The sequence below is a fragment of the Melozone crissalis genome, unplaced genomic scaffold (genome assembly GCF_028551555.1).
Source record: "Melozone crissalis strain CALT ecotype California unplaced genomic scaffold, PUWL_Pcris_2 ptg000081l_1, whole genome shotgun sequence".
NCBI lineage: Eukaryota > Metazoa > Chordata > Aves > Passeriformes > Passerellidae > Melozone > Melozone crissalis.
Genome location: NW_026535858.1, coordinates 14,949,650 through 15,003,846, shown reverse-complemented (window position 1 = coordinate 15,003,846; position 54,197 = coordinate 14,949,650). Strand labels below are relative to the sequence as shown.

General features: G+C 48.6%; 4 protein-coding genes across 5 annotated transcripts in view; 2 read left to right on the top strand and 2 right to left on the bottom strand.

Annotated features, from left to right (window-relative positions):
• The first annotated feature begins 6,406 nt into the window (after nucleotides 1-6,406).
• GINS1 (GINS complex subunit 1) lies at nucleotides 6,407-8,391 on the top strand. Of its 2 annotated transcripts, XM_054290503.1 has the most exons (7): nucleotides 6,407-6,484; nucleotides 6,618-6,682; nucleotides 6,791-6,886; nucleotides 7,156-7,246; nucleotides 7,430-7,546; nucleotides 7,918-7,992; nucleotides 8,238-8,391. In XM_054290503.1, the coding sequence occupies exons 1-7, from the start codon at nucleotides 6,410-6,412 to the stop codon at nucleotides 8,304-8,306; spliced, it is 588 nt and encodes a 195-aa protein (XP_054146478.1). In that variant the 5' UTR covers nucleotides 6,407-6,409; the 3' UTR covers nucleotides 8,307-8,391. The 2 variants fall into 2 exon arrangements, with proteins under 2 accessions (XP_054146478.1, XP_054146477.1); XM_054290502.1 differs by having other exon boundaries at nucleotides 7,918-8,330.
• Nucleotides 8,392-9,429: 1,038 nt separating this feature from the next.
• LOC128946600 (ninein-like protein) lies at nucleotides 9,430-24,663 on the bottom strand. Its single transcript, XM_054290501.1, has 14 exons — nucleotides 24,554-24,663; nucleotides 23,496-23,666; nucleotides 22,883-23,066; nucleotides 22,517-22,650; nucleotides 22,302-22,439; nucleotides 21,960-22,098; nucleotides 20,779-20,889; nucleotides 20,123-20,212; nucleotides 18,092-18,188; nucleotides 17,476-17,543; nucleotides 12,092-12,343; nucleotides 10,864-11,076; nucleotides 10,122-10,238; nucleotides 9,430-10,032 (listed from the first exon to the last, which is right to left on the bottom strand). Exons 4-14 carry the CDS (start codon nucleotides 22,582-22,584, stop codon nucleotides 9,844-9,846), a joined length of 1,482 nt encoding a protein of 493 aa, XP_054146476.1. The 5' UTR covers nucleotides 22,585-22,650; nucleotides 22,883-23,066; nucleotides 23,496-23,666; nucleotides 24,554-24,663; the 3' UTR covers nucleotides 9,430-9,843.
• Nucleotides 24,664-25,355: 692 nt separating this feature from the next.
• On the top strand, nucleotides 25,356-32,062 carry EIF4A3 (eukaryotic translation initiation factor 4A3). The gene is made up of 12 exons (XM_054290246.1): nucleotides 25,356-25,529; nucleotides 25,704-25,776; nucleotides 26,543-26,609; nucleotides 27,460-27,522; nucleotides 27,956-28,088; nucleotides 28,774-28,854; nucleotides 29,147-29,288; nucleotides 30,088-30,226; nucleotides 30,683-30,798; nucleotides 31,440-31,547; nucleotides 31,633-31,760; nucleotides 31,867-32,062. Exons 1-12 carry the CDS (start codon nucleotides 25,364-25,366, stop codon nucleotides 31,881-31,883), a joined length of 1,233 nt encoding a protein of 410 aa, XP_054146221.1. The 5' UTR covers nucleotides 25,356-25,363; the 3' UTR covers nucleotides 31,884-32,062.
• A 3,748-nt stretch (nucleotides 32,063-35,810) lies between these two features.
• Nucleotides 35,811-54,197, bottom strand: part of ATL2 (atlastin GTPase 2) — an 18,492-nt gene continuing 105 nt past the window's right edge. Inside the window, exons 1-14 of the mRNA XM_054290397.1 lie at nucleotides 54,186-54,197; nucleotides 49,564-49,698; nucleotides 47,856-47,960; nucleotides 47,079-47,129; nucleotides 44,934-44,990; nucleotides 44,260-44,352; nucleotides 43,862-44,000; nucleotides 42,901-43,028; nucleotides 40,731-40,787; nucleotides 39,876-39,947; nucleotides 37,774-38,205; nucleotides 36,527-36,541; nucleotides 36,308-36,418; nucleotides 35,811-35,898 (exon numbers count right to left, since the gene is read on the bottom strand). The exon at nucleotides 54,186-54,197 is cut by the window's right edge and continues 105 nt beyond it. Of these exons, the coding sequence (XP_054146372.1) occupies nucleotides 36,311-36,418; nucleotides 36,527-36,541; nucleotides 37,774-38,205; nucleotides 39,876-39,947; nucleotides 40,731-40,787; nucleotides 42,901-43,028; nucleotides 43,862-44,000; nucleotides 44,260-44,352; nucleotides 44,934-44,990; nucleotides 47,079-47,129; nucleotides 47,856-47,960; nucleotides 49,564-49,698; nucleotides 54,186-54,197 (1,404 nt within the window). The 3' untranslated portion in view covers nucleotides 35,811-35,898; nucleotides 36,308-36,310. The remainder of the gene's footprint in view (nucleotides 35,899-36,307; nucleotides 36,419-36,526; nucleotides 36,542-37,773; nucleotides 38,206-39,875; nucleotides 39,948-40,730; nucleotides 40,788-42,900; nucleotides 43,029-43,861; nucleotides 44,001-44,259; nucleotides 44,353-44,933; nucleotides 44,991-47,078; nucleotides 47,130-47,855; nucleotides 47,961-49,563; nucleotides 49,699-54,185) is intronic.

The window sequence follows — 54,197 nt, the reverse complement described above, 5'->3', positions numbered from 1 at the left end:
GCACGGAGGAAAATGTTATTTATTTTTTCCCTGACAATACTTGTCCTACTTCTGTTTTCCATAATGCATTAAGCATTAGGTGGCACAGCTCTGCACACAGTCCAGCTCTCAAGACTACCTGTTGAGGACATTGCTCAGCAATCCAGCAGTTTTATTTGTGGATGAAGGGCAGAAGGTGGTGAATTCTCCTAGCTCCTGCAGGAAGACACACAGCCATGCTGGCAAAACCCCCAAAACGCTGGGTTTTGTGAAATGCAGCCACTTGCATCCTGGGTCTCTGTGCCAAGAAGACCTGGCATGAGGCTGTAAAATCCAAATCATGAACTTCCTGAAGACCATTCAGCAGTGATGGGGGCACCTTTATCCCTCCTGCTGTGTCCAGGCTGCCCAGAGAGGTCTCTGGCACACCCGGTGCTCCTCGTGAGAAGATCACTGCTGATCGAGCAAGAAGAGGACACGGAGCAGACAGACCACATCCTACCTCCCACCCCAAATACAAACCCACAGGATATTCCCAGCAAAAAGCAGCCAGACTGCCAGGCAGTCCTTGGGAAACCTCTCCCATCTCAAAGGCATCAGGTTCCCCATGGCACTCGCTCCCCACATCGCTGCCCTGAGGGAGGGGCTGCTCCCTGCTCAGCATCCTGCAGGCACAGCCAAAGGAGACACCTGGGCTTCCTTCTGGGAGCATCAGCCAGAGAGGCCTGCAAGGAGTGGCCATAATATTCCAAAGGAGAGATAAATGAGATGGGAATTAGTTAAAAACCCCTACAGCAGGGGTAATTTAGATCCATCACTTATTTTCTGCTGTAATGAAGTGGCCCAATTATCTTGATGCTTGAATGACCACTCCAGTTCTCAAAAGTCATTTCTGCACACTTGAATGGCTGCTCCTCCTTCTAGAGAAACCATCTCAGGAGGGATCACATCTTTCTTGGCAGAGATGTAATCCATGTCAGCAGCTCCTCCCACTGTCCCTCTCGGGAGCAGAAGGACACTGGGGCAGGGAGCTGCCTGCACAGCCTGTCCCAGGGCTGCTGGACACTCCCCACAGCAAGGGTCCCCTGGAACAGCGGCATGCTGGAGGGCAGGAGCTCAAAGTGGGCCTGAGAAGTGCTGGGGGCAGCTGGTGGCTGGATGCAGCCCATGGGGGAGACAGGCAGCAGGCGTGTGGTGAGTCTCCTCAGGGGCACCCCATGCCAGGGTGGTGGCTGGGGACAGCACTGCCAGGGCAAGTTGCCCTCTGGAATCTTGGATGTGCTCCAGAAAGAATGGCTCTCCCTTTCCTGCTCTCCTCTGAAGCCACCAGCCTCTGACAGGCTCCAATGTGCCCCTGCTCAGCAATCCAAGGGCAGCTCCCCCGGAGCAGCACGGGCAGGCAGGCAGGAGGAGGCTGTGACCACCCTTCCTGACGCACCCAAAGCCCCCTGCCACCGCCATCCTGTCACCCATCACCCTGTGTGTGTCCCCTCACAACCACGAGGCACCCTAGGGCAGACAGACATCTTGTGCAAACCTTGACAGAGAGAGAGAGAAACAGAGAGATCTCTGACAGCCCAAGCAGCCCCCTGGTCCCCCCAGCAGGGACAGGGCAGGCAGACCCCAGCTGGACAGAGCCAAATTATTCCAAAGCTGAGCTGAGAGTTTGCAGGAGAGCTGGTTTGCCTGGAGACAGAAACCAGAGCATGGGTCATAAATTGAACTCCACCTTCCCTCTGCCACCTGCGCCGTGCTTGGTGCCACGGGCTGGCCCTGCCCCAGCTTGTGCCCCAAGCTGAGGGTCACCCCCAGGCTCAGCAGCTGGAGCCCCCCAGTCTCTCTGTCTCTGTCACAGTTCCTCACAAATTCAATGGCACAATGCAGCTACACTATTTGAAAAGCCATAATATTTGTTGGTACGACTCTTTTATTACTGTCAATTTATATATATATATTTGTTGATAAAAGAGGTCATCTTGGGAGACACTTCCAGTCTACTGGGAAATAATTGTCCGATGCTGTATATTCTGTACATGCTGTATAAACAAAGCAAAATATGTAAATCTCAACGTTTGGTGGACTCGGTGCTGCAGGGGCAGAGTGGCACCAGGCAAGGCCCCTTCTGGGGCACCAGGGCCGGGGCTGGGGGCTCCCAGCAGTGTCCCCGTCCTGCTGGGCCCTGGCACGGCCTGGGGCAGGGGCTGCCCTGCGGCTCCCTCGGTGCTTTCCCTGCACGAAGGTGGAAGGGGCGGCTTTGGGATTTGGGAGCGGGAGCAGCTGCACCTTCCCTCCCTCCTTCCTTCCCTCCCGGGGCACAGCCGGGCCCATCCGGAGCTCGGTGTCACCCAGCCCGCAGCCAGCACCCAGCAGGACATCCGTGAGCCTTGGGGGTCCCAGAGAGAGCTCGGTGTCACCCAGCTGCTCCCCAGCCCACAGCCAGCACCCAGCAGGACATCCGTGAGCCTTGGGGGTCCCAGGGAGACGATTCCCCGCGGGAAGGCAGAGACTGGCTCTGAGCATCCGGCTTCTCCAGCTCCTTCCCAGCCAAGCCAGCCGCCCTCCCCGGCGCGTTCTACAGCAGCCACGAGCTGTGACCTTCTAACCCGACACACGCTCCTAGGAAACCTGTTTCATATTTTCTGTGGTATCGGTCTACAACTTTTGAAATTATTGGACACAGTCGTGGTAGCCTAAAAGTTGTGCTGAGCTCATATATTTTTATATTTGTGGTGTTTTCCTATCAATAGAGAGTAGTGAACCCTATAGCTGAAAGTGAACTATTCAAAATAAATATATGACTGCAGAAAATATTTGTAAAAATAATTTATTTTAAATATTCTGCCAAAGATAGCTCTCTAATGATCTGTAAGATGTCGTTTCTCTCTTTTTGCTCTGAATGTCATTGTGAAAGAACCTTTCTCCCCATATCTTTTGAAGATTTTTTTTTTTTTGTATCTTTAAGGGCAAAGAAATATTCCAATGATTTTTTACTAGAGCAGTAAATAGAGTAGTAGGGAGGCACGAGACAACTCTGCAAAGGTGACAAACAGGATCCAGTAACAATCACTCTGAGAATCCGGTTTTTCCCATGGTTCCTCTGGCTGACAGATGGGGTTGGAAGCCTGGGACAGCTGTCCAGCAGGAAGACCTTGGCTGCTGCTGCTGCTGCTGCTGTGGCTGCTGTGTATCTTACCCAAAGGAGAGAAATCTCCTGAGAATCCCATCCCCAGGCTTGGGACATTTAGATCCCCTTGCATTCAGTCTTAGCCTCTCCATTATTTATGGGCATAATTTATTTATTATCCCTTAATAGGCCCTGTGGCACATAGGGAACCCTCCCCCAGAGCTTTGTGGGGCTTCAGCCCAAAGCCATTCCCTCCACACCCCTGCCAGCAGCCCTGAAGCCCTGGCACAGGGAATCCTGCTGGCATCCAGACCTGTCCCTTCCTCACGTGGGGACAGGGCAGGGGACACCCAGCCACCAGGGGACACTTTGGCAGGAGGATCCATCCCTGCAGGTATCCACTTAAACAGGGGGAAGTACAGCCTTTTACCATGGAGAAGCTGCCTAGATTAGCCTTTGAGAAATGACTATTTTTTTTATTATTATTGTAGAGAGAAATCTTTCCCTTTTCATTTCTCCCTTTTGAAATGACTTTTCAATACTAGGGAAAGCCTTCATTATCTTCTGTGATCCCCCAGGTCTGCTGCAGTGGAAATAAATCCTCAGCCATGTCTGTTAGGCTCCACCACTTCAAAGAGATTCTTGGCTCAGATTTTTCTCCCTTCTGAGCAGATTCACAATTTTTTAAATGTCTTGGTCATAAAGGTCTGGAGGAATTAATGGGCAAAAAAAAGAAATAAAAGCCCTGTTCCAGTGAATGTGTTTCCACAAGCGATTCAACTTTTGACTCCCCCAAGGTCAGGCACGTGTTTTATCGGGAAGGGAGGTGGGAAAAGCAGTTTCCAAGCCATAGGGTGTGGTGGGTGTGGAGGGAGGACTGCTGTCCATGGGTGGCACACTCTGCAGCGTGGGGAGCACTGCCAGGGAAGTGCCTGCGCCACAGGGAAGCAGAGCGAGCCAGGGAAGACAATGGTGAGAAGAATTGGGTTTCTGATCACTGTGCATTTTGTTAATTAGTGAATTCAAATAGTTTTATTTTTACCAAAAACAGATAATCTTTATTCCAGTAAAGACAACTGTTGACTTGAGATATATATAAATATATATATATATATTATTTGAATGGTTTATATCCTGTTGCTCTAACTACATAAAATGGAAACATGTTGCAAGTTGTGTCATTTCAATATACAAAATAAATGACTTTTCCCTGCATGCTGCCTGGGTATGTTGTGATTTGAATTAAGAGTTATATTTGAATTGCCTTATTCAAGAGGTTGTATGTTACCTAACTGGGGAATGACCTGGCACTGTTCATCACATTACACGTGTACTTGATGCTGTGTTATGTCAAATTCAGATGAGTTGTCTGTCATCTATGTATTTCGTGGGAGATCTTTTATCTTGTTAAACTGTGATATGTAAACCTTCATTGCCTGAAATAGTCACAGTTGTATAAATCAGTGTCTTCAGCTGTTTTCCTAATTTTAACACAATTCCTAACACAAAATATAGATGTTTGTAAATTCTTCATTCATTTGGTCTATTTTTATGTATGAGGCTTCTTTAATCTGGCAAAGCAATAAGATAAGGCAGCTTTCCCGGAATTTTTCAATCAAGGCTCAGCTACATTTCTATCCCTCGGCAAGAGGCAACAACCAATTTTCAGCAGGGACAATTGGCATTGGGGATGTCTGTTTATTGCTATTATCTCTCCTGGCTCGGACGGGCCATTATCAGAGCAGACCGCGATGATGAATGACGAGCCAGACGTGCGGCTCCTGCAGTGACAGCGCTCGGGGGACCCCGGGGGCTCCGCAGCTCCTTCCTCAGCCCCGCGGCCCCTCCCTCAGCCCCACACCGCCTCCCTGGGCCCACAGCCCCTTCCTCAGCCCCGCGGCGCCTCCCTCAGCCCACAGCGCCTCATTCAGCCCACAGCACCTTCCTCAGGCCCGCAGCGCCTCCCTCAGCCCCGCAGCGCCTCCCTGGGCCCACAACCCCTCCCTCAGCCCCGCGGCGCCTCCCTCAGCCCCGCAGCTCCTTCCTCAGCCGGGCAGCGCCTCCCTCAGCCCCACAGCGCCTCCCTGGGCCCACAGCCCCTTCCTCAGCCCCGCGGCGCCTTCCTCAGCCCCGCAGCTCCTTCCTCAGCCGGGCAGCGCCTCCCTCAGCCGGGCAGCGCCTCCCTCAGCCCACAGCACCTCCCTCAGCCCCACAGCACCTCCCTCAGCCCCGCAGCGCCTCCCTGGGCCCACAGCGCCTCCCTCAGTCCCGCGGCACCTCCCTCAGCCCCGCAGCGCCTCCCTCAGCCCCGCAGCGCCTCCCTCAGCCCCCAGCGCCTCCCTCAGCCCCGCAGCTCCGCGGGCCCCGGGCTGGGAGGGAGGATGGGGAGGGGAGGGGAGGGGTCCCTGCAGACAGGAAAGAGCTCGGCTCACAGAGCAGACCCCCAGGAGCCCACCTCCAACTGGCAGACCACTGGAGCGTTTCTGGACAATTCCATGCGTAAAACCCCCAGTAGAGCAGTGGTTGGGATGATTAAAACACTCTGGCCGGAGTCAGTCGCGGTCCCTGCTCAGCTGTGCGGGTGCCACACTCTCCTGAGCAGAAGCAGCAGAGGTGGCTCGGGCACACGAAACCAGGCGTCTCAGCCGTGGTGTGAGCCCCACCGTGCTCTCCCCACTCTTCCAGCCCGGACCGCAGTTGTATAGGAAACGCTGCTCGCTTTTTATGTCAGTAACCATAAGAAACACATGGCCAGAGAAAGAAATTCCTGGAGCAGAACAAGCTGTGGTGGTCCTGGGTTATTGAAAATCTATCCAGGGCTCCGAGTGCTAAAAAAAATTCCCATCCCAATCACAAGAGTATCTATCTCTTTTTTCTTTTTCTCCCATTACTTTTGGCATGCTCCGGGTGGGAAGGCTGTCAAAAGGGAAAAATGTGCTGGGAATGGCTGGGAGAGCATGCGGAGGAGGCTGCCAGAGGCAGCGCGATGCGGCAGCCAGCGAACTGCCCAGAGGAGCGGGAGAAACAGGCTTGCTAGAGGCGAGTGTGCGGTAGAAATTCCAGTTTTTGCTCCAGCCCCTGGGGGCTCTCAGCGTGACCCCAAGAGTGTCACGGCGGTCGCCGAGAGCCCCAGCGGCGCCACCGCGCCCGCCGAGAGCGGCGCACGCAAATCTCGGGGGCGGGGCCCGGGAGGCGTGGGCCCGCCTCTAAGCCCCGCCCTTCGCATCCCATTGGCCGCCGTCGGCCCCGCCCCTGCCGCCATTGGCTGGTGCGCGGGCGGGTTTCCCGCGCGCGCGGCCGGGCGCGATGGCGGCGGAGCGGGGCATGGAGCTGGTGCGGGAGCTGCACCGCGCCGCCGGCGGGCACCTGCCGCCCTTCCGGGTGAGCACCGGGAACACCGGGAACACCGGGCGGGCCCCGCCGGCGGGCACCTCCCGCCCCTCCGGGTGAGCCCCGGGAGCACCGGGCGGGCGCCGCCGGCGGCCCGCGCTCACTGGCTGTGCCGCTGTTGCAGACGGAGGAGCTGCGGCAGGCGCTGGAGGAGATGCGGGCGCTGTACGAGCGGAACCAGGCGGATGTGTGAGTTGGGCGCCGCTCCCGGCGCGTCCCGCACAGCACAGCACGGGCGGCGCTCCCCGGCCCGCAGCTCTGCTCCTACTCCTCTTTATCCTCCCCCTCATCCCCCAGGTCCGAAGCGAAGGCGGGACGGACGGACCTGATTTTCCTCATCCGGTTCCGGCACTGCTGCTTGCTCCGGAACCAGCGCTGTCTCCTGGCCTACCTGTGAGTCCCCTGGGCTCATCCCTGCCGGCACAGCGTCCCCAGGGACAGGGTGGCGGGACTCTCGGGCCGGGCAGGTGGCTTCTCCCCGAGCAGCAAGGCAGCTCTGGAGCTGGTTCTCCTTGTGTTCGTTGCTGGTATCAGCGCAAAGAGAAGGCTCTGCTTCCTCCTGCTCTTTGAAAGTTTAGATTACTGGATGCCACTGTGGCTTGGGGATGTTGCCAGCGCTCACCTCAGCAGAAGTGTTGGGTTTGCCCCATTTCTTTCCCCAGGTATGACCGGCTGCTACGGATCCGAGCACTGAGGTGGGAGTATGGCAGCGTTCTGCCCAACACCATCCAGTTCCACATGTCAGCTGAGGAAGTGAGTCAGCCTCATTTCAAACTTTTCCCCCCTTCCCACATATTCCTCCTGATGGATTATTTAGTACAATCAAAATAGGGTAGCCTTCCCCCCACTATAAACATGACATTTAACATGTCTTTCTGTAAATTCTTACTCGTGTGTATTCATTGTCTGTGGGTACAACCCTGTTCATGCCCACAGGTGGAGTGGTTCAATCGGTACAAAAAGTCTCTGGCTACCTACATGAGGTCAGTAGGAGGAGAGGAGGGGCTGGACCTCACACAGGACATCAAACCTCCTAAAAGCCTGTACATTGAAGTAAGTGCAAGATTTCTGGCTTCTATCCATGAATAAACATTTCCATGACTATCTCTTTCTAAGCGTTTCATCCCCATCCCAAATCAGTTCATCAAGCAAGACCTTTCAGAGTCCCAAAGCTTTCACAGGTTTCTGTGTTTTACTCTGCCTGCCAGCATTTTACTCCTTCTACTGAGAGCACAAAGCATGTTGAGAGATGGCACTTCTGGTTTGCAGGGAGATGTGGTGGGGCAAGTTATCCAGTAGGAGGTTTTTGCAGCAACTTTAACTAGACCAGCTAGAAAGCATGTTCCCATGCCAAGGACTGTCACTCGAGGGGATGGTTGGTGTTTTTCATTGGACTCTGTCAGAGCCGTGTTCCCACTTTGCAGGTGAGGTGTTTAAGAGACCATGGGGAGTTTGAGATCGATGACGGCACTACCATCCTGTTGAAGAAGAACAGCCAGGTACCTGTGGCAGGGGTGTGGTCTGTTCTCTTCCTTCCCTTTCACTCCCATGACATCCCCCTGGCCTTGCAGCATGTCCCAGTCCCTGCACACACAGCTCCTTGTGTTGTCTGCATGGTCCAGAGTGCAGCTCTGCCCAATCTGGTACCTTGAGGCACTGGATGTACAGCACAACAAACAGAGCTGGTTGTGTGCAGCAACAAATCCAACAAATCCATGGAGGCTTTTTCTGTGTTTCTGTGCAGCACTTTTTACCCCGCTGGAAATGTGAGCAGCTGATCAGACAAGGAATCCTGGAGCACGTTCTGTCCTAAGTGTGCAGGACAGGAGGGACAGCTCTTGGTGACCTGCCCACGATGGGGACTGAGCTCTGGTGTGTGCAGGACTTCAGAGACCTCAGTATTTCTGCAGTGGCACCCTGCCACTCCTCCTAACAGCCTTTGGTGCCTTAAAACCACAGCTCTTCACGAGCAAAGGGTGCATGCTGGTAACACAGCAATCCTGGGAATCCAGGGTAGTGGGGGGCAGAATCCAAGCCCCACAGCTACACCCAGGGTTTGTGAATGCATTTTTGTTTGGAGTAGTTCTTTGTTCACACTGTGCATGTAAGACACCAACTGGCTGGGCTCTTGAAGCCAGGAAAACTCCTTGGTTGCAAAATAAAGAACTCCTTCAGTCTCTTGGGTTTTTAAGAGTTAATGTGGTGTTCATTCAGCACTGATCTGGCTCTCCAGCCAAACCCATCCTGACCCTGCAGTATCTCAGTGGAACTGCTCCTCCAAGTGTCAGATAAGGCTGCACAAGGTTCCTTCCAAGATTAGACATGAAGCCTTGTCCCCATCAGAGACCCATAAATGTTGTTTCCTGAGGTGCTGTGTGAATGATCATTGCAGTCTGGACTGTGGGCCTGGGTTTTTCCCAGTGTGCTTGGCCTGTGCCTCTGTTCCTGTGAAGAATCTCTTATCCCAGAGCACTGGTCTGGCTGGGCCTATGGGCTAGTTGGAGTAGGAATGGGAAGGGGAGCAGAGGGTTTTAAGGATTCTGGGTAGCACAAAACCAGAACAAGGCTGAAGAGTTGCTTTCCCTTTTCCTAGTGGAGCTGCTCAGCTCTTGCACTGTGTCTGGGAGAACACTTGCAAAAACATCAGCCCTAGGTGAGACTGGAGGTTTGCTTAGCCCCCATCTCAGGCTGAAGCTGAAAAAGCAAACAGCTGGGGAAGAAGGCAGGAACCGGATAAATGCCTGGGGCATTACAGCATTGCTCTGTCCTGCTCACTGCAGAGACAACAATCTGGTTGGGTTTGGATCCTAGGCTCAGGCTGTAGGAGGAGCTGTTGGCAATAAATGTTCAGCAGCAGTTGGGGAAGGTGACTGAAATACAGAGCAGACTGGGAATAGCAGGAGGTGCTGTAACATTACACATTTTTTAATGCCACAACTCAGCTTTCCTGCTTGGAGTGACCAAGCACAGGGTCCTTGCAAGCCTTTCTGCCCTGGCTTTTGAGATGTAACTGTGGCTCCAACATCAGCCTTCTGCAGAGAGGGAGCACCTGCACCACCACTAAACTGCCAAAGAAAATCCTGTGAGCTGGCTGCCCTGAGACAGACGTGACATAACAGCACACTGCCACTGGGAAAGGCACCAAGGCTGCTGCTTTCAGCTGGAAAATTCAGCTATCCACAAGACCAGTTTCCTCAAAGGACTCTAGGCTCCCCATCTGCTATTTTCTACACAGGAAAATCCTGGCAAGACCAGAGAGGACATGGCTGATTTCCCAACCCAGCCATATCTCCCGTTCTGCACCTGACCAGCCCCAGCCAGGAGCAGGGGCTGCCACTGCAGATGTTCCATCACCCACTCAGAGATGCTGGTGTGATTTTTGCAATAAGCTGCTTCAGAGCTGAGGCTTGTTCCTCCAACAGCTGGTTCTTCTCCTCCATGCTCTTCTGCTTCAGCTCAGCAGCCTGCAGGGCCATTGCAAACCTCCTGTTCTCTCCACGGAGCTCTTCAATCAACAGTTTGTTCCTGGAGAGTTGGGCCTAAAGCAGGGACAGGAGGCTTCAGGTTCAGCATCCCATGCAGGGGCAGCAGATGGGCAGGGACACAGCACCAGCCCCTCTGCACTCACCTGGGCATCTCTGAGCTGAGCTGCCCTCTCTGCCAGCACAGCTTCAGCACTCCTCAGACTCTGCTCCAGCCCCTCTGCCTGCTCCACAGCTGCCTGCAGCAGCTGCTCGTGTTCCTGCTGCAGAGGGAAACAAAGTCTGTGTGTGGGTTGTCCCAGCACTGTCCTGGCCTCTGGCAGCCCTGGGCTGTACATTACCCCAAGGCCCTGTTCATGGAGCCTCATGCTCCTTAGGCAGAGCAGGGGGTTTATCAGAGGGGCAGGATACAAAAAGCAGTGGGGCAGAGGTCTGGAGCAGTACAACCTTCCCTGGGTCTGCACCCAACCAGTTTAAGACAAGGCACAGATTTTCCAGCAGATTTTCTATAAAAAACAAGCCATTGGCCTCCCCTCTCCCAGCCCTATCCAGGAAAGCTCAGGGAGAGACAAAGACTCCTTGTGCCTGCTCATTATCATTCCTTAGGTTATCATTTGCCCTATCTTTGCCCAGACACAAACTCACAAAACCCCAACACCTGGTTGCTCAGTGCCCTGGAGATAAATCCACCTGTCTGAGTGCAGGCTGGTGACTGGAGGATTCATGAAGAATTAAAGTTGCAGCTGAATTTGAAGCTAAGTGCATTTTCCTTGTGGGTTCTTTGTATCTACCATCTTCCACCCAAACCTCTGGTGCCTCCAATCACAGCTGCCCTCCAGTGTTCCCTTCACAGTACCCCTGACTGAGCCCCTGCAATTCCCTGCTTACCTGGATCCTGACCAGCTGCCTGCATGTCTGCTCAGCCTGCAGCTGGAGGCTTTCCTGGAGCTGCTGAGTCTTGCACTGTTCCTCTCTCAGGGTGTTTTGCAGCTGCTCAAACTGCTTCTTTGGCACCATGTTGTTCATCTGGGCCTTGGCCTGCTGCAACTGCAGAGTGTGCTGGGCCTGGGCCAGGCTCAGGTTGGCTTTGGCTTCCAAAAGCTGTAACACACAAAGGTTGACAGCTGGTTACAGCTTTGAGCCCACAACAGGACAGGCCCAGGCTGTGTTTTGGGGGAGAGGAGAGGTCAGACAGTGCCCTCAGCCCTCACCCCAGCACAGGCACAGCAGAGCTGCAGCACCATGGCAGTGGTGCTCAGTGGGCAGCCTGCAAAGCAAGGGAGTGAGAGCACTGAGAGCTGCAGGAGGAGACACAGAGAGCCCTTGCTGAGAGATGCTCCCCTTGCTGAGTAGTGAGGAGCAGGAGGATTCTCTGGGAGGGAGTCCCAGGACCAAGGGCCATAAGAGCAAGAGACAGAGAGGGCTGCTCACTTGGGTTCTTGGATACATCCCAGGCTAGCTGTGATGTACTAAATGTCCTGTTCTACATGTCCTCTGCTTCCTGTCACCAGCAAAGGGCAAAACTGGTAATGGGAAGCAGGTCTGGTCCAACTTTGGGATGGCTGGCATGGGTAAGCTGTTCTGTGGAAAGCCAGTCCCCAGGGCAGAATGCAGGAGAGGAATATTAACACATTGGAAGGTTTCTCACATTGGCTTTCCTCCCTCTGTCCTGGTGATCCACATTGCTCTGCTCTGACCACCTCATTTCCCATCCCTCACGAAGCCCTGCCTGGCTGCTGTCATCCCTTCCCAATCCTTATCCCATTCTGCCACTGCTCCAGCTCCTCTGTCAGCTGAGCCATGGGGAACCCCAGCTCCTGGCACCCCTATGGGAGCCACCTCCCCTCTGGCCAGCCAGCCTGCACAGGACAAGGACTGGGGGGTATCATAGGGACAAGCCAGCAGGGACCTCCCCCCAGCTGCACCTGAACTGGCTTCAGCCATAGCTGAGCAGGAGGGAGAATCCTTTGTCTCCCACAAAGAGGAAGAGGATGACTTTTTCCTGAAAAGTTGGACACTCTCCCTTCTGAGGAAGGTGTCCAGCACAGCTCCAGGCAGGACAAAACCAACATCACAGAGCCCATCACCAGCCAGCCACTGAATGAAGGACACTCACCTTTTCCTGTGAGGCCTGGAGCTGCTGTTGGAGTAGCTCCATCTCCATCCAGCACGCTGCATGCCTCTGGTGGTGCTCCAGCCTGGCAGCAATCTCTGCCCCTCGCAGCCACTCAGCCTCCAGAGGGCTCTGGCTGTGCAGCTGGGCAGTGCCAGGGCCAGCACTGTCACCAGCCTTGTGCTCAGGGGCCTCACAGCCCAGCTGAGGCCTCTTGACATCCTGGTGAGAGAGCCCCTCCTTGCCCTCATCACTCTGGAAAAGATGGAGAAAAGAAACAACAAATCATGCACAGGAGGCTTGGGGTGGGAACACAGGCAACAAAGAGTGACTGAGCCATGTGGGTGTGAGATTGGGAGGGAGAGAAAGCTCAGGGAGAAAGAGTGAAAGTAGTGAAAGTCATTAAAGACTTTCCCCTTCTGTAAGGCTTTCAATGTCACACAAGTTTTCACTGCTTTACAAGTTATAAGACAAAGCTGGTTCTTCAAAGGAAGACTGGGTTTGAATGTTTGAAACAAACATTTTTGCTCTCCTCTATGAACTTGTGCAGTTTTTGACCTTCTAAATCCTTCAGCCAAGAGCCTGCCAGTTGGGGTTAATGGTTCCTTACCAATGCTGTTAACTCTGCTATTTCAGCCAGCTCCTCCAACCTCTCTCTATCCAACTCAGTCCCATTTTTCCTGCTGGGAAGAGGGATAGGATCAGCCTCAGACCAGAGAGCAGCAAAGCACAGCCCTCAGAGGAGAGCCCTGCTTTGGGTAGTCCCACATTTGGTTTTGGCCTGCAAGAGGAAGCAAAGCCAAGCCAAAACAGATAAGGCCCTGAATTGATGCAGGAGTGAGTCAGGTGCCTCTGCCCCAGCAGGTGACACAGCTCAGCCCAAAGTCCTACAAAGCTGTCAGAGACCTAAAACCAAGGAATGAAGAACAATGGGAGGGACAGTTTAGCAGAGTGGGATCATCCACACCAGAAACCTGTCTCTCCCCAGATTTATGGCTCAGTGGGTCACCCCAGTACCTATCTAAAGCTTCCTAAGGAAGAAATCCATCCCATGTTAACTCTTCAGCAAGCTGTTCTCCAGCAGCCAACACAAGAGAGGCAGCAGAGTGAGAAAACCATGCACAAGCACCATTTGGGGCTGGCATTCTGTGCTGGCTCCCTGATCTTTTCCAATTTGGTTTGCAATGACAGCTAAGGACCAAGGAAAACTCAGAAAAAAACCTTCCCATAACTTAGGCAAAACATGTGGGGACAAGCAAGAGACAAGAGCAGGGAAGGAGCATGTCTCCAAGGGAAGGAAAATAAAGAGGAAAAAGGACAAAGAGCATCAGACTGAATTGATGTGGCTTCCAGCTGGCTAAAATGATTTGGCAGTCTTGTGGATACAAAGTGATTTGACTCATCCAGACGTACCAAGACTTCATTACAGGGTGACAGGTGGTCAGGCCAACCCCTCAACTGCAATAAAGCCAGGTCTGGAGAAATCAGCTTCTTTGTGAGGCCTCTGTGATTTCACAGGGCTGGACACAAAGCTGGGACCCCAAATCCAAGCTGGTCTCATTATCCTTGCACTTCTGTGGATACTCCCAGTCTCCCAGTTGGCCATGAATACTGGCACTTGTGGGAATGAAGCTTAGTCCTGTGTTGGACAGTCCTTCCAACAACTGCTGCTAAACACCAGAGCCATACAGGACCCAAATCCCTCAGGAGAAGGTGCAGGACAACAGACCATCCATCCTGGCAGGGAGGACAGCACTGCAGTTTGTGGCACGCAGAGGATCTGTGTGAGGAAGTCCTTCCTCTCTCCTTGAAGCACAAGGACCAGTCCACGGGCTATGTGGTGTTTGCTCACCTCAGTGCAGCTGCTTTTGGGAATTTGACATTGGATTCACATGCTGTGCTTCCTGTGGCATCTCCAGCATCCATGTCCAAGGCAGAAGAGGTGAGTGTGCAGTCAGCCATGGCCACAGGAGCACATCCCAGCTCCCTGACCACACTCCCACAGCCAGTAAAAGACATAATATAGCCATGTCTATGTGTGCTCAGTCATATTTATTAATTGGAAGTATCCTAGTTCATAGCCCACTTCATGAGAGCAGGAGAAGAAAGCTGCTGCTGGAACATCCAAGAGAACATAGCTGCTGTTACAGTGTTCAGCAGCCTTGTGTCTCACAAAGCATCTGCTTTTTCTTTGCAGCAGCATGTTAGATCTTCAAACTACCTTTGCACTCAAACCTGACACTCTCTTGAGCTCTGGGTTCATTTTCCAAGTAGTGCATGACATCTTTGAGCTGCATCAGCTCCAGTTTCAACCTGTTCCTCTTCAGCTCTGTATTGACAGCCTTAATGCCAGGTTTCCTCCTATGCTGTTACACCTCTGTCTTCCAGAGCTTTTTTCCTTCTCTTCTTGCCCTGCAGGTCAGGTCTATGTTCTGAGATGTCTGCTGTTTGAAGGCATTTAACCCTGCCTCCTTCCCAAGCACATCCCCTTGTCTATCAAGATTCCATTTCTCCCTGACAAATGCTTTCCACTTTGCCTCCAGCTGCTAGACTGAGCAGGCCATTTGTTACAACAAACACCTGCACTGTTTGCACTGGTGTGTCCATCATACAATTGCTCATTTCTTCTCTGTTCCTTCAGTGTTGAAATTGCAACAGAAGATTTTGGTCTGCCTGCTCACCTGAGTCTTAGAGGATCAGCTCATTTTTCCCCAGAGGACAGCTCTCCAGACACCTTGTCCCTTCCAACAGCAAAGCCCTCAGCTTCACTCTCTCTGCATTACTCCCATTTCATCCTGGTGCCTTTTTAATCTTTTCATACCCAACAGCCAGCATTTCAAACATCTTGGCATTAACCTTTTCTTACAACTTGAGCTGCCTCTGCTTCCACAGAGACTTGGTCATTTTTCTTTGGCTTCCACTGCTGCCTCTCATGGGTGCCCTGCTGTTGAAGGCCTCACCTTGGAGCCTTTGTTGTTGGGAAATCACCTCCTCTCACACCAGTGCTGCTGCAATGAAGCCTTACAGCTGTCCTCATGCTGGCATTCACTCCATGGCAGCTCTTGCTATGTTCAGCCTCTGCATCTTTCCTAAAGATAAAAACCATTTTGCTGATCTGGGTTTGATATCACAGCTTGAAATGCTCAGCCAGCCTCTGAATGTACATTTCCTGGAGATGCAATACAAAGGGTTTTCTATGTTGCAAAGTTAAGGCAATTTGTTAAACTTCACAGAAAGTTCCCATACTTTTTGCCTTTCTCAAAGACACACAGCCAATCCCATCTTTTCCAGCAACTCTGAAAGCTCCCCACTGCAGTCAGTCCATCTGCCATTCACCACAGATAAAACAGCTTAAATGCCTTGTACTCCTGTTATTTGGGGTTGTTTCCCTGGTCTACCACAGACTTCAGCCAAATCCCCTCCCTACTCCCTCACCTACCCCACATCTCATCCCTAAAACAGTGACAATGACCTAGCAAAATCCCCTGCTGGCATATTGCCAAGGGGAGCACTGATCCTAAAGGGAGACACAGCAGGGCAGAGGCAGGAGGAAGGGAAGATAAAACAATTATTCAGTGACAACCTCTTTCTTTCACAAACCAGTCTCTTTTACCTATATGGAGAAACTGAAGACATTTTTTACTGCTTTTAAGATAGCAAGTTGTGATCATCTAGCAAGTAGAGACAGGTTTGCTGAAAGACCAAGAAAGAGGTAATAAAAAACACTAATGAAAGCTCTTTTATATCTCTCACTATTTTAAGATACAGTCTATGCTGGGCACTGCCTCTAACACAGCCTTGTAGAACATGCAGGGAAACTTAGAGTCCTGAAATAAAAGCACTCAGGTAAGGGGAGTTAGTCCCACTTCAAACAATTGCAGCCCTGCAATTCTGCCCAGATTTTCTTCCAAATTAAAGCAGTTCCCCAGCCCTGTGAAAAATCAGCCCAACCTACCCTGGTATGAGCAGGAGATGCACCCCTAATCTCCTCCTTAGCCCCAGAAAGAGAACAGTGCCAGACCCCAGGCTCACCCTGTCCCTGTGTTTTTATTTCTTCTCTGTCCTGGTCCAGCTGCTGCCCTGGGTGGCAAATGTCATCAGTGTGCTGCTGTCACCTGGTCTGCTCCATCTCAAACCTCTCCTCCAGCTCCAGGCTCTATTCCCATTTCTGCTCTTTCAGCCCATTAATTATAGCCCAGTACTTTGCACCTGTTTCTTCAACATCTCTTTCCTGGAATTCCATCTGGCACATCTCAGCCTGGAAACTTTCCTCAGTGTCCTTCCTCTCCCTCTCAAAGTTTTTCCACATAAACTATTATGAGGAAGAAATAGAGCTTATCTGTTGGAAGGAGATGGGATTGGGATATTAGCACCATGCTCCTGAGAGCTTTCCTCTCCTCCAATAGCTCCAATTCACATTGATCTATCGGTCCCACCCAACAGAGGACTCTCTGCAGGCAGTTCTGGTCCCTGCTGAACAAGCAGTCTCATGCAGCAGTGTCTAACAAGCAGAAACCAGTGGGTCTCACTTCTTTTCCTCTCAGGCTGCTGCCAGCAAGCAGCACAGTTCTGCCCATTCTCCTTGTCTGCAAGGAGCCCCAGAGAGGAGAGGGGAGAGGCCAGGGCATCATCTGCCATTGCTCCTCATATCCCTCCTCCACTGCAGAGTGGTTCCTGGTCAGGATGTGCTGGTGAGAAGCTGCTGCTCCCCACAACTCCCCTGTGAACACCAGAAACTCCAGGATTTGATGTGCACAAAGGCAGGACTATCAAGCAGGCAGAAGATCTGTAGGCAGCTTTGTGCTCCTTGAACTGTTCTGTCACCTGCAGGGCAGTTTAGGATTTTCTCTTGCAGTGCTGCAACACAAAACCCAGCAAGCATCACTGACCTCTCAGTTCAGCAGCAAAAGGAGTAAATGTGGAACTGAGGCCTGTCCCATGAGCATTCACAGCTGTCTGGAGAGGAGGCTGGGCTCACACTGCCACCTCAGAGAGGCAGGTTAGAAGTGTGCTGCAAGCCAAGGGTGACAGGGTCTGATACAGCCCCTACCATCAGGAGACACTTGGCTGCTTCTCCTCATGGTCCTGTCCCTGCTTTTACTGTGACAACACTGAGTGAGCTCTGGTTCCTCACAAGACCCACACAAACATTTCACAAGGTGACAGGGATTTTTTGCCAGCCAATGAGGCAAAGGCTGCAAACCCTCCTGCCAGCCAAGACAAGGTGGAGAAGCACATGAAATAACCCCACAGAGTGATGAGGCACCACCCTGGTCCCCAGCCTGAACTCTGTCTCCAGCAACCCTACTGGAGCAGATGTCTCATCAGTCACTCTGTGGCAGCTGTGCTCACCAAGCAGTCAGGACATCTCCCCCCACCCCACTCACCTTGGTGTCCAGCTGCACCTTCAGGTCCTGCAGCTGCTCTTGGAGCTGCTCCACTGGGAGTGACATTTCTGGAAACACAGAAGTAGAATAACAAGGCTTGGAGAGGGGTGTGATGGCAGAGAGCAGCCCTGTGAGGGGAGGCCTACAAGACAGGACTGATCAGGATGGCTGCAGCTTCATCCAGTCCATAAGGGGTTTGGGGGGTTGCATACAGCCCCAAAAGATGAACATTACTCATCTATCTGACAACTGGACCCAGGGCTGCATCACCCCTCTTGGCCAGGAGCTTTCATCTAATGCTCAACTTGAATTTTCCAACCCACAGTTTGGGGCTACTTCCTCCTTACTGCATTGTTTCCTCAGCATATTCAACACTGAGAATCTGCCAGTTCACAGGCTCCATCAGCAGTTCTCAAGTTGGAAAACCCTCCTTTCCTCCACCTCTCTCCTCCCCACCACCCATCCTCTCCTCCTTCCCTCCCACAGCTACCCAGTACCAGCACTGGCAGCAGTAGTTCAGGCACAACAAGCCTCCCCCCACTCCCATGCAGACTTGGAGGCAGAGGGAACTTTGTCATTGCTGAGAGGACAGGCACTGAGCCCTCCTGCCCGTTACCTGCTGCTGGCAGCCCTGCCTGAGCCCTGCTCTCCTGCAGCTGGAGGCGCAGCCCCTGCAGCTCCCTGCGCAGCGCTGCGTTCTGCTCGTGCAGCACCTGGAACAAACACTGCTCAGGACACAGCACAGAGCTCCTCCAAGCTCCTGCAGGGCCTCCCCCAGCCCCAGCACAGCCTTCCCAAACTAAGGGACACATTAGGGAATTTGGAGGAGCCAAAGAAGAAATATAAGCCCAGATTTCCGAGATCACCATCACTACACAGTGTAAAGCACAAAAGCACACAAAACCAGGGTTTGCCAACACCTCAGGGGGCTGGGCAGCCTGAAAGCCTCCTGAGACCCTGCTGACCTAAATAACCACTGTCAGAATCCAACACAGAAGAAACACCATGAACTCAGCACAGGCCCAGGGGTTTGTGTTTATACCCTCAAGACTCTCTTGTGGGCACAGGGGCTGGCCAACAAGCACTACTCTATGCAGAGAAGGCAGCCAGCAGGATTCACAGGGAAGCAAAGCCCACAGGCCTCTGGGAGGGAACTTTTCCAGGCTGCAGAAGGAATAAAGCAAGGGAAGAAGGTGCTGATCCCATGGGAAGCACAGCACAAGGCAGGCCCTGCTGGTCTCCTGGTGCCAGAGACAGCCCAAGGCCAGCACAGGAGTTTATCCCATCTCCTGAGCAGGGAGTCCCAGAGCTGAACACCAGGTAATGAGCCACCACAGCAGGGCAATGAGCCACTTCCATGGAGTGTCTGGAGATGGGCAGCTGCTTGCTCCACTTCACATCCTCTATCCTGTACAGCATACAAGGCATCCTGCCTTCTTCTGGACTGTTCACTTTGAGCAGACATCCAATCACATCCCATGTCCTGCCCCCAGGAAACTGATGTGCTGTGAGAGACTATGAACTAGGACACTTCCAGGTAACAAATATTACTGAGCAGATGTAGACAAATGCAAACCCAGTTTGCTTCATCTCCATTCTAAGCAGGAAAGGGGGGCTGAGAGCATTCCATGAGGGTAAAGGATAAACCCCAGTGGGTGCCTTCACAGGGGCAGGTGAAGCCTTAAGGTCAAACCTTTCCATCCATCAGCATTCTCATGGACAACTCTGGGGCTGCTCAACGAGAGGAAAAATTGCAGCACTGATCATATTCAACCCTCTGGTGCCACCTGGAGCAATGCTGCACTGGATAGTGCTTCAGAATGTTTGTCTTTAATTGCAGCTTGGAGAAGGGCTGCCTGATGCATCCACAGAATGGCTTTGCTGAAACCTGCATTTCAGCCCTTGCTGGGGGGATGTGACTGTCCCTGTCCCTGCTCAGGGGTGCTCCCCAGCCACACAGCACCTGGGAACAAACAGGCAACGTGACAAGCACAGGACTCAAACAACAGAGCACCCAGCACCAGTTAAAGATACACTAGTCAAAATGCAAGAGACACACGTTAAAAATGGGAGAAGGGAAACAGAGTTTGTGCTCATGCCTCAGAGAGCCCCAAGCTCTGCGAAGGAGCACAGCACCCTGCAGGAATTCCAATACACACAGCACCAATTCTTGGACCACACACACACACACCAGATATCTGGACTGGCTTACCTTGACTCTCTAGCAGAGTTCAGCAGCAACAAGATTTTTAGGGGTTTTTTAAAGTGGGGGCAAGAAGGAAAGGAAAAACAAAAAGAAGACTTTAGCTGTTAATATGGTCTCCAAATTAGGAGAACAGCTTTCTCCTCGTGCTCAAGAAGAAATCCAACAGAGCCCAGGGTCTGTCCTTACAACAGAGGTATATGGTTCCAACAAAATAGTCCATGGCTACAAGCAGAAAGGCATTTACGATCCACCCCTACTCTCTCCTGCCAAAATCGTAGCAAGGCAAACAACCCACGAGGGCTTCAGGAGTGAGGAGACAGCACTCTGAGCAAGGTAACAGGGATCCCTCTGCCCTATGACCAGGTCTGCCTCCTTGCCCTCCCTCAGGCCCAAGTGCTGCAGAGAGCAGGGCTGTGACACCGCAGCGCTGCCCGCACGTACCTGGCACTGCCGCTCGTACTCCAGGACAATCTCGGCAAAGCGCTCGTTCTGCTTCAGGAACTCGGGGCTCTGGGGCTCCCCCTGCCCCAGCTGCACAAAGAAACACTTCTCATCAGGAAAACCAGCTCCAAATGGAGAGTCAAAAGCTCTGCTAAATCCCTGGGGTCACGGGGCACACCCATACATTCAACAGAAGGCTCCCTAAGGGGCCCATCATCTGTGGGATGGGTCAGAAAAAGGAGGAAAAACAATTTTCTCCACATGTGAGACACCAAAGTACAGGCAAGCTTTCCTGGCTAACAAGATCACAGACTCACTTCTTTCCCCAGATTCATTTTAGGAGTGGAAGATACTAAAACAAGCCCTTTACTTCAATACTAGTGAAAAATAAAACTTCTCTGGAAACCGAACTCTGTAAGTTTACCCTTGAAGACTGCAGATTTGCAGAATTCTCTACAACTGGAAAATATCCTCATATAAATAAAAATAACCTCAAAAATAACCTTTTTTTTTTCTTTCCCAGCTTCCAGGTTGTCATTAAAGCACAGGAGAGCTCACACAGGGGGAGACCGTAGCAACTGACACAAAATATGCAAGATCAATTTTTTAATGAATTCCTGAAAAGTTCTTATTTGACTGCAACAGGGAAAGGTTACCTTATCCTTCACAATGTGGTTGAGTTCTTTTTGCAGCTCCAACACCATTTCCTCAGAGGCTGACAGTTTCTCAGCCATCTCTGTGACCTTGTTTTGTAGCTGTGTGTTCTCCTGCAGATCAAATGGAGATTTCCCTGCTGCAGTGGGTCCTGACATGGCAGGATGGGTTTATCAGCCACAGGTGCTCAGCAGGGAACTGTACAACAACTGGCACATCAGCAGGCCAAGCACAGCTCCCAGGAGGCCCTGGACATGGCCTGGTTTTAGCCAGGACAGATTTTTGCAGTAACCAGGAGGGGATGTGGCTAAAGTCCAGATGTTATTCTGAACCATCTCATTCATTGGGGACAGAGGGAAGGCACTCTCTCTCAATTCCAGGGAGAAGGAGATGCCTTCCAGAGAAAATGTGGCTGCCCTGCAATGAGCATTTGCAAATCACCCTCTCTTTTGTACACTTTTGTTAATACTGTTGCTGTCACTGGTTGTTTCTTATCTCACTGCTGTTTCCAGTAAATTGTTCTTATCTCAACCCAAGGTCTTTGCCTTTTGTGCCTCCCATTCTCCTCTCCAGCCACTGAAAAGTGGGGAGAGGGAGTGAGCAAGCAGCAGTGTGGTTTGGGGAGTCTTGATAGGAGAACTAAATTTGGAGCATCATTCGTAAACCACGACAGGAGAGCACACTGCTGATACCACATGGGCTCATCTCTCCACAGGACAGGGATGGGTTTTACACAGCAAGAGCAAGACAGCCCCACAGGATCAGCTCCACCTCAGCCCCCCAAAACTGTGGTTTCCCTCACAGTTAACAAAGGCAGCAAGTCCTGAGCTATCTCCATCTGTACTTCTACACTGACCAGAGCTGGGGTAATCCCAGGCATGCAGACTCCATCATCTCTGCCTTTGACATGGCCCCTGGCACAATTTCAGCTTTGGCCATTGTGTTTGCAGGTGTTACCAAGGGCCAAACCACTGCCAACAGACAGCACAGCAGTTTAGTGATGGCATGGCAAGGTAACAAGTTCTGTATTTAATACAACTGCATGGATGTGGCTGATGATTCTTCTCCATAAAATTCCTGTTCTTCCCAACAAGAGCAAAGTGAACCATCTATATTTGTCACCACCTCTGCTCTGCCACCTCTGAAAGAGCGAAGGTGTTTCATCCAAGGCAGTTGTACTTACACTCATCACATGGTTCAGTCTCCCTTGCAGGTTGGCCTCTTTGCCCTGGAGGAGCTGTGTAGCAGCCTCCAGCTTTGCCTGGTGACTCACTGCTTGCTGCAGAAGCAGCTCTTTTGCCTCTATTTCTGCTTGAAAATTCCTGGGGGAAAAAAGCAACATGGCTGGGACAGACAGAGCATGATCCTGGAGATGAGAGATTTGTTGGAAGGATGCTGAGATCATAGGGGTGGAGAGGGGTCTTCAAGGGCTTTCCTGCCACTGCCACATTGGCAAAACAAGGGGGAGATTCAAAAGGGATGTGTGAGCACATTTTCTGCACCCCACCAAAAGAACCCCTCCTACCTGAGCTTGCTCTGGGTGTGCTCAAGAGCCATGTACTGCTGATCCAGCTCCCTGCCCAGCTGCAGGCAGTGTCTCTCTGCCCTCTCCAAACTGAGCCTCGCCTTGTCCCTCTCCCTGGCGATGTGCCTCACCTGGCTCCTGCAGACACAGCGAGCAGGGCATGAGGCACCCCTGAGGCACCCACAGAGGGCCGTCACAGGCAGCAGAGCCCTTACCAGAGGCACTGCAGTTTGTAGCTGTAGGAGGTGCCAGCTGCAGGCTGGAGGCCGCTCCTGGGGACCATGAGGGCTGTCCCAAGCTGCAGGCAGCCCTGCCAGGCTCAGCTGCTGCTCGTGCTGCTGCTCCTCCTCTGCAAGAACAGCACAGACTGACAGCACCTCCTCCCTCTTCTAACAGCTCCAACAGCATTCCTGTTGTCACACCATGTGCCCACCCTCCAGTCTTTCAGGGATGCCCCCCCATCTCAGATAAGCCTGGATCACATCCACCCCCACGTTCCCCCAGCCCTGGGGTGACCAAACCCATCCTGAACCCGGCTGCAAGTGCTCCTCCCACCCCGGGCAGTTGCTCACTTCACCCACCAGCACCGATCCAGGCAGAACCAGGGACCCTGAGGATCTGCTCTGAGCTCTTCCAGGGCTCAGGTGGCAGTGACAAGTTGAGGCTTGGCAAATCCAGTGTCTTTGCTGAGGCTGGAGAAGTGATGCGGGCCCAGGTAGCTTGGCCAGAAGGACAGGCTGCTTCCCTGAGCGCTCCCCTCTGATGCTGAGGAAAAACAACAGGAGTAAGTCAGTGGGGCCAAACTGGCAGAAGAAAACTGATGGTTTTCAATATCAAAGGGAAACTTCAGAGACCAGATCAATACTGAGGAACATTTCAGAAACAACCCCAGGCTGCCAGGAGGGAGATGTCCTGAGCTGCCCTCATGGCAGCCACAAGAGCAGGTCTGCAGGCACAGACCATTCAGTCTGGTCTCCCTGCTGACCCATCAACACCCAGAGTCCACAGAAAGACCAGCACTGAAAACTGTATCACTTACAGGGTCTTGGGAACACTGTCAAACGGGGACTGACAGCCAACATTTTATTTGACCAAAGAGCAGAGCCCAGAAAGGTGATACAGAACTCAGAACATTTCCAAAAGCACCAATTTTTTACCAGGTTTGGAAGAAGCCTGTCTTCAGAGAGCTGTTACCTCAAAGTCTGAAGCCAAAAGAACGATTCTTGTTTCTTTTTTTTTTCTCTCAAGATCCTGGATTGAGCTGTCCTGGCTGTCAAGGCAAGCAGAGATTCACTTCCACCTTAGCACATTCACGTGGTGTTACTTCAAAAGCAAATGCCTTGCCAGTCCTTGGAACTGAATGCACTAAGGAGAAAGAAGTATTTTACATCAAACAAAAAAAAAAAAAACGTGGATGAAGCTTGTTCATGCACTAAAAAGAGGACAGTCTGTGCCACATGTGAGATGCAGAGACATCAGCACTTCTGAGATCAATATTAGAACTGGGGTGATGTTTTTCCTCTCCTAGGATGTGCATCCCTCTCCCTCCCATAAAAAGACCAGGCTCAACAGCCCCTTGTTGTTCTGCATTACAATCCCACACCACATAGGCAGGGATTGCTCACACTCAGGCAGTTCCCAAGGGAGCCTTTCAGCCACCATGCAGTGGCTGCACTACAGATCACATCTAAAAACTGTCTTGCAAGTGAAGAACCCTCCCTCAGATCACCACCCTCAGACACCTGAATCCTATGGAATCACCATGAAAGATTGTGAAAAGTATCTTGGCCTGAATTATTCTCAGTAAACCCTGATCTTCAGCCTCCTTTTTCTGGGTTTTTTTGGAATTTTTGGGGGTTTTTTGTTTGTTTGGGTTTTTTTGGGTTTTTTTTTTTTGTTGTTTTGTTTTGTTTTATTTTGTTTTTTGTTGGGGTGGCTTTTTTGTTTTGTTTTTTGTTGGGGTGGGTTTTTTTGTTTTGTTGGGGGGGACATGGGGAAATGGATAGAGTAACCTTTCTAAGGGTGTGATGTCTGCACTCGCGTCTGGACTCCCTACAGGATCCTTTTAAAACATCAAACACAAAGGAACTGTCCTGTGTAGGAGACTGGCAAGGACATAATTGCTCCTTGCCCAAGCTTAGTGGAAATCCCCTCATGGAGCTGCAGAATCAAGGCCATCAACCAGCATCGTTTTTACAAACCTCATCCCATGGAGTTGCTCAGTCTTGGCTGCTTAAGAGACACTGACATACCGTGGGAAACGGGGTTGTGCATCCGCGGGGACGGAGGCACTGCAGCGTCGGCTCGGCCCGGCCCGGCCCGGCCCGGCTCGGTTCGGCCCCGACACCCCGCGCATGCGCAGGCCGCGCGCACATCCCCGTCCAGCGCCCTGGATGCATTTCCCGGGTGAATCGGGAGGAGCAGCGGCAGGAGGCGGAGGGAGCTGATGCCGCCTTTTTACTCAGCTCCTTCTGCCGTGCTGTGCCCAGTTCTGGGCTCCTCAGAGCAGGAAAGGCAAGGAGCTCCTGGAGAGGCCCCAGTGGAGGGCGATGAGGTGATGACGGGACTGAGGAGAGGCTGAGGGGGCTGGGCCTGCTTAGTCTGGAGAGGAGAGGACTGAGCGGGGATCTTGTCTGTACATACAAATATCCCACAGGCAGGTGCCAAGAGGATGGTGCCAGGCTCTTTACAGTGGCGCCCAGCGGCAGGACGAGGAGCAGTGGCCATAAATTAAAACACGAAGTTCCACCTCAGCATGAGGAACAACTTCTCTGCACTGAGCGTGGCACAGCACTGGAGCGGGCTGCCCAGGGAAGGACGGTCACAGGTTCCCCCTCTCTGGGGACTCTCCAGGCCCATCCGGGCCGATCCCCTCAGGGCCCTTCCAAGCCCCGCCCGTCCCGTGGTCCCGCGCGCGCCCCCCGTGGCCTGACGCGCACGCCCCGCGCAGGCGCACGCGCGCCACGCCGTTCCCGGCCCGCCCCCCGCGCAGGCGCAGTGGCGGAGCGGGGCGCGCGCGGCGGGCGTTGTGCGGCAGCGGCGGCGGCGGCGGCGGCGCGGCCATGGCGGGGTCCGTGGGTTCCGCGGGCGGCTCGGCGCGGAAGCGCCTCATGAAGGAGGAGGACATGACCAAGGTGGAGTTCGAGACCAGCGAGGAGGTGGACGTGACGCCCACCTTCGACACCATGGGCCTGCGGGAGGACCTGCTGCGCGGCATCTACGCCTACGGTGGGCGGCGGGGCCGGAGGGGAAGGGCCGCGGGGCCGGGGGCGCGGGGCCGGGGCTCGGGCTGAGGGCTCGGAGCGGTGCGGGGGCCGCGGCGGGGCCCGGATGTGCGGCCGGCCGCGCCTGCGCCCTGCGGCCCGGCCTGGCCCGGCCTGACGGTGTCTCTTGGCCCCGCAGGGTTCGAGAAGCCGTCGGCCATCCAGCAGCGAGCCATCAAGCAGATCATCAAGGGCAGGGACGTGATCGCCCAGTGAGTGCAGGGGGGATGTCGGGCACGTTCCCTGCCTTGAGGCTGGAAGCGGGATCGGCCTGGGCTGGTGCCTGGCGGGGTGTGGGGAATGACCTGAAATTGGTGTGACACGGGCACAGGTTGGCCAGAGCAGCTGTGGGTGTCCCATCCCTGGAAGTGCTCCAGGCCAGGCTGGATGGGGCTCTGGGCCATGCAGAGGTGGGAGGTGTCCCTTCCATGGCAGGGTGGGGGATGGAACTGGATGTTGTTTAATTCCCTTCCAGTTCAAACTACTTTGTGGTTTTATGGTGTGACAAGCAAGCAGTGAAATTGCCTAACTTGTTGTGATCCTCTGCCAGTTAATGCCAAAAGTTTGTTAGGGTTAGTTATTGTAAATAATATGTCTAGAGACAAAGAAGGATATGCATCCCACTGAAGAAATCCTTTCTTGGTCACCAGTGCAAATCACTGGCCTTGCAAATTGCATTGGTTTATCTGTCATTTACATGAAAAAAGTGTGTGTGTGGCAGATGGCAGAAAGTTAAAATGCTGGTCTGATAAGGAGTGAAGGTGCCAGAGCTGGGGACCCTGGAGTGTTCTGTCCCTGATGTTGCAGCTCTCAGAGCTGCCTGACAGCAGATCAGGCTCTGATCATAACAAACCTTTGTTGGCACTGTTGAGTTCTTTGCACTGAGTTGTGGGAGAGAGCAGAGGGGCGGAATGTGTTGGAATTGCCTGTGCTGTTTGTCCAGACATGCAGAGTATTCACCAAACATCTGTTTCTCAGGTCACAGTCGGGAACAGGGAAGACAGCAACATTCTCCATATCTGTTCTGCAATGCCTGGATATACAGGTAATCTCAGCAGCACGTGCTAAAAATAATTTTTACTAAATCACTGGTCTTCATCATGGAAATGTGTTAAGAGTGATTAAATGAAGTTTTACTTTGAAATCTTTTCATTATGGGCAGTGAACCTCAGACAGAATTCTGACTGAGAACTTCACCAGACTCTGTAACAATTGAACTGTTAAAGCCAGTCTGGTAAAATAAGTTCAGCTGATGTCTTGTAATGATAAAATTGTCTTTAACAGCTGACCTCTTTCACCTGTTAGGGCTAAGTTAATCTCTCAGCAAGCAGAATTGTCTTCAGACAGTCCCAATAGCATCATCAGCCTATCTGGTGATAGGTGATCTGATTCATTGCACAGAATCCAAGCTGGGTTTTTGACTGACAGCTGTTTGCCTCGTTCTGCTCAGGGGCATTGTGTCCATCCTGCAGTTTTGGGGTATAATTGGATGTGCAGATGCAGTTGAATAAAAGGGTGGTTCTCAGTGGGCTGGGATTGTTTCTCATCTGTCTGGGGACATAAAAATTAAGGTTTCATGTTCTAAGTGGAAAGGACAGCTTTTGATTTATTTCTGTGAAGTGCTTGTAATACTTTTAGAGGTGACCCTTCAAAGCTTTGTCTTGGAGTCCTTGAGCAATGCAAGGTGTTTATCTGAACCAAACAGAACTGAAGGGCTTGAAATTTGGTTCTATTTAGCAAGAAGTGTACACACCTTTTTTTTTTATTATTTAGCACAAAATTCTGTTCTAAATCCTTCAGCTGTGGCATTTCACAGCTTTGATTCTGTGAGCTCCATCACCTCTTGCATGCCTGTGGTTAATCCCTGTGATTCTGTGATTCCCTGCTCCAACCAGGTCCGTGAGACCCAAGCCCTGATCCTGGCGCCGACTCGCGAGCTGGCTGTGCAGATCCAGAAGGTAGGAGCACTGCACTCCTTGTCTGGGGAACCTTGCAAGGCCTGGGGCCGTGCTCTGGGCATTCTCTAGCAGAGCTCAAAGCAAACAAACACAGCTTCCACTTTTTCTTCTGTTCCTGAGGGAAATAAAAAGTATGATTTGATATAGGGCTGTTTGCTCCTTGGCATTATATTCATCGCTTTGGCAGACTGAGGTTTTGCAGGGCCTTGAGTTTTTAAGGCCAGCCTGTCTAAAGCAGTTGTGATCCCTGAGGACACGAATTCCTAGTGTTTTAAAGCCTGCTGTTGTGCAGGCTTGGGTAACAGAAATTAAAAAATCCTTGTGCTGACATCTCTTAGAAAAGCCCACGGCATGGCTGCACAGACCAGCCTCTCCTGACAGAGGCAGCCTGGGCAGAGCTGGGGCAGTGAATCCCTTCCCTTGTCCCCAACAGGGCCTTCTCGCCCTGGGAGACTACATGAACGTGCAGTGCCACGCCTGCATCGGGGGCACCAACGTGGGCGAGGACATCCGCAAGCTGGATTACGGGCAGCACGTGGTGGCTGGCACTCCTGGCAGGGTGTTTGGTAAGGAATCGTGGCGTTTATTGTAACACTGGTAATGTAACCTTGAGGGGAAGTGTAACAAGGTAACAACTTACTGCTCGTGTGCCTGGGAAAGACTGGGGGAAATCAGTGGTGATGGTATTTGCATTCTCTCTGTTTATGCTTTGATTTCCATTGCTGAGGTGACTGTTTATGTGGTGGCTTTGGAAAAAGGAGAAAGTATTACAGTCCCTGAGTCTTGAAGGAGATAGGAGCCAGGCCTGATGAATGGGCCCAGAATTAGGCCCACATTTTCTGTGTCCTGGTAGTTGCTCCATCTTTGTTAAATCAGTTGAACTCACAGCTGGTACCTTCTGGTTTCGCTGAAGGAAGAGTTTAACATTTACTGCTCATGCAGTTATCATAGGGGCAGTGTTGTCCTTCAGGCTCCCATCTTCTGGCTGTCTGAGGAACACACAGCACTTACACAAGCTCCTGTCACCGGGGGAACATGAACTGATCCCCACAAGTGGAAAAAAATCCACCAAAACTTAGCAGCTGCCGAGCTGGGCTGACTCTCAAACAGGATTTGTGGATTCTGTTGACATGAAGTTCACCTGGCATTTTGTGTTTCTCACATCTGTCCCTCCTCCACCAAAATGCCCTGACAGTGCTGGGGCTCACTTGCTTTCAGAGCATTCTCATCTCACAAAGTGAAATCTTGCAGATATGATTCGTCGCAGAAGTCTGAGAACTCGTGCCATCAAAATGCTGGTTTTGGATGAAGCAGATGAAATGCTCAATAAAGGTAAAACATTTGTCTCCCTTCTGCTTCCTTTCTCCTTGCTTCTTTGAGATTCTAGGGTGTCCCAGCTGGCAGGCCCACTTATAAAAAGTTAAAGTTTGAAAAGTTAGACTATTGCAGTTAGTTATAGGCTGGTTAAGGCATACAATGAGCCTTGTCTGATGTTACCAATTCACACATTTATGTTCATCCCATAGTATAGACCCAGTACTGAATTCCAGATCAGATTGTGAAGAGGAGGGTATTTGGGAGAGGGATGTGCTAACTGTTGTGTGTGGCTTGACTTGCACTGCAGGCTTCAAGGAGCAGATTTATGATGTGTACAGATACCTGCCTCCAGCCACACAGGTGGTCCTGATCAGCGCCACTTTGCCGCATGAAATCTTGGAGATGACCAACAAGTTCATGACAGACCCCATCCGCATCCTGGTGAAACGGTCAGTGAGTTTCCTTGGAGAGAGCAGGGACTCTGAGCTGGTGCAGCCCTGGGCAGGTCACAGTGTCACTGATCTAAATGTACAGGGAGTCTCTGTGTTCCTTCTCATTGTTCCTGAGTGTCCACAGATGTGCTCATGTCCTGTTTCCCAGCAGGGGCTGGCTTATCTCCCTGACTTCATCCTTGTCCAGTTCTGTGTGCTGCTGCTCAGCACAGGACATTCTCTCACCCCTAAGGGAATGAGTCCCCTCACTCTCCCCATGGATAGCAGTCTCTCCTCATGGAAATCTGTCCTTCACACTTATCCAGTTCCTGGGCTCCCCCAGAGGATTTCTTCAGGCTTCCTGTTAAAATTTCCTATTACACAGCAGGCAAAAACCCCCTTTAGCCAACTGATCCTGGGTGTTCTCGGAGGCACAGTTTTCATCTGGTGGTGTCACAGATCCTTGTGCACTGGGACCTGGGAGGAGTCTCCCTCTTGCCTGAGCTCTTGCACTGCCCCATTTAGTACATTCAAGCTTCTTGAGACTTTCTTCGGTCTCTTGTCAGGAAGCTGGAATGTAAAAGTGATGAGAACGGAAGTGTTCCCCTTTGGAGCTGGCTGGCTGGAGCAGAGCCATTCCAGTCTCTGATGAACAGGTCACATTCAGGTCCCTTCTTAAAGCTGAGTTTTCCCAGGACTTTCTAGAACAACTTGGATGGCATCTAAACCCAGCAGCCCCCAGCACATGGGGCAGAGGGGTGGTCTCTGGTGAAGCACACCCAGCCCCTCTAACTGTTTGTGGTGCTCTTCCCTGCAGTGATGAGTTGACCCTCGAAGGAATCAAGCAGTTTTTCGTGGCTGTGGAGAGGGAAGAGTGGAAGTTTGATACCTTGTGTGATCTCTACGACACGCTGACCATCACCCAGGCTGTCATCTTCTGTAACACCAAGAGAAAGGTACAGGGGCCATCAGAGAGGCATGGTGCTTCCTGAGGGTGATTCCAATAATGCTGGATTAGTGAAGAGGTCTGGTTGCTCCCCCATTTGGAAATAGTTCAGTAGGACCAGAGATTAAACCTTGGGGATGTGCCTGACTTAAAGCAACAGAGGCAGACCTGAGACAGCTGACAGGAATTGCCTTTTTAGAGAAGTGTGTGCTCAGTCTAACTGCTTGTAATTCCTGGAGCAAACCCACACTTCCTGGATAAATGCTCTTAATTCCTTTCCTCTCAGGGCTTGTGGAGCCCTGTATCACACAGCTGATGCTCTGTAAGGATTATTTACTTCCCTTAGTCTCAGAATGCTTGTGGAGGTGTCTCTCAGTCCACAGCAGCCTGTCTCAGCAAACATTCTGGAGCTCAGCTGCTGTGCTTGGCTGTCTGAGCAAGGGGCTAACCCAGGCTGTGTTCACAGGTGGACTGGCTCACAGAGAAGATGAGGGAAGCCAACTTCACCGTTTCCTCCATGCATGGGGACATGCCCCAGAAGGAGAGAGAGTCCATCATGAAAGAGTTCAGATCTGGTGCAAGGTAAATGCCCCAGATAGCATTGCTTAGGTCAGTGCTGCCCTGGGGCAGGGAAACCCTAATGCCTCTGTCTCAAGGCTTTGCTCAGCTCAGATTGAGGAGAACTCTGATCTCCTCTGGTGTGGAAGGGTTGAGAGCTTGCCATTTTCCAAGGAGGGACACTCCTACCTCTGGGTGTAGAATTAGTCTGTTCTATTTTGCTGAAGCTATTGGAAGTTGCTGCATTTAAAATTCAAGGAAAAATGTTTGTGCTCCATCCTCAGTATTTTAAACACTTGGGAGCATTATTCCTTCTGAAAGATCCAAGCTGTGTTGTCTTGGCTGCAGTTTGGTGCTAGTGCAAGGGACAGCTTTCCATGCAACAGAAGTGTGGATGCTGCTGGTGTGCTGTGGGCAGGGGGGAGCATGGAATAGCAGGGGATGCTCTGTGCTGAAGACTGGGGGTTCCCAGAAAAGAGGGGATGCTCTGTGCTGGAGACTGGGGGCTCCCAGAAAAGAGGGATGCTCTGTGCAGCAGACTGGGGGTTCCCAGAAAAGAGGGATGCTCTGTGCAGCAGACTGGGGGCTCCCAGAAAAGAGGGGATGCTCTGTGCTGGAGCCTGGGGGCTCCCAGAAAAGTCCTGACTGTGCCCTTCTCTTCGCAGCCGAGTTCTCATTTCCACAGACGTTTGGGCTCGAGGCCTGGATGTGCCTCAGGTGTCGCTGATCATTAACTACGACCTGCCCAACAACAGAGAGCTCTACATACACAGGTAGGCTGGGGCTTCCCTCGGGCCCCTGGGGCTGGGGGAAGTCTCCCACAGTGGCTCCATTGCCTCTTCCCTCGTGCCTCTGCAGGATCGGCCGCTCGGGCAGGTACGGCCGGAAAGGCGTCGCCATCAACTTTGTGAAGAACGATGACATCCGCATCCTGCGCGACATCGAGCAGTACTACTCCACCCAGATCGACGAGATGCCCATGAACGGTGCGTGCTGCTGGCCCTTCCTCTGGGACAGCCTGGGGCAGCAGTGCTGGGCTGTGAGTCACACGCTCAGTTAATGCTCCTAATCCTTGCCTTTTCTCTTTTTCAGTTGCTGATCTGATCTGAAGGTCCGTGGTTAGCAGGAAGTTGTACCTTTTGGTACCCTCCATAATTCTCTTTTGGACCCACATCCTTTTATCGTATTTGTCATATGTTCTTGAGTTGAGCTGCACTTGAGAACTTGTGTAAATATTGTCTGTACTCCCACCCATGTTTTTCAATTAAAAAAGGAAGTTTTACCATAACCTGTGCTTAATTACTTTAACCCAGCACAGTAACAGGCAGGGAGTTCTGAGATACTGCTGTACTTGGCTGGCATAATAAAACAAAACACTGGACACTCCCCATATCTGGGTTCATAGAACACAGGGCTTCCTGTTCTCTACCCTTTTGTTATTGTTGTGCCACGCCACCTGATGTACTTTTAGTTTCCTTAACTTAACCTTCAGGGATCAGACATCTACAGGAAAAATCTGTGGCCTGGCCCTAGTCTGCTGTAGGAAAATTAAGTTAGGAGATAGCCAGAAATTTCCTGCTAGTTAAGTCTTTCTGGAGCCAGAAGTCACCACATGTAGTGCTCCAGATGGGGATTTCCTATCCCAAGGAACTTGGGCACACACTCCAGAGCAGAAGGAGCAAGTATCCTGTCTTGTCACCTTCTCCACCTCTTTCTGCTGCTGTACCTTGTTACACCTGCCCTGTCACCTCTGCTCCTGTGTCTCTCTCTGGCACGATGCTGTACTTTGCCAGCTGTAGGATCTTCCATGTAGCTTTCCTACCTCACTCTGCCGTGTCCCTCTGTGAGGCAGGAGTTGGCCACAGGTCAGTTACCATCTTCTGCTCTGTGCTTTTCCTGCTAAATTCAGCTTTTTGCATGCTCAGGGAGGACAGGGCAAGCAAGGCCTGAGTACACCACAGTTTGCACAGAGTTGGATCAGCGCTCAGAACTCCTTTCCTGAGTAGCAGTGGAATAGCCCAGGTAGAGAAAGCAGCTGCCACCTCCTTTAAAGCCCTGTGAAACTCCTCAGTTCCCCGAGGAACCCACTCTGTGCACCAACCTGATGTTCTTACTAGTACACAGAAGGTGAGAAATGCCAAGCTTGTTCTACTGGGAATACTGATTGTAAGGGGTTGCCCATGGAGGTGAGGCCACTACAGCTTCATGTCCCCACGTGCCACCAGCAGCAAGGCTGAGCCAGCATTCCCACAGGGAATGTGCTCACACCATCCTTCCAGGTCAGTGGCACAACAGCACCAACACCCCCACCTGCCCCTGCACCCAGTCACCATGAAGAGCTGTTGGGAACAATATATAGGCTCCAGATCCCTCCAGGAACTGGGCAAGGAGGGGCAGCTCATGCAGGATCCAGCCTGGGGATGATCACCAGTCTGCTCCAGTAGCCAGCAGATGGACAGGGCCCCCAGCTGCACCCCTGACATCCCCACAGTGCCTGCTCCCAGCAGCTGCCCTTGAGACACAAGTCTGCCCTCAAGTGGCCCTTGCAGAGCCTCTCTTGCCCTCACAGAGGGAGCCACACATGAAAATGGAAACCCATCCCCAAACCAGGCCAGACCTTGTCCCTCATGCAAAAACAGATGTGTCCAGCCAGACCTAGAACTGCTCCCACACCCTCCTTGCTGGCTAAATCCAGCTCGCTGTTCAAGTAACACAACCTCACTCCAGGCTGCTGCCACTCCAAAAGTGCAGGTCCCATTCCAGTTCCTGGCACTTTGACCTCTGTGCCCACAGAGTGGAGTCCCCTTTTCCAGGGAAGGGTGAGATGGGCTTAACAGTCAACATGGCCATACAAGGACACACTCCAGCCATTTCCAAATCGTTTCCTAGACCTGGTTAAAAGTCATCTTTGCCCCTCCCCTTCCCTCCCTTCCATCCCTCCCACAAGCTCGAGGGGATTTTGCATTCATGCTGCAACTTGGTGGCACAGTGTTCAGGAACTGCCCCCACAAACCCTGAAGAAGAGTCCGTATGAAGCCTCCCAACTCCTTGTCCACATGCTGGGAAGAGTTCTGCTTTTCCCATCTCTGCAGGGCACAGCCTCAAATCTGACCTGCACCTTCCTGGAGACCAGGAGCAGCAAGGGCAGGCATGGCCCTGTGAGCCCCCGTGTGACTCATTTGGTTAGTAAGAGATTAATCACCAGAGCACGGGCTTGTTTGAATAACAGTATTTAATCTGTACAGGTTGAGATATCATAAAATGCGACATTCCTACCTCATCTTTAGCATCATTCCCCTGGAGCTGAGCCCTCACCTGCAGAGGGCAGGTAACCACCACTCCCCAGCAGTTCTTTGCAGTGCAAAAGTCACAGTGCAATTGCTTTAGTCCTAGACAGATGATTTCCCTCACTCAAGAGAGGGGAGATGTTAAAGCTCAAATGTTGATGAAAATTGTTACCATTTAGGAATGCAAAAAACCCAGCTATTGCACACAGCCATTTCCAGCTGAAACTACAGCAGTTAATTGTTTAGCTGCCTTTACACTCCACACAGTTGATACTGATTTAGCCAAGAATGAAAGTAAAGCCAGTAACAAGATTTCAGAGTGATACAATTGTCGGAGGGCAGAATCTGACAAGCAACTCCACAAGTCAAAAGCGTGCTTAAGAACAGCAGGAGGTTTTCCTATACAGGGAGGGGGTATGAGCTGGACAGAGGTCACCTTCCAGAGACAAGCATGAGAGGAACATCGGCTTCAATAGAAAGCTATGAAGTACAATAGAACAAATCTGTTCATATAATTGTCAGGATAAGTATTTGACATAGTTTATGTAGTAGAATACAATACTTGAACATCTTTTAAAAATAAGCACGGATTTCATTTAATATATACACAACTGATTTTAATCATGTACTGAAAATAAATTACAGGAAATAACTTTAAAATGCAACAGAAGACAAGAGTTTCACAACAAACATTCCCATTGATTTTTCCAAGGGGGTGAGAGATTGCAGTGCTCAAGGCAGGTAAATATCACAAATATATCAAAAAACTTCAAATTGTTGATGCATTCACACATTTACATGAGCCACAAACATTCCTTTACAGGAACTGCACTTAGCTACCACAGAACCAGGTTTTGCCATAAACTACAAAACTTTGATACAAAATCGTATTTATATATTTATATTTCATATACATGCCCTATCTGTGATTTCTTAAAAAATAAAAACTAAACACACTGTACAGACAATCCTAACTCATTGCTTGGTAGCTGTAGGCAACATTTTTGGATGGAATTTCTTCCCCAGTAGAATTAATGGCAATATTATATACACGAAGGCTAAACTGCAGAAAAAGACAGCTCAGTTCCGATATGCACCTCCCTCGGGACCAGGTCTGCGAGTTCAAGGCGAGACACCCTCTGTGCTGAGCCACTGCCTCCCTGACAGCCCAGTTCTGCGTGAGGAACCAGCACATGCATCTGTGTAACACTGGGACAAGGCAAGAAAGCAGGAGACGCGTTGTAATGGAGGGGCTGCTCCGACGGCTGCACCGGCCGCGCACAGAAACACTCGCGGGAGCTGCCGGGGGTGGTGCCGAGCTGGGGACATCGGGGAGAGCACAGCTGGATGGGGCTGATCGCCACACGTCCCTGAAGTCAGCTGCTGCAGGGGACGGGCTCCCCTGTAAGCCGGAGCCCGCACGGACTCGCAACGCTGGGGAAGCTCCCCCTCCCTCCCCCAAACGCGTAAAACTGAGCCGCTCCCTCCCACCCCAGCGGGCTCCATGGCACCAGTTTGTCTGAGAGCTGAGCACTGACAAATGTAACTCTTCCCCGGTGATGGCAGCAATCTGTGAAGCCAATCACACTAAACTACTTCTACAGTTGATTGTAAACTTTGGTTTATTTTTATTTTATTTTTTTTTTTATTATTGAGTTCTCATGGTACAGCAAGCATGTCTAGGATGAGAGGGCAGAGTTGAAGAGGAGACGAACTGTCAGTCTGTCTTTAGTCTGGCATGGTGAGCCACCTGCTCGGTCAGGCCTGCTTTGATAGAGTTTTTTACAGACTGCCTCATATGATCCTCCATCAAATTATCACTCATGGGCTTCAACACCTGTGGAATGAGAGATGTGCAAAAGAAACAAGAAAATGAGGTAACCAAGGAAAAGAAGATATAAAATCATATAAAGAGATGAGATTTGAAATCATGAAAAAACTTAGAATGATGAAGTCTGACACAAAGTGGCATGAACTGAAAGAGAAATGAATTTTGCTGCTAGAGTAATGAGGTTAAAGCAGTCACATGCTATGGACACAAGTGATACCCCTCCTACACAGCAGTATTTCACTGAATTCAAACCACTTTACAGTTCCTAGAAGATGGATGTGCAATTCCATACCCCATATGCAGCATCAGTCTGGTATGGTTACAGCATTTATGCAGACCGGCCCAGACGGTCCAGCTTATTGTCCTATATGTGTAAGTGTGAACACTTCAGATACAGAAAGAAAGTTAAAAATACTGGCTAGTTTTTCTTCTTGTTATTGTTGGATGAGAGTCGCTGTCGCGGCACTGATGTGAGAGCACGACGAACCGTTCGGCGTCTAAGGACTTCAAAGAGTTTGGAAAACACCTAAAACACGAATTCAGCTGTTAGGAACAAGGGCTCTCACAACACAGCAGAAACTCAATCAAGTTCAGAAAAACAAAAAAAAAAACCTGATTGCCAGTAACTTCTCACCTTCCTGGGATTCCTCTGAAGCAAGGAGGGAAAAGAAAGGCAGAGATTCAGAAAAATCAACAGCAAGAATGAGTATTTAATCAGAGTGACTCAGACAGGACTGCAGTGCTTTGCATGTTACTGGTGATGTGCAGCTCTAACAGCAACACTGCTGAGGGCTTTTGGAGACCGCCTTCCTCCAGCCCCCAGGTGGCAAGCTCCTGACAGCATAAGCCAAGCTTTCTCCCTCTTCTCCCTCCCAGGGAAGGCAGCAGCCAAACCAAGCCTTCTGTGCAGCAGCAGCTCCAGTAGTACTGGAGAGCCTCAATTTTAATCACTAGTCAGTGATGCTTACTCAAGATTTAGCTACCAATTTATTTACTGATGCTCATTTCCCCAGTTTTAAGAACCCACTTTTTATGCTCCAGTGTAACTCAAAGCCTGACTGGGACCCTCAGCAGGTTGCTCAGATAGGCCTAGTGTACCAGTGCCTAGGATCAGCCTTGAACACAGGAATTTTCCAGCTGTGGAAGCAAGCATCTGTGCAGAAGGCTGCAGTTAGTTATCTGCTCGTGCCTCACAGGACACACTTTAATGTCACCCCAGATAAGCTCAGTGCACCCTTTATTTCCAGTAACAACAGCAGCAAAGTGCTTTCCTTCTACTGGCACCGGACAGAGCTAGTCAGAATGCTCCAAAAACTACTGGTCAGGAATTCTCTACATTGACCTTACTGGCACAGTTGAGTTTAGGCAGCAAAATCTCTTTGCAAAAAGTTTTCTCCTCCAGCTCAGCTGTCCTTACACTCACACCTTTTCTTTCAGGAATTTGTTGAGTATTCCTTGCAAACAGCAGTTGCACCCACTGAAGCTGTCACAGACAGCACAGGTCTCCCTGATGGACAAAACCTGCTGTGCACCCTCTGGTAGCAGCTGCTGAAAGCCATCACTCAGCCAGTTCTCTCCAAGGACTAATCAATTCCTTGCTCTGAATAAGGAAAGAGTTTTGAAGTGTCCCCTTTACCATCTAAGTAACCTTCTGCACCTCAAGTAGCACTTGTTTGATAATATCCTAAGCTTATTTAACATTCCTTGTGTGCAGCATCTGTTCCTGAAGAGAGCAGTCACACTACTGAGCAGATTTTCCCTTTGGCAGCACTAGCATTCTCTATTAGGTCTAGAGCAGCTTTTCCCTCTCAGCACTGAACAGAAGCTGTTTGATATGTCTGCTCAAGACAGCAAGATTTTGCAATAAAGACAGATACCAACCTGTTCCCATATAGCTTCAGCGATCTGATCAATGGCTGTTCCAACTTCTCTGAATTCCCCAGAGTACTTAACGTATGCCCAAGTACAAAACGATATAAGAGCCATCCCCAGCACGAGATTACACAGGGCAGCTATGGAGTTCATGCCAAGGAACCCAGTCAGTCCTGAGATTATGTACATGGCAAACATGACCGCAAAGAGAGTGGCAGGGGTACGAGCAGCATAAAAGATGTTTTTGCCATCGTTGTGCTTCACAAAGTTTGCATAGATCTCTTCGATTTCCCCTTCCAGTTGCTCCTGGTAGCGCCGGCAGAACTCCTCCCCTCCCATCTTCTTGACGGAGCGGAAGTGGCGGATGGCGCTCTCGCGGAAATCCTGGTGCTTCTGCTCCAGGTCCGACGGGGCAAGGTAAGGCTTATCTCCCCCACACACCTGAGGGACAAGCAGACCCATGGAATCACACCCTGAGAGCAGCTGCCCCTCGCTGCCCCCTCGGCTCTGGGAGCCCCAGGCCCAGCCAAAGGGATTTTGGGTCCTGGCAGGGCAGGAGGCTCACCCATCCAACCACACCCAGACCCACAGCACAGGAATGAACTCATGCTTCCTCTGTTCTCCTCAGGCAAGCCCAGAAGGACAGGACAACAGCCACACACACATCCCTGCTTTTCCCCAGAATGAGGTCCTCCACATCCACCAAAACTCCCTGGAAAATTCCTACCAGTCTCACCCTTCAGAACAGCTTTTTCACATTGCCCAGAGCATGTTAAACACCAGGAGCTGCTGAGGGATCAAGAGGCCACCACACAAATAACTGCCACTGTTTTCTTATCCTCTGTGACACTGCACCTGCTATTCCTTACATTTCAGGTCATTAGGGGGACAGTATTTTCATTCTGCACACTCAGCAAAGGAGGGCTTTGGTTCATGAGGACAACTCAGAGGCTGCAGCAAGAACTACCTTTACATAATTGAGTTTTAAATCCAAAGAGTTCCCACTTCTGTTCTTAAAAATAGAAGTTTCAGAGCTGTGTCAGATCAAGAACATCATGAGACATCTGGATAAAAAACTATTCCATAATTTGTGCATATCTCTACAGTGATATAAAAATATACAGTACTGGGGAACATTACTATGGAAACAAAGTCTGTTTAAAAGAACATCTGTTTCTGTTTATTCCCTGCCCCAAGTTAGAAACCTTACTGCTACAGAGTCTCAACAACCATTGAAGATTCAAGTTTGGAAGGCAGACTTGGCACTTATTATAAACAACACATTTACTATTTCAAGACATTTTCCAAAATGGAAATAGAGGAGTTCCCTTAAACCAGCAGAGCATTCTCCAAACAGCCTGCTAACAAATGGAACTGGATTGTCTGCTACTAGCACTAAGTCTTACTTTAACTTCAAAACAACTACTCCAGCAATTAAGACCACAATTAGCCTAATTAATGGGGAGCTATGTTTATAGCATGTTCTCACACCTACTGGTCTTTCTGGTTGTACAGTTTCACAATAAGCACAGTCCTGTTAAGCTTTACAAGACAGGCAATGGTTTTCAGAATTTCCTAAGATAAAACCTTGCCTACCACTACATTAAAGTATGAAATCATCCAGCATTCAGCCTAGAATCATATCAGATCACTATCTTCAAGAGAAGAAGCAAGTGGGAAATTACATACACAAGTTTTTCAAAGTAATTCTTGTCTTCAAAGGGGTTTCTTTACATTTTTTGAATCACTTCAATGCTTGCATTTTGCAGCTAATGAATGACCACAATTCAGAAGCATGAGACTACAGAACTAGAATTCCACCCCTGTGCAAGCCTGACACAACACATGTCTGCTCACCTGCTTGTGCAATTCATGCCACAGGGTTTTGAGATGCCTGTCAAGGGCCACAGAGGGAACTAACAGGTGGGAATCCTGCACACACATCCATTCTCAGACCTCCCCAGCATCACAGCCAGGCTCAGAGAGCAGAAAACACACAAGTCCTGGCCCTGAGTCACCTTCCCCCACTGAAGTGCTCACACAGAAGGCACCATGGAAGCTGAAGGCCTGTGTTTGCATGCAGGTGTTTAGGAAAGGTGGTGCCATCATACCTGCTCCATGCCTTTGCTGTACAAGTCTTTTGCTCCTGCCACAGCAGCAAGATTGTTCGCCTCAGCTGTTGCCTAGAAAACATGGAGCATCCTGTGTCATTCACAGCATTGCCAGGTTTTACACAGCACTGCACTCCAAACATACCCCCAAAACCTCCAGAGCTCCTGATGGCCAGGAAAAGGCCACATAAAAATAAGTGAAGTTCAGCAAGAGACATTAAAACATATTGCTGCCTTCCTTCAGCTTTCCAGCACAGCTGCAAACAAACCTCAGCTTGCTCCTACAGGCTCTTCATCATGAGCAATCTCCTCTGAATGCTCTACTGTTAATAAGCACATAAGGATCACTAAACTATTATATTTTAATCCTGGTACTGGATTACTTCCAGTACCCAAGAGGAAAGAAGGAATCTGGGATTATTTCTACATTATAGATGTACAGTTTTGGTCTCAATTGTAATTGTCAAGTTTGTTAAGAATTTAAGTCTTATTTTCTACCTGTGTCATGTCAGGGACAATTACTGTAGTTAAAGCTGCAAGATGTCATTTCTGGATATCTCCCAGCCAAACAGCAAGTTACAGGAAAACAATGCTTGGACACTAAAGCAGCTAAAAAACACAATCAACCAGACAGACCCCAGCTCAATTTGGTTGATTTAATTTCATTTGGTTGCTGAAACTGAGGGAAAAGTACTCAACCACCACAGTTCAGGTGGCTTTCAAGGCACACAGATCCTTCCAGAACTACAGCTGTGGGGGGGAGACTCAGGCCCACAGCAGTCATGATTCCTCAGTTGCAAAGAACTTATAAAGTACACATCATCTAATCAGATTATTTGAAAGAAAACAAAATACCTGCAGCATAGATTTCGGATGAGGTAGCTCCTCTCCTTGATAGATTTTAATGTAAGCCTGGGAGAGAGAAAAAGAGTTTATTTTTCTAAACATTTATGTTTAAGCAGAATAAGAAATGAGGGATGATACAAAGACAGAGCTCAGATTATTTCTCTGTAATAGTGCTGAATACTAAATTATGCAATTCTCTTCACAGAAGTCTGGCAATTTTTTCCCCCTCACTTTCCTATGCTGGGACCCAGCAGGGCAGCAGAGCACCCTGAGGAGACACCACCACTGTCCCAAGATGTGACAGGTTTTGACAGCAGGTTTCTACTCCCTCAAATGCATAAGGTCTTTGCTAGACAGGGAATCTTCACCATAACAAAAGAGTGGAGATGACTATCCCAACCTTTCTGGCAAGAGGTCTGCTCAAATTTACCCCAGTGCTGGGAGAACCAATATTTACATTTCTCCACATGCCTTGATCTACTGAAGTGTAGGAGGAAAAAAAACAGATCAAGGCACTTTGTACAGACAGAACTAAGCAGACAAAACACTTCCAGAAGCTAAGCAGGCAGCCTACCCCACTGTGCCCCACCCCACTTATCCTCAGGGGTCCTTTCTGTCCCCAGGGTTTCAGGGGGCTGGAACAGAACACACACTTCATTTCTTGTCCAGCCCCCACAGGCTGGGCCCTGGCACAGCTCCTGGGGACAGGGAAGTGGGGCACAGCAGGCAGCAGCAGCCATGCCAGGGCCTTGGACAAGCTGTGCAAGTTACACCAGCAAGGCCACCCTCAGCCCCTTGAGGGGAGGCTGTCCTCACTCTCTTCCCACCACTGCTGCCCTCCCTCCCTGCCCTGGCTGCCAGCCTCAGGCCTGAGGATCTTCTGCTCCAAGGGAGGAGAGAACAAGGTTATCAGGGTCCCCATGTACTCAGTGCTCTAGGGTGCAGAACAACCTACAAAAACATAAAGAGTTATACAGGACTCTGTTCCCTTGACACCCTCCTTGCTCCTGCAGCTATTTCCTCCAAGTAAAAGCCCTACAGCTCCCAACTCAGGCCTCACAATCTCAGCTTCAGATGCACAGTCCCAAGGGAGCAGGACTCTTTAGTCACATAAGCATGGCATTTCTGCAGCACCCCACAGCACTGCTCCCCAAATGGATGCAGGATGCAAATCAGCTTTCCAGTAGAGGTTTTTACACTTGGTTTTTTAGGATGCAGTCCTTTCTAAACTGCTGCTGAACATGCCCTGCACTGTACCTGAGTGGGTCCCACTAGAGAAAAACCAGAGCAAACAGCAGCATGCAACCATGTAAACAGAGAGAGTGAACCTCTGTGCTCCCGTGCTGATTTTACACTTGCCAGAACAGCCATCACTTCTGCATCTCATACCATGTCTTTCCTTCAAAAAGTTACTTTGTTTTACAAGTGAAATTAAATGAGCTCTGGTCTCAAATTCCTTACTTGCATAGTTTGTTTCATAACATCAGCCCAACTTTTCTACCCCAAAAGTAGCAATGCAAAACTCCTGTCTTTAGGAGACAGTGGCATCATTCCCACCAAACCAACTGTCTAAGTAGTCCCAATTAAAAAAAAAAAAAAAAAGGCTACACACACCATCCCTGGTGATGTAGAGATTATGTTATCACATTTCTGCTGGTGTCACCATGATACCAAAAAAGCTCAAGACTAACAGCTGTGAGTATCCTGCATAAATATTTCAGAGCACAGTGGTGCTACACATGCAAGTGTTTAGAAAGCGCCTTCCCTGCATGTTAAAAATCCAGAAGGGAGTATCTGAAATTCTCATTGCATTCCTATGAGTTTAAGAGCTGTTTTTCTATCTGTAAAAACTACATGACCAAAACAAAAAAAAACCCAACTGGGATTTCAAAGTAGGAAAAAAATATCTAATAAAGCTTGAGCTATCTCAGCCTACTCACAGAGAGGAAAATTAAAGCTACCAACCCACAAATTTTGCTAACAGTAGCTTGCAAAGAGCTGTACTGCTAGGAAGTAGTGTGCCAGTTCTGGAAAGTCAGAGTAATGAAGTGAAAATAAAAGTGAGCTGATCAGTGAGCGTCAGCCTAGATATCTTATCTTCTCTGGGAACAACATGGCCTAAAATTAGAATACTGTCTTTTAAGCTATTAACAGAAATAATTAGTATGAGTTTGCTTACCTTGAAGTATTCTACAAGATCTCTACAGGTCACCTTGGATCCACTAATTTCTTTTTCTACCAAGTTTTCAGGGGCAAGCAGTAACGGTATCAAATTCCGCAGCTCATTTTTGAAATCCTCATCTATATCTAGTAAAATTCAATCAATTTCAAGAAAAAAGTAGTTAGTTTTCAATCTTGTATCTCCCAAAGGAACACTGATAGCCCACAATACTTCTAAATCTACAACATTTCAACTCTGAACTGTATTTTTAAGGCATTTAAAGGCTTACATACATAATATAGCTTTAGTAAATTCCAACTACTCCTAATGTACCAATCCTAACTGGGAGAACAAGGTGCCACTGTCCTTTCAATATTTTAAATGCATTTTTCTAATTACACCAATGCCCAATGACCTCACAGGGTGTGCCCTCAGCACAGCAGGGGCTGGCACCCCACCACTGCAACTCACTGTTACAGCCTTTGCCATCCTGATGCATTCCCTCAGTTGGGGGACACACATCCCTTGGAGGAATCCTGACTGCCTCTCATTCTGCAGTAGCAGAACCCTGTGCCTTTTATCTCAGCCATTTCAGAGCTGACCTGTGGTTCAGCAAGTTCTTAGAGAAAAGCCTTTCCAGAAAATAAAGTCTTTAATCTTGGGAATTCTGCCCTCTGGAGCCCTTAGTTATCTTTGGAATCTCCATTAAATGACCTTTAAGCACGTCTCAAGTTATCAGATTACAATGGACAGCTAGACACAAAGATATCCATTCCCTCTCCCTGCTTAATTCCTCTACTTTTAAACCACTAAAAAGAGCACACAATGCACATTTCTAAATTCTGCAGCTTCACCTTTTAGCCTTATATTTTCCAGTCAGGCATTTCAATACCTAATCATTGCAGTGCTTAACTTTCATCATATAACAAAACAAACTCAGTGATCTGAATCAAGAAACACAAAATGAAAAGCTTCCTACCATTCAATCTCCCATCAAAATTTGGATTTGTTGCAACTTTAAGACCAGGGTGGGGCAACAGGAAACACCCAAGATTACTGAAACAGGAGTGAATATGCTTCCTTACATTCTGTAGCTCTTCATGTTGGTTTTGCTTTACCTGAAGGAAAAAAAGGTATTAAGAACTGCTACCAGTTTTACAGCATTGCAGTTAAGATCAACCATCATCTTAAAAGCAGTAAGAGCACAAAAGTGTGTTTAAGCTTTAATTTCTGAACCTAATAATGCCAACTTTGCCTATAAGTAGAAACACCACAAATGTATTTTATTAGCACAAGGAGCCAGCTCATGATGCATCATTGTCTTGACAGCACAGTGTCACTTAGAAAATCAGAACAGGACTACTGGAGATAACTTACCTGCAATCTTTTCTCTAGGAACTTTCTTCCTCCTTCCAAGCCATATGCATGTTCATAAGGATAACTCCAATCTCTAATTAAGAACATTAATGTCTGCAACAGGAAGAACAACAGCAGTGAATGGTTTTCATCATTCCTAAGGTCAAAAATTTCTATCACATGTGATTATTTTAAGTATTTGGCTGTTCTAAAACTAAATATATTATAGATTACAAGCAAGGATACTATGTAAATGTTTGGTATATTTTGCTGCTCTAAATGTAGCAGCCTTGTAGTTCTGTGGTGCAAGTGTTTGCTTGCTTAAAAAACCAACTAAACAGAACACCCACCACCAAGCAGGATCTTTTCTCAGAACCATCTACCACCAGCAAGGACCAACTATATCTCAGAGTAATAAAAAAGAAGGCAGCACAAAATCACAAAATTTTTCTCCTTAACACCTGCATATCACTTGACATTTTGATTCTTTTTATACCTTATAACTCAAGCACAAAACTATACTTGCTCAACCCAGCATTTTTCCATTGGGTTTTTGCAAAGCCATGTGGCAATAGTGAAGGAAAATTAGTCTTGCAAAGAACTGGTTACCTTCAGCCCAACTAACTGATCTGCAGAAATTATCCTGAGCCCATTTTCTACATATTCAACTGCTTAAATCCATTTAACACAGTTACCTGAAACGGCTTTTGGTAGATTTCTTCCATAGCTAGTCTTCCATATTCTGTAAACAACTGAGAGGAAGAACAGCGTAAGGATGTGCCACACAGAAAACACATTTTTCTGCTGTGAAATATTCTATTATGTCATGAAAAAATAAAGCATTCAATCTTTTATCTTACTACAGGTTTCAATCTTTTACCTTACTACAGGTTGAGAATGGCAAACAATCCTCAATAATGAGTATACCAACCCTCAATAAGATTCAGGTAGGAGACATGATTCCCACAGGCTTCACAGTGCCATTCCTGAACTGTCAACACACTGCAGTTTTAAGTGGGTGGCTGTTGGGCTATTCTCAGAGAAAAGCTGGCTGCATTTCTCACCAAGCCAGCTTCCAACACTTGCTTCCTAGGCTGAGGAGGTCAGCCTGACTAACATTTGCCCCTTACTTCCCACAAAAGGTTTATTCCTGGAAATCCCAGGGAACTTGGCTCTAGCCAATATATCAGACATTTAAATACAAGCCAAGTTCAGCAGCTTCTCAGATCTCTGCATCACCTCATGACCTTAACTAATAATTGTTCCTTCCCTCCAGTATAAAGGCTGGTATCAGCTGTCTTCCTCTGACTGCTTTCACCATCTTTGACACCAGCAGCATTCCTTGCTGGCCAAGCCACACACAAGAGCAGGAATTAGGGACTGTGCTGGCTGCCTCAAGTACTGGCAGGGCTTGATCCTCCTTACAGATACTGCAGGTTGAGATGATGGAAGCACACCAGAACTCTGCAGTGCCAGGCAATCATTATTCTGCATTAAACTAACTCCTGGAGTGTCTCAGGTAGATTATGGCTCAAAGGGCAGGTCTGGTGTTGATCACAAGAGCACCTGGGAAGTCACAAGACTAATTTAATTTACAAGCCCTTGTCACCCTGAGCAAAAGCAGCTGTGAAGTGGCCAAGCACCCACAAGAGTCTGGTTTCTTTGGCCCAAACTCTTTACCTCATTCACTTCCATGCTAAATGCAAAAGGCAGTCAGAGACTAACAGTATTTCACAATTATATAAATTCCTATTAAAACAGAAATTCAGAATTTCCTTCCCTTCGATCATGATTCCCTGCTGCAACTTTAAATGCATGGGTGTCCCTCACCCAGTGCTTGCATTTATCATCCTTCTCTTCCCTTCCTTCCTTCAAATCTCACCCTCCAGTAGAACAGAGATAGATTGTTTTATTCAGAGTACACCAAGCCTGTTAAAGGACCAAAGTCTCAAGGGAAGCCTGGCTTTCAAATAATTACCTAGAATTTTTTTTGTTTTCACTGCTTGGTTGGGTTTTTTTGGGGGTGTGGGGGATATGGACACAGTGATACAACCCTGCTAATTGAGAACAGCTTCATAAGACTACTTTTAGTTAGTGCTCTTTTACTTCCAGCATTGGCAGTCAGTCTGCTGCAGCACTGAAGACACACAGAACAGTTTTAAGCTGTGACAAGGTCATGGCCTTGGCATTTGGCAATACACAAGCTACTCTGTAAAGCTACAGGTTTTAAGTTAAGGAGATAATGTTCTTGCACCATTCACATGAAGCCATAATTCAGTGGCCTTTGACCACAATGTTGCATTAGAGGATAAAAAACCCATGGTGAAGATAAGACATTCTCCTGCTTTTATTTCTAAGCAGGATAAAATTCTGCAGAAGTTTCTCAGCTGAAAAAACAGAGACGGCTTCTGGGCAGAAGACTCTTTCTGGCCTGACCCAAACTCCAGCACTTCCTTACAAACTGCTTATGAAATAACATCCATTTTCCTATTTTAGGAAAAACATGTAGCACTGGAATTTCACCATTAAGGATTTCCATAAACAATTTTCCTTTCTCATTTTCTCAGGAATTTAAGAACTTGCAATACAGAGAACAGACTTTAAGAGAACTAGCCAGATTAGAAGCTCATACTATTTTTACCTCTACATTGGCACAGTAGAAGCATCATGGAGTTGATGCAAACACAGTTTTTACAGACTGCACCAGTTTCAGGTAAAATTCAGTGTTTTACATGAGGCAACAAACAGCTCCCAAGTCAGTTATATGAATAGTAACTTCCAGAACATTGTCAGGACTATCACTTCAGAAGCAGTTTAACAAAAATTCACCATATTCCTACCTGCAAGTGCTGAAGGTCATCTTCCTGAATATTCTGAGACAAGTTGTATACCTGCAAGAGACAATTACAGTGTCACATGAAACCACTCTCTTACAATCATATAGTCTCTTTCACACATTGAGAATTTTTGCTCCATCTAGAAAAAGTGTAACTACCCAAAAGTCAGCAAGTAGAAAGGTGTCACAGAACACACCTCAAACAAAAGTCACCTCCTTATTCAAAAATGATTCACCAGAGCCAACTCCACAGGACAGAAGCAATGCTCTACCTACTCCTGTTCCTTTTAGGTTGTGGCATGTCTGAAGAAAGTCACTTGTCACCCCTCAAAAACCTGCTCACTTTTAGCACTTCTAAGGCACAAGCTCAGAAGTAGCTTTGACTATAGCACAATTCTCAGGAGTTTAATTGACACTTGAACAGAAGCAGCAATTTAAAGTTTGGCTGATCACAGCATGTCACCCTAAACTGTATCTACAGCCTTAAAAAAGATTCTGTAACACATCTGTAAAGAAGCAGTTGCTACTTTGACATCTTGGGGGGAAGGGGATTTCCCAGTTCTGTCAGCAATTTAACTCAGCCTGGCCTTGCATAACCTTGATTCCACCGAGCAACTTGGGTAGTTTATGTACCACAATGAAATCAAGAAAAAGTATGGAATTTTAAATCAGAGCTGGAGGAAGATTTGCAGGTGAACTTTCCAAGTGTGGCTCAGGATATATTCTCTGCACATTCAGGATAGAGGGTTCTGCCATTATTTGTCAGCAGGGATATTCTCACCTGGACAGAGCTCGTCATGGTGCTCAGGGCAAAAACTGTTGCACAGTCTTTGATAGTGGATTGGCTATCAAAGGCACCTTGGGTATCCATGAGTAGTACAGCAACCTGCAGAGTTTGAAAGCACAGCAGCAGTTAACCAGATCATGGGCCCTTCCACACTCCTGGCCACTGGGGTCAGTTCTGTTTCAAGTCTCTGCCCCTGTGCCTGCTGATGAAACCTCAGTCACCTGCACAGGGGACAGCACACAGCCACAGCTGAGTGAGCAGCAGCCTCTGGCCCTGCCTGGCCACCTTGTCCCACAGAAACAGCCCTCCCTGGCCCACTGGGGGGCCATGCAGACCAACTGGCAGCTCTCCTCCACTGCAAGAACACCAGCCTCAGCTGCAGATCTGGCACAGCTCATCAGAGCTAAGAGTAAGATGTTACTTATGAATACATATATATCTTAAGATAATTTTTTTCAGCAGAAAACAAGATAACTGATACTGTCTGCTGGAACAACAAGGAAGGAAGTGATATTAATGAAAAAAGTTTATCAGTCCAACTCCCATCTTTGGGATCTGCTACACTTCCCTTCTCCTTCCCACTGAGAAGCAAGAACAAGTGAGTGATTTGTTCCCAAAGCATAAGCAGATTCACACATAACTGCTTTTTAACCAGAGAAATGTTTGGTTAGCTGTGAAATTTGTTAAACACCACTAAGCCACTATTTTTAAAATCCATGTCCCACAGATTGGGCATCAGATGTTTCCTTTGCAAATGCAAAGAAAGGGTATGAAATTTAAATAACCTAAAACCAATGGTTCAGAACACAAATAGCACAAGATGACCACCACTATTGTGAAGTAAATATTTATTAATGACATTAACATAACGCCTAATTTCAGCATAAACACCTCCCAGTAAACTTTGCAGTCAAACTGACTTGAGAGTTAAAAAAGAATCAAGTTAGTGCTTTTTTTCTCACTGTTAGACTTATCCTTTTTTATAGACTGCTTGCTAAAATTAAATGGAAGGACCAACTTCCAGACCCTGAAGTACTTACAGCCATGCACTACACTTTACTACAGCTACAAGTTAGAACATATTCTCACCCTTCAAAGAACAGTGTGTTACAGAGCTTTTCCCCCCAGCATTTTTCTGTAGATAGTATTTATAGCCATTGCAGATTTACAACATCCCCAGGATAACCCACCCAGCAGCCTGGACAGGGCAGATTTTGCTAAAACAAAGTACTCTCAGAATGAGACTATTGTTGAACTTTGGGTTGTAAGAACCAATCTCCATCCTTACACTGACAACAGTTTCCAAATATGTTACACAGCTGCTCAGTGCAAAGGAAAGCAACCGAAGTTCAAACAGCCGCCATGAAATCCATGACATTAAAAGTGTACACAGAGGCAAAAATCTTATTTAAGTTTTAGAATGACAAAACAGTTTAGGCTGAAGGGGACCTCTAAGAATCATCTTGTTCCAATCCCTCTGCCAAAGGCAGGGACACCATCCACCAGACCAGGTTGCTTGGAGCCCCACTGAACCTGACCAGGAACACCTCCCAAATGGGGCATCCACAGCCTCTCTATTTTTAAAAACCCAAAAAACATCAAACCAAAAAAAAGAAAACCAACCCACCACACAACCAAACCAGGAAGCCTACAACTCCTGCAAGGGAGACCTTGAGTAAATCAAAGCAAGTTAAGCACTCACCTTTGTTCCATTAGGTTTTTCAATTACAAACACTTCACTCCAAATCTGAATGCCAGTGGTTTCCCGTTCACATCCACCTCTCCATGTAAACCCGGTCAATGGCTCAGTGTTTCCACCTATCCAACTAGGAGAAGTCTACAAAACAAAAGGAAAAACTGATGTAAAACCAAGGAGGGGATTTCTATTTTTTTGTAACATACTATATTTCAGTAGACTTCCACACTGTTATTACATTTTCCTCAGAGCCAGCTGACAACAGTACACAAAATATTAAAACACAGTGCTACTCTGCTGTGTTTCAAGATCATCCACAAAGCAACCCCACGGTATTTGAGTGGCTGCACAACTTTTCAGACACTGAAATGTAAACATGCAGTTTTTGAGTCTCCAGCACTCAGAGGTATTGAGAACAGCACAGTTTTGTCCACCAGTTCCACTCTCACAGCTGAGAAAACTCTGCTTAAACAGAACAGCAGATATTTCAACTCAGGAACAGCTACACTTCAGCAAGAGACAAAACACCTGATCTTAACTTAATCCTCTCCCTTCCCCCTCAGTAACAGCTGGCCCAAGCATTTGAGTCCCTGCACTAACAGAAGCCAGCACCAGACCCTTAATGCCATCTTGCAGAAGCCACAGAGAATAGACAACAACCAGCAGATTCACAATCTATACTTGCCAGCTACAGAGCAAAGGTCAGTTTAAGAGTTTGACAGATGCCAATCAACCCACCCATATTAGAGCTGAGAAGCTATCTGAGAGGCGAGTACAGCTGGCATCTAACATTCCTGGCTGATGGAGTTGTAATGAGGTCTTCAAGGACAGGCACAGAGCAGCAGCTCACCCACAAGAATCCAGCCATTATATGAGCACATCTAACCCAGAAACGCAGCTCATGCACTGGCAAGTCAGGAGGATGAGCAGGCACCCCAAGGAAGTTTCACTTTGATAGGTTTTTCTGCAGCCCCCTCATCAGTTAAACTGTTGCCTGCCTGCCACTTCTTTCATGGAGGATTTCAGTGTACACAAAGCTTTCTTTCACAGGCTAGAACACAGCAAGCTGGCATAAGAGACATTTAATGAATTGCCTTGAACTGCCCAGAGCAGATTCCCAGCCAGGAAAGAGTCTACTGAGAAGGTCAAAGTGGAGATTTCTCAATTCACTTCTGGGCTCTACCTTGCTGACTCCACACTGGCAGTTTTCAGATAATGGCTCAAGACATTTCTTCGCATTTCAGAACACAGCATGGGTACCTAGGGACTGTACAGAATAAAAATACTTGAAACAACTAAGTGAAACTGCTTACTTCTAAAGGGGGATGGGAAAAAACCTGCACATTTTCCTCATGCCTAGCAGCATGAAGGCAATCCAGCAGTTCTGCACCAGCATTCTTCCAAATGCTAACAGTGCACCACTCAACTCTGCTACTTAGATCAGACAAAGGGGACAGAAGCAGATAAAAATTCAAAAAATGAACACAGGTATGCAAGTAAAGAGTTCTACAGGTCGGTACAGATGTTTGGGTTTGGCTGTTTGGTTTTTTTTTTCCTTTTGTTTATTTTGATAGGCACACACACTTCTACCAGCGACACTAAGCAAAACCTGAACAGCTTTTCCCTGTAGTTTTTCTATCCCAGAAGATACTGATGCTTCCACAGACCACTCTAGAAATGAAAGCTCCAAGCCTGCTCTGTGCTGCAGCACACTCCAGGATACAGTTTGACAATGCTGGTTCATATCTCACATGTACCTGTCAATGGGCTGCAGCTTTTTACTTTTCAAAAAGACTCATTATTCAGTATGTTCCATTTTTCTTTTATACAAGAATACTTTAGCCCATTTTGGTCCAGACATTATTCCTATTTGTATTCCTCCTATTTGTAACAAATCAGATCAAAACTACACAGTTTGACAAGTCCCTCAGTGAGCACAAGATATGACCTCATTTGATTTCACAAGTGATTCATATCACAGGAGACTTTGGTGTTTGAACAGGCTCAGCTTCACCTGAAGCTGCTTCATCTCATGGATGATGTACTTAAGCCTGCCTCTGACTGACCTGTGCATCACTTTGAAACACTCCTGGCTTGTTACCTGCATCTTTCCTTAGCTAAAGCTCAGTATTTTAAGTATCCATCCATCAAGCTGCCTTGAAAGACCTTCAGGAGATGGGAGGAGGGAAAAAAGGCTCCTACCTGAAATCAAGCTAGAAGTTGCTCTACAATTTTATCTCAGTCCCCTAAAGGGTAATTTCTCTAACTTTACTCCACACTAAGGAAAAGCCCAATGCAGCTTTGCTTAGTGCAATAATACACAGTTCACCCTAACTAAGAAGGTGATACTCCTGTAAAAAAATAAACTTTTACATCTAAACTTACAGGTGTTGCTGCACCCAACTCTTACTAAAGCTCAGGACCACAGGCTCCTTGCAGCAGCTTGCTGAGTACACAAGTGCTGCTGTTCCATTTCAAAAGAGCAATCACAGCACTAAGGATCAGTGCTTGAAATGACACATCCACCTCCCTGAAGGCAGTGATCAACCTCTGCCATGCCAAAATCCTACCTGTGACTTCAGCTGGCACCACTGAGATTGTTACAATGCCAACTTTCCACACGACCTCTGGCACTCAGTTTAAGACAAGAAAATGAGATTCTGAAGGTTTTATTGGCAAGTTTTTCATTATGCACATTAATGTCCACATAAAAGGACAACCCAAAATTGCCTGATTGGCACATGAACTGAATGCAGTCACTTTAGTAATCTGTGCAATATTTAGTTCACAAAAAATACAGACTTGCAATTGAGCCTGACTAAAGATGGAGGGCTCAGACTAAGTACTATAAAACTATACCAAGATCTCTCCTCCTGTACTAAATTTGGATAAGCAGAGGATATCACTTGACTTCATACAACTCAAGAGTGCTCCAAAGAGGAGGCGTTGCATTTATCCTCCATCACCCCCAGCTCCCATCAATCAGTTTGCAGCAGTTCTGATGCTTGTCAAACTCCCTCCCTAAGCCAATTTACGTCACTGAGCTGGCAGAAAAACAATTCAGCAAAGTGCAGTGTCTTCTGAGGCATCAGAGAGTTGGATCAGCTCAACTAAAGGTCTGCAAGCAATACATCTTCAGAATGGAAATACCTGGCCAGAAGCAGCACATGGAGAGCAAGACTTCTCTGCTCTTGGTAAGAAACAATTGTTACAGTAGATTGGCAAGCTTGCTTTCACCTTCAGTTCAAGAGAAACAAATGCTATTTTGAAGGACATTTACAGGAAACTGAGAAAAGTGACTGCACAATAAAGGAAACGGAGAGGCCTGATAGACAAGGCTGAAACAGCATTTCAATCTGTTTTGTTATATGAACACTTGTTTTATTTCACTATCTGAAAATTAAGAGTATTTGTTTAAAGCCCAGCCCTTCTGTTTTCAAAAGGAAACTCACACTACCTCTGCCCAGCCCAGCACCTTGCTCAGATCAGTGGATGCAGGAGTTTGTGTTTTTCTTTGTTTGCAGAGATTGGTGGGGGTTTTATTGTTTGGTTCATTTTGAACACCATCCATAATAAACGAAACCTTTTTCCTCCCTAGGTTAAGAGTCTCAAGAAGTCTGGAGTACCAGCTTGCTACTCTGCATTCCTCCTACCCTGAGACCCTATCCTCAGGGTACTACTTCCACAGCTCTTCCAAAATGAGGGAGAGGAACTCAATAACAGGCACCACTGGGATTGAGAGAAGGAAGTCTTCATTTGCCAACTATCAGCAGCTTTTCTGCTGTACTCTCATGCTTCCTGTAACTGCAGGGTTCATCTTCATTTTCCCTCAAGCCAGCTAGCACAAATTACCTCCAAAGAACAGTGAACAAAAAAGGAATCAGTTCTGGGTTTTTTAAGAGCTTCAAAAAGCAACAAAACACTGACCTGTCAATATTCATAAAGCACATTAAAAGAAACACCCCACAAACTGTGACAGGCAGATGTGTATGGTTCACAGAAAATCCCACTCCACCTTTTCCATGTAAGCCAAGGGCTCAAAACAAGACAACACTAGCCAAAAGCTACAAACTAAAAGAAGAAATTAAATTTTGGATCAGGCTTTAATCAATCAATAACTTAAAAGGATTTTAAGAGTTCCTGGACTGCATTCAGAAATGCAATCCAAGCAACAAAAAGGAAGCTTTCTCTTTTTTGTCATACATCATATTTAAGCAGATTTAGCTATCTGGTAAGACTTTTATTTTTGCAACAACTGCCAAGTGAGTGCTATAATATGATTTCAGGAGATAAAGTCACAGCAAGGCTCCTCCAAGTCACCACCTGGAAAAGCCCTTCCCCAAAGCTCAATTAGAAGGCCATCACACTTCATTATTCAAGTTCTTTTTGTGTCCACTTACACTGGGACACCAATAAATTCCCTTGATAACTGCAAGATAGGGTACATTGAAAAACTGTCACTTAAATACCCTTCTTCACAGTGTAGAAGCAGAGTAGCTGATTTCCCCTCCCCCAATATATCAGAAAATTTTGACCTGCTATATTTATGCTCAATTTAACAAACACAAAGAGAAATTACTAAAATACCAAAGCACTTTTCTCCTGCAGGAAAAATCCAAACTACTCACCCTGTTATACAT

What these genes read in the sequence shown, in the direction of transcription:
- GINS1 (XM_054290502.1), top strand. Translation starts at nt 6,410, where the DNA reads ATGGCGGCGGAGCGGGGCATGGAGCTGGTGCGGGAGCTGCACCGCGCC. An exon ending in GGCACCTGCCGCCCTTCCGG is followed by an intron (nt 6,485 to 6,617) that starts GTGAGCACCGGG and finishes CCGCTGTTGCAG; the next exon opens with ACGGAGGAGCTGCGGCAGGC. An exon ending in GAGCGGAACCAGGCGGATGT is followed by an intron (nt 6,683 to 6,790) that starts GTGAGTTGGGCG and finishes CTCATCCCCCAG; the next exon opens with GTCCGAAGCGAAGGCGGGAC.
- LOC128946600 (XM_054290501.1), bottom strand. Translation starts at nt 22,584, where the DNA reads ATGGTCCCCAGGAGCGGCCTCCAGCCTGCAGCTGGCACCTCCTACAGC. An exon ending in TACAAACTGCAGTGCCTCTG is followed by an intron (nt 22,440 to 22,516) that starts GTAAGGGCTCTG and finishes CTGTGTCTGCAG; the next exon opens with GAGCCAGGTGAGGCACATCG. An exon ending in ACCACATTGTGAAGGATAAG is followed by an intron (nt 20,213 to 20,778) that starts GTAACCTTTCCC and finishes TTCTTTGTGCAG; the next exon opens with CTGGGGCAGGGGGAGCCCCA.
- EIF4A3 (XM_054290246.1), top strand. Translation starts at nt 25,364, where the DNA reads ATGGCGGGGTCCGTGGGTTCCGCGGGCGGCTCGGCGCGGAAGCGCCTC. An exon ending in AGATGAAATGCTCAATAAAG is followed by an intron (nt 28,855 to 29,146) that starts GTAAAACATTTG and finishes CTTGCACTGCAG; the next exon opens with GCTTCAAGGAGCAGATTTAT. An exon ending in TCTGTAACACCAAGAGAAAG is followed by an intron (nt 30,227 to 30,682) that starts GTACAGGGGCCA and finishes CTGTGTTCACAG; the next exon opens with GTGGACTGGCTCACAGAGAA.